The sequence below is a fragment of the Pygocentrus nattereri genome, chromosome 29 (genome assembly GCF_015220715.1).
Source record: "Pygocentrus nattereri isolate fPygNat1 chromosome 29, fPygNat1.pri, whole genome shotgun sequence".
NCBI classification, from domain to species: Eukaryota; Metazoa; Chordata; class Actinopteri; order Characiformes; family Serrasalmidae; genus Pygocentrus; species Pygocentrus nattereri.
Window position 1 is genome coordinate 21,295,043 of NC_051239.1, and position 64,525 is coordinate 21,359,567.

The 64,525-nt window shown below is 38.2% G+C and overlaps 1 protein-coding gene across 2 annotated transcripts; it reads right to left on the reverse strand.

Moving 5' to 3' along the window:
* Window positions 1–7,452: 7,452 nt before the first annotated feature.
* LOC108434415 (GNAS complex locus) lies at window positions 7,453–40,045 on the reverse strand. Of its 2 annotated transcripts, none has more exons than XM_017709514.2 (12): window positions 38,593–40,045; window positions 26,764–26,836; window positions 24,198–24,252; window positions 23,237–23,356; window positions 18,216–18,313; window positions 17,511–17,565; window positions 17,244–17,317; window positions 15,345–15,403; window positions 11,754–11,874; window positions 11,492–11,622; window positions 9,753–9,835; window positions 7,453–7,758 (listed from the first exon to the last, which is right to left on the reverse strand). In XM_017709514.2, exons 1-12 carry the CDS (start codon window positions 38,729–38,731, stop codon window positions 7,612–7,614), a joined length of 1,155 nt encoding a protein of 384 aa, XP_017565003.1. In that variant the 5' UTR covers window positions 38,732–40,045; the 3' UTR covers window positions 7,453–7,611. The 2 variants fall into 2 exon arrangements, with proteins under 2 accessions (XP_017565003.1, XP_017565005.1); XM_017709516.2 differs by having other exon boundaries at window positions 9,753–9,820; window positions 38,593–40,042.
* Between the last annotated feature and the right edge of the window lie 24,480 nt (window positions 40,046–64,525).

Sequence of the window (64,525 nt, forward strand, 5' to 3'; positions counted from 1 at the left end):
GGCTTTCAGGGATGCTCCCTTTATACCCAAATCATCACACTCACCTGTTTCCAATTAACCTGTTCACCTGTGGAATGTTCCAAACAGGCATTTTTGAGCATTCCTTAACTTTCCCAGTCTTTTGTTGGCCCTGTGCCAGCTTCTTTGGAACGTGTTGCAGACATCAAATTCAAAATGAGCGAATATTTGCAAAAAAATAAATTTATCCATTTGAACATTCAATATCTTGTCTTTGTAGTGTATTTAATTGAATATAGGTTGAAAAGGATTTGCAAATCGTGGAATTCTGTTTTTATTTATATCTTACACAACGTCCCAACTTTATTGGAATTGGGGTTGTAATACCTTTGATCCAACATACATTTTTCCATTGGATCCTCCAAATTACAAGGTTGTCAAGTAGCAGAAATATGAATTTTGCTATGTGCACAGCTGACACGGCAAATAATACAAAAATATCACAAACCAGCAAGTTGTGTGATGTTAAGTTGCTTTGACAGTAGTAGAGTACATTAGACGGAGCTGGTATTACCACATAATACTGTTGAAGGCTTAATTTCACGCATGTCAGTGTGCAGAAGCAGCAGCTTGCTATTAACATGGATGGCCCTAAGGGTCTCTTAATTCAGTTCATGCAGTGAAAATGTCTCTAAGACGATATGTATTGGGTTTGGGATCTTTGTGCATGACCAAGCTTGATAGGAGCACCATTTTTTGCCACATACAAATCCAGACCCAGAGTCGCTAAAATACAGAATGACGCATAATATCAGAGATCTATTAAATTACTCCTGTTTGCATGAGCTTATCAGACTAGCAAATGTTACAATCAGCTCCACTCATGGAGTAATTTGTAACATTTACAATTAGGCCACTTTCGACTGAATTGTTCACAAATTGCAGGTGTTGCAAATAAAGTTTAACGCCCTAAAAGTCATGGCCTGCTAGAAGGCCCCAAGTTTTATTACACGACTGTATAACCTAAGAATAGTTCAACTAGTTTGCACTGAAGTCCCTGTAGTTACTGAATAATATGCCTAAGCGTGTAACAAGCTTGGGATTTTAAGGGGCCAAGTTTTCATTTGTATCAGACGTGGTTGCTCATATAAAAAAGAATGAATGAAGTTTTTCAGCAAAATCCAAAATGTTCGGTCCTTCCTAAGGAGGACAGAGAGCCCGATCCATGACACAGGACATCACTGTGTTACAATGCACTTGTTATTTTTAAAAGCATAACTGATCTTTTGTTGAAGGGGACACACTTTTGTAAGTCATATTTTGAGGACACAGATGGACCTTGCTACAAATTAGAGATCCAGTCATCTCTACTCCAGACTGCACTAATCCCTTCTGGAGCCTCATACAGGCAATAAGAAAAACTTATCTGAAAATCTGATTCAATTTATCATCTAATTATCAATTATCTCAGACCTCAACATTCTTATCTGTGTCCCTGGCATAAACCTTGCAAGCCAAACTTGAAAAGTACTGCCGAACATTCTTCACATACAGTTACAGACTGCTGTTTGCGCTTGTCTTTCTTTTGAATGGTACTAAAAGAATGGCCTACCAAAAATCTCATTAATGAACATAATGAATACCATGAACTAAGGAGAGGATCAGAGAAAATAAAGGACTTGATTCTTTTTGTTGGACATGAATGGAACTAAGGATCTATAATTCCTTGATTTCAAGCTTGAACCCAACCAAACGACAACTTCTAGGGTCCAAGCCTAATGCAAAATTCTCACTAAAGCTGTTCCATCTCATCACCTACCATCACCCATAGCTGCTGTCTGAAATTCATGGATTCCACTGCATCTTAAAGCAGAAGCAGATCAAGAGCCAAAACATCAACGATTGTAAGAAGTCATGCGGAACCAAACTAGCACCATCTTATAAAGGCTTATGGAGAACCTCAAATTACCTTCTGCAGGCAGAGGCATTATCAGGCTAAATATCTATACGCTGACTGGTGTGAATCACTAGACTTTTATTTCACTCGTTTCATCACATTATTCGCAGACATTCTTAGCACTTAATTGCCAGCTATGAAATATCCATTCATAAATAGCTCCAGTCTTACTTCAGATCTAGAACCCCCCCCCCCCCCAAAAAAAAAGTAATTTCCCTTCATTTTTCCACTGTGAGAAGACAACATCAACATTATAGGTCTGAAAGGATGTGCAGCTTTCAAGAAGCCACTACATACATAAACTGTTTAATTATGCAGAAATTTTAAACGTAAAAATGGGTAGAAACCCCTTTTTAACATCACTGGCTCTACAGAACTGGCTTCTGTGGTCAGTTAAATGGCGTTTTTGGCATTAAAAGATGCAGAAACATCTTTCCATACACTTAAAAGTTAGCTCTGATGGCATAATTTGACCGGTTGAGAAGCATTTTACTTTTGTTTTTCCCCCGCAGAAACTGTACCATTCTGCTGAGCACTAGTTGGTAAGTAACAACTGCTTTGCAGTTAACCATTAGTACCTGTCGTAATGACTAGAGTGTCCGTAATCCATGTTCTCTGATGTGCGGTGAAATTTAACAGATATTCTCTAAATATATTTGGTTGTAGTCTTTCAGGAGTGAGAAAATGTAGGTTTGACCATGTTGGATCTTTATTTCATGAAAAATATAGGAGAGAATATTCAAATATTTAACGAAAGCCCAATATACAACCTAACTAAACTCTGCGTACAGAATAACAAAACTGTCACTATCAGGTTCAGCTCAGCTTTTTCAGTAATTGTCAGATTGTCAGTTCAGTCAGTCTGTAAAACGTTTGTTTGCTGAACTGTATTCTGTTAAATTCCAGCTAATTCCAGTTTGTTTTATTGTTCTATCACAGCAGGAGGCCGAAAAGCTTGCTTAGGGACTGCAGGTCAAATATCTTTGGGGAGGTATTCCTACATATATGATTTCTGTTTTTGTACATGGTAAAGTGGCAACATACCAATGTTTAGCAGAAAGCAGTCAACACTTAGCAACTTGTGCTCAGTGAAATTATGCAACTAACTGTTGTATGACAGAAAATAAATTTTATATATATATATATAAAAAATACTGAACCTTCCAGCAAGACCATAACAAAAACAATCCTGCACAGCCATACAAATTCAAGAATCATAATGTCCCCTTATCTAAACCCAGCAAAAAACCTGTGGGTTAATCTGAAGCCTTCTGATCTGAAGAAAGAGGATCAATAATGTAGACTTCTAATGAATTAGACTCAATTTAAATTTAATCAATGTTTGATTGTCTCTGTTCCTTTATCTGCTTATCAAAGTGCTGTGAAACCCACAATTTAAGGGTGCACAAGCTACATTACTAAATTCATGGGCTCCATTGATTGAGATAATTTTCAAAATATGAGCAATAATATTCTTTTCACAGTAAAGGTGTTTCATGATGCTAGGCACAGAAATCATTCTATAAAGTGATTATTTACATTTATAAATCCTTTTTTTTAATGAGAAGGAAAATGAACTTTTCTGCATTCGAGTAACCTGGCTTTAAGAAATTCCCAAAGTGGAAAAATAAACATGCTTGGATGAGGCCATCAGTCTGAAATTCTCATCTGCAGATGACTACAAAGTGGTGCCCGAGTTATGTGCTCCTGCCAATGGGCAGTTAGCTGGAGGACTTCTGAAGCTTGAGTTGACATCTGCTGAAATGGAAACTCCACATATTAGATATCACTGAGCAGGAAATGTCTGAACGAAATCTTTGAAGGTTCTTCTAAGACTGCATGAATTCAGTCTAAGATGGCTCACCAAACACACCCAGAACACTGGCAAAAACCTGGAACAAATTCAAAGGAGTGGTGCTGGTGTGACCCACATTGCTTGCTAAGCTTTGATGGTCTTTAAGGACATTTTCAATGAACACCAAAGGCAGCTGAAATTTATGAACAAGTCAGAGGTGGAAGACCAAGCAACTCCCCCATTCCTCAGCACGATGGTAGCAAACAGGCATCTATTAGCTGACATAACAGAACTGCCAATTAACAGTCTCGTTTAAGCGTTGTGTCATCGTTGAGACATGGTGTTGCATTATAAGCAGTTCCTGGAAAATATTTGTTGATGGTTGATTGGCTTCACATGTCTAGCTGGAAGCATGTCAATGTCCTAGCTTGGTAACAAGGGAGAGACCCAGCTAGCAGGTAGAATTGGTGATAAATTGGGCAGAATATTTCGTTTACATTTTACTGGCACAGTTTGGGTCACCTTACCACATTTGAGGGGTCACTGGAAATCAATACATTTGTTCTGACTAATCATTCTTATTCTCTTCCAGCACAACAGCACTCCCCTATCCACAGGGCACAAGGGGTTGCAGAATCATTTGAGGAGTAAGGATATGACAAATCATATGCTACACCATTCACAGGCAGCAGATCTCAACCTGAGTGAACACCTTTTAAAGTTTTTGGCCTGACATGTTAGGTCACCATCAAAACACCAGTTGAGGGAATACTTTTTTCATCCTGCCAGTATAATGTGTACATTATTGTGTTTTAGTCCTTTTAGCTGTAATTATTTAAAGATAAAAACCCTAAACCTGTCTGTTGAAAAACCGTGTCCTTGCACACTGGTTCTTTAGGTATACAGATCTTGCTGTCAAGAACATGTTGACAAGAAACAGAAATCAAGGCTTATGCAACACTTACTACTATACAGTATGGCTTAGGAGTGGGAGTCCTTGTACACTGCTTATTGAGCTTTCATTTTCAGGTCAAAATAGAATTCATGAAGTTCTCAGACATTAATGTTGGCTTCCATTTAGTTTGGCACACACTTCTCGATGACTTATGCCATGATTTTAAAGTCAACCTGAAATCAAACCTGACATTCCTTCCTTGTTAATTCATGACATTTGTCATATTAAGCATGACTCATGATGTCATATACCATTTACAAGACACAATTCTTGGTTTCCCTGAATCTTCCATCAATATGCAATGTTTTGATTTTGGATTACTTCACCATATATCAGCAAGCAAGAAAAAGGAACCAATAACAATGCCACTTCCCATTCCCAAACCCACAGCTATCACTGACTGAAAATAAACCGTCAGCTCAAGAGACCCTCTGTGATAAACTGTACATCACAACAGGGAAGGAAAACAACTTCCAACTCATGATACTCAAGTATCCACTGAAACCACTTTTGAAACCGTCCACCTACATAATTCAACTTCATAAAATAAACCATATACGCCCTGATTGTTGAGTCTACATTGTGAACAAATTTCATTTTCAACATGTATGCTTTGAACACATAATTTGATCCCAAGCTTAGAAAAAAGTACCTCAAACATTCAATTGAAGAAGAAGGGGAGGAAGAAAAAAAAAAAAAAAAAAAAACAAAAAAAAACAGGAGGGAAGAAATGGTCACAACTTGAGTTTGCTGCCATCTAGTGGTTAGTACATATTCTCTTGGTAAGCACTATATATTCAAGGACACTAAACTGGACTAAGTTTGGTACTTTTGCACATCAAATTCACTTATTTAAAAAAAAAAACAAAACAAAAAAAAACATCAATATAGCTGCTATACATTCAAGAGACTTTTGAAGATCAGCCTCTCAGTTTTTTTGGTTAAATAAAAACGACTGTGTGAAGCACAAATCCCTTCTGAGAGACAGCCAAGAATGACTCAAAACAGACTTATTTTTGTTTCTTATTTAGTTAGGAAAAAATGAAATTAATGTAGAAACAAGCCAGGTTTTGCATTTGGACAACCTCTACCCCATCCCCTTTAACCTTAAAGCTAAAACTGAAATAAAACAGTAAGGAAATTCCCTGCCCCTCCCCACCCCCGGAACAGGATTGCAGTTGTAGTAATGCACAGTAACATGAAGTGCACAAATGGGTGACGTTTCTTTGATTCTATTAAAGCTGAAAAAAATCAAAAGTTTGTTTATACATCCATATTTGTTCTAATTATTTATCTCTTTTGGGGGAATATGGATGTAAAACAAGTTGTAACACAACATGAGAGGAGCAGCGTCATGGAGGGAAAAGAGACAGAGACAGTGACGGAGAGACAGAGAGAGAGAGAGAGAAAGAGAGAGAAAGAGAGAGAAAGAGAGAGAAAGAGAGAGAGAAAGACAGGCTCAGGGTGGTCAACTGATTCCCCATGGGAAGGGTGGCTAAGAGGCCAAGCGATACAGCGCAGAGACATACCTTACGCCTTTAGCTCTTTTTTTTTTTTTTTTTTTTTTTTTTTTTTTTTTTCGTTTCTTTTTTTTTTTTTTTTTTTTTATACACGCAGTGATATGATCAAGGCACAGGGATCTTCTACAAGTTTTTTTCAATAAAGTACAAAATAATACATTTTACAGTCTGTACAAGAATAATAGTCCAGCAGTAAAAGAGAGAGACACAGAGACAGAAAAATAGAGAGGGGGGGGGGGGCAGGAGAGCTAGAGGGATACAGGGAAAAAAAGAGAAGGGTTGGAGAGAGAGTGATAGAGACAGACAAGGGCTGGAAAGGAGGACTAAGATGATGAAAAAGAGGGACCTAAAAGAAATATGGCAGAAGGGAGCAGTGTTCCATTGGCAAAAGTCTCCTTTCCCTCTTTTACTAGATTTTTTTTTTCTTTTTTATCCAGAGGCAAGAGTGCTGTCAATCAAATTATTTGCATTAAATTAGATGATCAAAGAAGGGAGTGGGGCGCGGAGTGGAGAGCTGTGATCGTTCCGATGTTTTGAGTTCATCTTTCCCGAAAGCACCTAAACATGAGTCTCACGTGACAAAGTCAGACATTTCTCACTGGTCCTTCTTATTTTCTGCAGTCTGTCCTGCTCTCTCACAATTCTGCGAGCAACCATCAGTCTCTGTAAGAGAGGAGGCGAACACAGAAGCCAATCAGAGGCAACCAAGCAGATCCATCCAATCGGAAACAGCCAGGCACAGTCATGTGATACAGGACCAGGGCAGGGTCGTCACAAATCAGCCGTCAACAGTACTGCCGGGGGGTTTAGCCACATATGTGTGCGTATGCAATTTGGCACACGCCCTGATCAACGGGCGAGCTAATACGACAAGTAAAAATGAGAGAAATGTGAGCTATGTTTTTGCAGGTGTATAACTTTTTTTTCTTTTATGTCAGGTAGCGCTATTGTGGCAATGTCTGTGTTGCATCTACTTGTGCAAATGGTCATATGAATTAACTTAAGTCTCAAGGTCCGTATGCGTGCAGTCAATTGTCTTGAAATGGGGCTGCTGCGTCAAATGGATGCTGCATCTTATTATTATTTTTTTCATTTATTTTTTGGTCCCCTGACAGCATGGGTCTCCTGGGCAACAGTGTATGTATGTGTGTGTGTGTGTGTGTGTGTGTGTGTGTGTGTGTATATATATATATATATATATATATATATATATATATATATATATATATATATATATATATATATATATATATATATATATATATATATGCATGTATAAGGGGCCCAGCATAAGAGCAGGTCAGCAGGTAGTGAGAGTGAGTCACGTCCTCTCCTTTTAGACCATCAGCTCTTAGGCAATCCATCACTCACAACCTCCTTCAATCACAAAGGCTTTTAAAGTCTGTCGCTCAAGAAGATCCTCCAATCACAAAAGCTCATACTGGCGGAGGTGCATCCTCTGGATGATGTCTCGACAGTCGTTGAAGACGCGGCGGATATTCTCCGTGTCTACTGCACAGGTGAAGTGTGGGTAACAGTAGTGCCGGCCGTCTCCACTCGCTGTGCTGATCCTCTGATGACGAGAACAGAAACGACAACATAAGGGGAAGAAACATTACACTCAAAATAAATTAAATACTACTTTCCATTTGCACGCACATCGATTTCCCCATCTAGTGTTAGCTAACAGTGCTCCATTGGCTTTGCAACAGGGGGTTTATTATGTCTTATGACAGAAGTGCACATTTTGTAAGCCATGCACTGATCACATTTTTACATCATTATTTCAGAGACAAATATAGACCATATTACAAACTGTATGTGTATAGTAAACTTGCTTGCAGAGTTGCCAGGTAAATATTGTTAATATTAAGAGTGCTCATGCTGCTTTTGTTTTCAGTAATAACTGTCATATTTTTAAAAGCAGCACAAAACTGTATTATCAAAAGACTAAATGCTGACAGTAGTGTGTATGTATATATACAAAAACACACACACACGGCCACATATTAGGAAACGACAGTAAAAACTGCAGCAGATATGCATCTAACACACAATGAACCAAAAATCAATTTAGAAGAAAAATCAAAAGAATCATTGTACTTCAGTTTTCCAAAACACAGATATATGGTAACAGCCTTACAGTCTCCTCTAATAATAGACATGCACACACAAAAATGTGACATGCATGTATTATAAGCCTTAAATGTGAGTGTTTAAGTTACAGCTGTACAGTATTAAATCCACTGTGGAAAAAAGTGAATGTCCATCACCACTGTAATCAGACACTCAAATGAAGAGACTTACCAAGTGAAACTTTCTACATTAAATGATGCTATATGACACAGTTGCACAAAAGCTCAACCCCCGGTCAAAATAAGCTTTGTTGATTTTCTAAGTGAAAATAAGCTTACGCATCCTGTACAGGAATCAAACATAAATGTCGTATTTGTTTATTTGCTGAGTTTAACATATTTGAAAACAGAAACTTTTGCCAAGGCCATATTTTACATTTGATTCCCAATTGCTTCCACTTTGTTATAATACCACTGACAGTTGATATTTAAGTAGCGAAATTTATCGACTGGACTTGTTGCACAGGTGCTGTCCCATCACGGCACCATGCTGGAATTCACTGAGCTCCTGAGAGCGACCCATTCTGTCACTGTCTGTAGAAGCAGTCTGCAGGCCTAGGGGCTTGGTTTTATACACCTGTGGCCATGGAAGTGATTGAACACCTGAATACAATGATTTAGATGGGTGAATGAATACTTTTGGAAATAGTGTATCATGCTATTATACAGCTAGCCTAATGTTTAACTTTTTTTTTAATTCATTTTTTTACATGTATTAACATATGCTTTTATTATTCTCTATATTTACCTTTATTTACATGTGCATGTTATGTGCAGGCACATTTTTTTCCTTTTCTAATGTTTAACTTGATCCAATGACCATTGTAAATAGTAATGTTATTTTATTAATACAAACCTGAACAACAAAATTAAACTGCAGTGAAAACAGTGGCCTTTGCTGCTACAGTAAAGTACTTCTGGTGGCTAATTTTACAGTAAAAATATGAACCTATTATTAAAGTACCATTACTACAACTTTGACAATATTCACAGAATAAGGTATTTGATGCAGTGTATCCTGCTTGTACTATAAATGCTACCTTTTCACAGACTCTGCTGTTTCTAGATACAAAATAGAAACTAAATATTAATGAAAATTAATATATATGATTACATGCAGTTGAATACAAATGTTTCAATAACCTGGGTCAAAGCACGTCTTGTTAAGTATAACACATTCAATAGCTAACAAACATAAATATGGCATCTTTTGGGTAATTTTGGTGCACAGTTTTATTTGCTGGGTTTAACATATCAACTTTAACAACTCTAAATTCAGGGAAACAATGTAGTTTGACTAATGGCACCTAAACTTTTGTATATGACTGTATGGCTATAATTAGCTAATGTAAACAATTAGCAACTCAAATGCAAATCAAATGTATAGTAAAACAAGAATGGTAACTACACTCAAATGATAACATCTACTCACCAGGAATTCATCCCGGATAAAGTATTTTGCCCTTGTGACTCGTGGATCCTCTCCTGTCTCAGGGGATGCTGGAAAATGAGGTTCTATGTAGTTATAATGCACATTAATAAATAAAACATCAACACCACCCACCCACCTTACACTTTGCATGAAATAAATTATATGTAAATGAGGTACTGTTAGGCTGGTGTTTGATTTCAGAGTAGTTTATCCAACTTTGACTAATAAAGGCCAATCTGAATCAACACAGAAATAAAACAATCTATACCTCCTGCGAGTTTGAAAGCTGGAAAGCAGCTGCAATGTTCATAACACAACTTCAGTAAGGAATGCAAACAAAGTTTTATACTGGAAGATCATTAACATCCTTCATGACTTTTCTGCATCTCATATATCTCACCATATGTGGTTTGGGTTACAGCTTCTATATTGAAATACTAGAATGTTATTAGCCTGTGCTCATTTTTACATACTCATTTATCAATGCAAGTTCAGAGTGGAACCATCCTCCCTCATGTTGTACATGAGCCATGATCATCAATGTCCATCTTTATATTAAGCACAAACCACTGTCATATTATTCGTAAGACTTTTGCCTGCTTCTAAACGGCATGTGATAACAGCTGTGTAAGAGAACTAGCAGCAGCTTCCTCCCACCACCCTGACCATCCACAGAATGAAAATACCAGTCATCACATCTGTTCCCAGCTGCACATACACGTACCTCCTTTCTTCTTGACACTTTACTCATACGCAGCAACATAGATGCTGTCTTGGTCTAAGTACAATACATACTAAAATCAAGCGTCCAACAACTAATTAATCATGTTCCAGATACGACAGAAAAGGCACAGTCAAAATATTCGAATGCTTCTTTTTTTTGGACAAAATATTTTTTTTCCTTGGCTTGTTTGCAAAACAGATGGATTCTGCTGACCATCAGAGTTGAACTTCGGATACATGGATATTCTTCTTCTTCTATTTAATGTACTACCTATAGGATTATACACCGTGTTGAATCGGACAGAAAATTTATTCCAAATGGTCTCAATTGGACTAGTCTATTCTAGTTAAGGTGTATAAATGGACATACTCTATTCAAAGTTACTCAGGTTATTAACAGAATTATACGTAACTAAATGAACTATCCTAACAGGTGCAGCTGACGCAAAGCATACTGACACTACAACATATATCACAAGACAAAAAGTGCATTTCACAAGTTTTGGTTGGCTAGTGCACTCCACTGTATTCTTTCTAGGCTTACACAACTTCACACGACATTCTGAAGTAATGCTTCTATAGTTTACACTCAGGACTGTTCTCTCCCGTTTTTGTTTTTTTTTTGTCTACAGGACAGGTGGATACTGGAAAAGGCATGATTCACAGTAACATAACTCAGTGTGATGCTACAATAATGCTCTGAACTGGGATTACTGCCTATTAGAAACTTTTTTCCACAATAGGGGTAAACATTATTTACTGAATTAAGGTTCATAAGCTTCGTAGGGACAGGTCCTTGTGTCAGGAGTGATATGGGAGTGATATGGGAATTCCACCTCCAAAGCAATAAAAGAGACCTAATAAGAGACGACCTGAAAATACACAGCCTACACACAAATTCTTGTCTGTCCTATTCAAGAACAGATTTAAGCTTAGAGGTAAAAAGGCTCCCTCTTGTGGACATGCATTACAGTTAGCATACTATATCATGTTTGCGTGCAGCAAATGTGCCTCACCATCATCCGGTGTGGTGTAACGAGCAAACTCTGGAAAATATTCCTCAATTTTTGACTTTCCTGCCATGACCTTCTCAGCTAAGAGGTCCTGCTTATTCAGGAAGAGAATTACAGAGATAGTTCGCAACCATCTGAGAAGGAAGAGTGGGAAGGAAAGAGAAAGAAAAGTTAGTGTTAATCTTAATCTAATGAACAATGATAAACAAATACTGTAAGCGATATTACACTGAAAGGGTATGCTTGCATGTATTTGCAGTCTCACCTGTTGTTCCAGATGTTTTTGAAGAGATTAAGTGCTTCTTGTAAGCGGTTGGTTTGATTGTCTTCTCGGATGACCATATTATAGCTACTGCTGGCCACCACAAAGATGATGGCAGTTACATCTGAGAGCAAGAGAACATAGCAAGAATGAAACACGAAGGGGCTCAGATTAGATTTTATGGACCAAAAACAATGATCATTCATTTTTACCTGACCATTTTTCACCTTTTCACCTTCCTTTATCTTTTAGAATTAAACAGACTCGTTTTAATTAATGTGACTTAAACTGAAAATATGACCTCTGATCTGTTTGGCTGCCCTGTATTATGCCTCATTCAAAAAGCAGCCAGGCTAAAAAACACTCCTTATAACTTCAGCATGAATGGGCGGGGCTAAACTGCTTTAGACTGAACACGTGGATACATTTGTGTGCAGATTTTGAACACCCATTTTGTTCATTTTCATAAATGAACATGTTAACGCACTTCACTGGAACAACCTTAAAAATAGTGCATTTTCTGCAAATTGTAGTGCATTATTTGTATTTATTTACATAAATATTACACAGGCCACACTGTTTTTTGTAATGTGTTAAAATGAATGTGTTTTTAATGTGTTAAATTCAGAAAACGAAATAATTGTGTTTTAAAACATGCAGAAATGAGTTCTCTGTATAGCATGTGCACTTAACTTGCACTTACTGAACTCGTATATTTTCCACAGGCCAGTGCTGTGGTGTGGTATGTTTAGCCTGCTATCTAAGCTCTCTCCCAAAAACCTCTGCTTACTGTCACTCTACTTCTGCTTTCTGAAAAATTTTTATCATCTAAATATGTGTCAACAGAGCACAGATTTTAATAATCAAGCCTGCACTGTCTTCTTCTTTCGGCTGCTCCCTTTAGGGGTCAGCACAGCGAACCATCTGCCTCCATCTTGCCCTATCCATTGCCTCCTCTACTTTCACACCAACCATCTCCATGTCCACCTTCACTACATCCATAAACCTTCTCTGAGGTCTACCTCTTCTCCTTCTACCCGGCAGCTCCATCTCCAACATTCTTTGCCCAATATATCTACTATTCCTCCTCAACACATGTCCAAACCATCTCAACCTGGCCTCTCTGGCTTTATCTCCAAACTGCTCCACCTTCACTGTCCCTCTGATCTGCTCATTTCTAATCTTGTCCATCCTCGTCACTCCCAATGAAAATCTCAGCATCTTCATCTCCGCCACCTCCAGCTCAGCCTCCTTTCTTTTAGACAGAGCCACAGTCTCCAAACCAAACATCATAGCAGGACGCACTACTGTCTTGTAAACCTTCCCTTTCACTCTTGCTGCTATCCTTCTGTCACACATGAACCCTGACATCCGTCTCCACCCACTCCATCCTGCCTGCACCCTCTTCTTCACCTCTTTTCTACACTGTCCATTGCTCTGGATGGTTGATCCAAGAGATTTGAAGTCATCCACCTTTACGACCTCTACTCCTTGCATCTTCACCTTTCCACCTGCCTCCCTCTCATTCACACACATGTATTCCGTCTTATCTCTACTGACCTTCATTCCTCTCCTCTCCAGTGCAAACCTCCACCTCTCCAGATTCTCTTCCACCTGCTCTCTACTCTCACCACAGATCACAATGTCATCTGCAAACATCATGGTCCATGGAGCCTCCTGCCTGACCTCATGTGTCAACCTGTCCATCACCATTGCAAACAAGAAGGGGCTCAAAGCTGATCCCTGATGTAACCCCACCTTCACCTTGAAACCATTTGTCACTCCAACTGCGCACACCACCACTGTCTCACTGTCCTCATACATGTCCTGCACCACCCTAACATACTTTTCAGCTACACCTGACTTCCTCATACAGTACCACAGTTCCTGTCTTGGCACCCTATCATCTGCCTTCTCTAGATCCACAAAGACACAATGCAGCTCCTTCTGACCTTCTCTGTACTTCTCTACCAACACTCTCAAAACAAAAATTGCATCTGTGGTACTCTTTCTGGGCATGAAACCAAACTGCTGCTCACTGATCTGGACCTCTCGCCTTAGCCTTGCTTCAACAACTCTTTCCCATACCTTCATGGTGTGGCTCATCAACTTTATACCTCTGTAGTTACTGCAGCTCTGCACATCACCCTTGTTCTTAAAAATGGGGACCAGTACACTGCTTCTCCACTCATCAGGCATCCTCTCACTCTCCAGGATTTTGTTAAACAACCTGGTTAAAAAGTCCACTGCCTTCTCTCCTAAACATCTCCATACCTCCACAGGTATGTCATCTGGACCAACTGCCTTTCCATTCTTCATCCTTTTTAAAGCTGCCCTCACTTCCACCTTATTAATTCTCTGATAATAATCAAGCCTGCACTGTGATGGTTGGTATTGTTTGTTTCTGTAGCCTGTTCGCTAAGATAATGTTAATGTAGCCTTACCAGGCAACAGATCGAGACATGACAAAGCAGGTTTCCCTTTCTGGAGTTATCACTGTCACTCAACTTCACTCTCTCATGATTTTAATCATTTTTAAACCATCTAAACTTCAGTCAGCTCTTTAGTTAGCGAGAATCAAACATGTTCTGTGATGAGCAGAGCCGTTATCATGATAGAACAGTTAATGATAACCAACTTCTATCTCCTTTATCATTTAACAATTGTTTGACAGACTGTTGGACATTACAACTAATGGTTTGATAATCGTGTACTGTATTCACCTATTTGGTAAACGTAAAAGTTTTAATTTTTATATATCGCTAGACAAGACTGAAAAAAACAAGTCGTACTGCAGTAATTTTTGTAGAGTTTGAAGATATTAAAATGATACTACCCAACACTACTTTACATACTTCATCATACTGTTTTATTCTTTAACAAAAAAGTGAAATTTTTGTTTTCCATAACACAGACCCTTAAAATTATTAAAAAAAAAAAAAAACCCACAACAAATAGTGCCTATGGCCTGCTGCCCATGACTACCTTTCACATTGGCAGAGCTTGTGAGCAGCCACTTGCTTTGGAAATGTTTTTTCATTCTTTTTCCCTTTTTTAACAAACCCGTATGGTCACAGAACTAACTGCATCAAATCAGAAATTTGATTAACTGTAACCGTTTCGATAGATAATGTGTGGTGACTGTGGGGGTCTCGCTTGCTGAGCAGGTCTGCTTTGTTTCAGGTGTTATTCTACTGGCTGAATTTTGCAAATATCACTATGAACTAAAGTATTAAATAAAATAAAGTGTGAAATGAGCTGGTGTTACACACTAAGAGACCAATTACAGAAGTAGCTAAACATTCTCTAATAATAAAGTAATCAAATCAGCAGGTGGGACCACCATGGTTGCTACAACAGCAATGCTCTTTGCAATTTCAAAATTGTATTAAATATTTCCTTTTTCAAGAAACACATCACTATTTTTTGGCACAGATCCAGTACTTTTTAATTCAGAATTAAATGCAAATATGATAAACATTTCTAATTCTGGCCACAAGATTCGTTGCCTGTTTGGCCCAAGTAGCAATTTTTTTAGATCTGTCTGCCCCCAAGACACCATATTTAGAGTGGCAGAACGTGTGATGTATTTACCATTAAAACACTGAATCCACTTCCGCCGCTCATCTCTCTGGCCACCTACATCAAACATACTGAGACACAAAACAAACAATTTACACATGATGGTACCCAATAATTGTCCACAACAACTAATTAAGACAAAGTGAAAAATGCTTCTTTACTGATTAATTCCATGCTAAAGCTTCTACAATCTATACATATTGTCCGAAATAACTGCTGTATAGCTGTTCTCTAATACTTCATACAGGGAAAGACAAGCTATTCAGCATTCTGATAAGAATTTAAAAGACCTAGTTACAGGACCCTGGATAACATTCATATATTTAAAAATTAATTGCACAATGTATTGTTTTCAAATTTGTACTAAATAGTGACCACATTTCTCTTTCATCCTTTTGCAGCATCAAGCAGAATAAATTATGCAAATATGCACATTTTTGAGAAAGTGGCACCAGAGGATCTTTTTGTACGTAATTTGTAACTTTGAGTTGCCCATTACATAGTGCAAATAGTTAATGATGAACGAACCAGAAGGAACAAGAAATGGTTCACAGTATTTTAAGAAAAAAATAAAAAATAAAAAATACATTTACTTCCATAATGAATGGATTTTTCCCCCTTATCCTGACAGGTTATGATTTTGGAGATTTTAGTTCTGACAGCGACAATATGCAATAGTTGTATGCAATAGTTCGAACAACTCTGATATTGCTGATATATTGTTTTGATGATTTCTTTAGTGAAAATAAGTTAACTTAAATATGGTGCCTTTTGCAAATGTTGGTGCTTAATCTGTGCTTGTTTGCTGAATTTAACATATTGGGAAAACAGGAATCTTCTCCCAGCTGGTTAAAATGATAGTGGCTATTTCACTGACAGCTCTGGTTTAGCTGTCATTTTGCTTGAAGTTATAAATGTGTGCTGAAATAGGTCTAAAAGCAACAGCAAAAAGTTTATTGTTCCAATTTTACTTGATAACCCTTTAAAAATATTTGCATTTTCCTATTCAATAACAGTTTTTCAAATCAAGCATTTAATCATTATCTGCACCAGACTCTGATTTATTTACACACATGCTGCTGACAACGTGCTAAAATGCTTGCTTATATATATACAACCCATTATGGACCTATAGGCCATCATTAAAAAAAAAAAAAAAGATTCCAGCCTACACTTGATGACAGACAAAAAACAAAAAATCTGGTCTCCCCTTCACACACACAAACCTTAGTCTGGAAATGCCATTCACTATGACATCTGGTTAAACCACTGAATTTAACACAAATCAGTTTTTTAAAACCACTTTGATTTGTGGCTAAATGTTAAACTTGGGTTTCGCAGAATTGGAGGAATGATTATTAAAATCTCAGGCAGGGCAGAACAATTAATCTTTCTATCAAAATCGCAAAGCTGCAATTTTAATTACATGCTACATTATTCACAGCTGTCTTCAGTTTTAAGAGGAGAATTTTAACCTAAAAACAGTGTCTGACTGTACATTCAGTATTCAAGCCTCCAGGCTGAAAAAAAAGCATCTGCAGGACTTGTTGGTGAAAAAAGGCCCATAGCTTAATCCAAAGACAATCATATTTAAATCGAAATGGTGGTCAAAAAGATTGCAATTTCCACAAATACTTTAGCCTTATACACTTTGCTCTGATCCCAATAAAACATGTCTCTGCTATAAGAGACTTTTTTCCTCTCGACAGTCAACTATGTCAAGAGACAAGCTGGTCACAATCATGAAACATAGACCATGATCTATGAGAACAGTTGCATTGCCTTTTTTTGCTCATTATATGCAACTATTATAGTACACGCTGATTAACCTGAGATTGGGCTAGATGACACAACAACCACAAAAGTCAGCAGTGAAGGGTTTTCTAATAGTACAAACATTTGGTTACTTACTGGAAATTCACTTTATCCACCTGGAATCTTGTTTCAAATATACCAGAGGTGAGAACTCTGCATCTGAGCAGGTCCTGCAGGACACAACCACAAAGGCAGAGAGAAAGAAATGATGACACACACGAGGCATGCTGTATTTCCAGTTTTAAGTAAGGAATGAAAACCATAAACACTTTTATACGAAGAAAAAAAAAAAAAATGTAAGTGAAAAAGTAAAACAAATTCATTTCTTGTTCACATGTAAGCCTTGAAAAAGAGGTCACGCACCTGGTCAGATGGTGTGTAGTCACTCTGCTGAACAATGTCTATTTTATCTAAAAAGCTAAAAAAGGAAAGAGCAGCAAAATCAGAAAAAACATCAAAATGATAAAATATGTAAATTAGCTCCACAAAGCAACAGTGTAGAAAAATGTATTCAGAATTCTACTTCCAAATAATGATATCAAATGAAAAAGGGCAAAATGACCACAATATCAATTCTTCATTGAGCACTAAACAGCAATAAACATCTGATGATAAAAGATAAAACCTGCAGTCTGTGCAGACTACCAAAAAGTCTGAATACACCTAGTCACAGAAATGTTTTACTTAATTTTACGCTTTCCCATGTTTTAGAATCGTAGAATATCACCTTCTATGCACAACTATTTAAAGTTTTAGAGGAATACGATATAAAGCTTTTAACAGAGTGTCATAACGTTCGAATGTAAACATTCTGAAATTTCTATTAATTTGCTAAGTTTAACATTTATCAAAAATAAACGTGCCAAACCTTTGGAACAGGCCAAAATGTCACTACCCTAAATATGCTAAATTTAGCAAATAAAAAGTAAAAGTAATTGTATGCTGTAATATGCAGACATGTGTTCTATGTAGAGAACGTGTAACTTAATTTCACTTAGAATACCAACACACGATAATGTACAATACAGAAGTATTGATAACGGTGTTCAACACAAATGAGGTACTCACTACTGTGCACAGTCGATCAGCTGATACTCATTGGAGCGCTCATAACAGGCCTTCACTCCATCGTCCTGCCATAGAGTCTTTGTATGCTCATAGAACTCCTGAGAGCAAGAGAGAGTGAGACAAAGTGAGAAAGATAGAGAGAGAATACTTAAGTCTGCTTGGAATCTTTTTTTTTGTATCCATTACTAAGTTCATGGTTAAAGATGCTTTTAAGAATATACATTAAAGACAGTTTTAGTATTTAAGAGTAATTTATTTTGATTAAATTGAAATTTAAATATTTAGTTACAGCATGACAGGCATCAGCCCTAGATCGTAAAATCCACTGCACAAGAACAAAATAGCATTCACCTTTAAATGGGCCACACAGAGACAACAGATTTAGCCATCACTACCAACAAGTACTAAACTTTTAGTTTAATCAAGATAGCAAATCAAAATACACTTAGTAATGCACATATACACACAAAACAAATTCATATTTTCTGGGCCAGGATAACGCCCTCTCTCCCTGATAAAGCAGGCCTGGGCCCCTGATCATGTGTCTAGGAGACAGAGGACTCCTTTATAGACAGTCACATGCCCTCTCTCTACACTAGCCCCATGCTACACTGACTCCAGCTTGCTGTAACACAGGGCACTGCCCGTCGGCACCTGCATCAATGGCACAGTCAGTCTCCTTGTTTCTTTTCTTCCACTCATCAAATATAAACTACATCTAAAATTTATGTCATTTATAAAGGGAAAAAATTGGGCAGTGTTTCAGTTGAATGCAACAAGAGCTTTATGGTTATATGATATGGATGAACAAAGTTACATTACAATAAGGGCTGCAAGATAACTCATGTTCTTGTGACAAACACATTGTTAAGGGCTGCAATGACAGAAGAGATCAAGTTACCTCAGACAACACAAAAGTAACATAATTAGATTAGCAGCGGATAGAGTCAGAAGCCAAACAAGTTACCAAGGGGATAAACCAAGCATAGTACTGTAGTTCAAAATTAAGTCCGGATGTATTTTCCAACAGATACGTTTTCATCCACAACGGCTGAGCTACACTCCCATGTTACCTCTGTCAAAATGTGAGCCCTGCCACTTTGAGTCCATTTTGTGTGTTCTAAACTACATTAAAAATAATTCCTAGGCTGTTAAGAACATCAGTTTACGCTACCGTTGTGTGTTTTCCTAAAAACAAGGTGAATTTTCTGAATATCAAATAAATAAATGAATAGTAAATTAATCTGAATACTCAAATATTTAGCCATTATGCTGGTGTTTCTTTCCGTATTTATGATGTTTGATAATTTTGAAACTAAAAGTTATCTAGATTTTTAACAAAATATATTTTTTTAAATAAATGTTTAAGGGTAGAATTGACAACGAGTCTGATCTGAGTGCACCTTGAGCCCCACTTGAGCCCCATACACTGATGACAGCCATGAGAAGCAGCATGAGGATGGTGCCCGAGCCATGAGAAACAGTTTGATCCTATCGGTTGACCTGCAGAACGGGGATGGTTGTGGTGAGCTATAGCAGCAAGCTCTCTAGCACTCTCTGCTTAGGTGTTCACATTGCCCGTAATTAGACTAGCTGACACTGGTTTGGCTTCGGCAGGGTTGGTACTTTTAAAATAAGCGGAGATGGAAGAGAAAGAAGAGAACGACAGACTAACAGCCGATAAGGAGAGCTGAGAAGCTTGTGTGTGCAAAAGGACTGAAAAAGTCTGTTTAGAGTTGGAGGACACTGAATAGTGGCCTTTTTTGTTGTATTTTGTTTGTAACATAAAAGAAAATGACTGCAGCCACCGTCACGCCTGCCTCCAGCATCCCTTCTTCCTCCCGGGGTAGCACATGGTGTGCTACAACTGTAAAATGCTTCTCAAACCAACTCTAAATGTAACAAACGAATACTGGAATATTCAAATTATTTACGCCAGGCCTAACAAATACCATAATGATTAAAACACTTTTAAAAACTTAGCCTTCTATTGGCCATATATTACTTGCTGAAATTTTTTACAATACACACTGCAGTAGCTGCTTTACTTCCTTTATCCCCCAAGCTCATCTGTACATCCAAATCAGAATCTACCTGTGAAGCATTTGAAACGGTAAACAATTGTGCACGATTCTGTTGGGGCCTGAACACTAACTGTCTGACCCATAGGACTATGGCAGCTCCGAGCACTCCCAAGGGTTATGAAAACCCCAGAGGCTGTTAATGAGCAGGGGGAAGAGAGACCAACGGTTAATTATCCCCTCCACTTTAAATCCCCGAACAACTCAATTCACACGTATGGAAAGTCTCAAAGGAGCTGGCTAACACAGCATAGCTGTACCCTCACTGGATATGCTTCAGTCTCAACCAAACTTTTCCGAATAAGTTCTGCAGCGACATCTGAATTTGGCACAATTTCACTGTGGTACTAAGGAGCCTACAATGTGTTGCTGATGTTATATTACTGAGAGAGCAACAGCTATTAACACTTGCAAGATCTATATGAAAGCAAATGTGGGGTCATGGTAACCAAGGCATTAGCAATGCTAACCATACAACCATACAGTTACTGCACCAGGCATGTGTGCTTGATATGGACAAAACACTATATTGCAGTTGCAATGCCACATGTTTTAACTGCGATCTACTTCATCATTACAGAAATATGACCCTTGATGCAGCACAGTTAAAAATGTTGCTGCTTTGTTTTTTTGTTTGTTTTTTTAAAATCACGTAAATGCCTGGATAAATCAAAACGTACAGCGAAGTTGTCTGGAAGATCTACGCTATATATCTGTAACTAGCATACTAACAGTAGTGAGTGGTATGGACAAAATGTATCAGCATATAATTAAAATTTCTGGTGGTTTCAGTACATCACAGTGTATGCGCATATGTGCACTGATGCACATTGTTAGAACATGATTCACTACAGAAGCAGCAGGACTGGGAGTTGATGTCAAAAAGAGAGTTGATTCACCAACTGCAGGCAATTTAGAAAAGAGTCCACAGCTTTCCACCCAGTCAATGTGCACCTTGTTACACAACAATTTCATACTAATTGTACAAGGTCTCCTGCATTTCTACTCTGACTTGCTTTCATTCAAGTTCCATATTTAGATTTTTAGACTTAAGACTCAAAAACATTACTGTGTGAAACTGATTCCATCATTTCCCATCACAAAATTGAGAATTTCTGGACTTGAAGACATGGTAAGTCTAGCTCTTTTACTGGTCTATTTTTGCTTTCAATCAGCAAAAAGAAGCATAGTTTACCATCTGCACAGATTCTGCCATTTATTAATAGTAATTAAAATATTCATATAAACCAAGTAATTTCCCAAATCATTCCAGATATCATCATGAACATCAACTTTACATAATTACATAATCTTTACACAATTAAGTCACACAATTAAGCCAAAATAATATAAAGCAGTCTTGCATGTACAACCCAAATTCCAATAAAGTTGGGACGTTGTGTTAAACATAAATAAAAAGAGAATACGATGATTTGCAAATCCTTTTCAACCTATATTCAATTAAATACACTACAAAGACAAGACATTTAATGTTCAAACGGATAAACTTTGTTTTTTGCAAATATTCACTCATTTTGAATTTGATGCCTGCAACATGTTCCAAAGAAGTTGGGACAGGGGCAACAAAAGACTGGGAAAGTTGAGGAATGCTCAAAAAACACCTGTTTGGATCATTCCACAGGTGAACAGGTTAATTGGAAACAGGTGAGTGTCATAATTGGGTATAAAGGGAGCATCCCTGAAAGGCTCAGTCATTCACAAGCAAGGATGGGGCGAGGTTCACCACTTTGTGAACAACATTGTTGAGAACAATGTTTCTCAACGTGCAATTGCAAGGAATTTAGGGGTTTCATCATCTAGAGTCCATAATATCATCAAAAGATTCAGAGAATCTGGAGAAATCTCTGCAAGTAAGCGGCAAGGCAGAAAACCAACATTGAATGCCTGTGACCTTCAATCCCTGAGGGGGCACTGTATTAAAAACCAACATCATTCTGTAAGGGACATTACCACATGTGCTCAGGAACACTTCAGAAAACCACTGTCAGTGAACACAGTTCGTCGCTCCGTCTACAAGTGCAAGTTAAAACTCTGCCATGCAAAGCGAAAGCCACATATCAACAACACCCAGAAACGCCGCCGTCTTCTCTGGGCCCGAGCTCATCTGAAATGGACTGACGCAAAGTGCAAAAGTGTCCTGTGGTCTGATTCCTGAGTCCACATTTCAAATTGTTTTTGAAAATCATGGATGTCGTGCCCTCCAGGCCAAAGAGGAAAAGGACTGTCTGGATTGTTATCAGCACAAAGTTCAAAAGCCAGCATCTCTGATGGTGTGGAGGTGTGTTAGTGCCCATGGCATGGCTAACTTGCACATCTGTGAAGGCACCATTAATGGTGAAAGGTACATACAGCTTTTGGAGCAACATAAGCTGCCATCCAAGCAGCGTCTTTTTCAGTGACATCCCTGCTTATTTCAGCAAGACAATGCCAAGCCACATTCTGCACGTGTTACAACAGCGTGGCTTCGTAGTAAAAGAGTGCAGGTACTAGACTGGCCTGCCTGCAGTCCACACCTGTCTCCCATTGAAAATGTGTGGCACATTATGAAGCGCAAAATACAACAATGGAGACCCCGGACTGTTCAGCAACTGAAGTTGTACATCAAACTGTGAAAGGTGATGTAACACACTGGTAAACACGCCCCTGTCCCAACTTATTTGGAACGTGTTGCAGGCATCAAATTCAAAATGAGGGAATATTTGAAAAATGTAATAAAGTTTATCCATTTGATCATTAAATATAGTGTCTTTGTGGTGTATTCAATTGAATATAGGTTGAAAAGGATTTGCAAATCATCGTATTCTGTTTTTATTTATGTTTTACACAACGTCACAACTTCATTGGAATTGGGGTTGTAATTTCTCAATTGTGCATTTTGCTCCTTTCTTATCTGTGAAATGTCAAGAGTGCCATACTTACAGATGTGAACTCAAAGTCCTTCTGACTGGACAAATTGAGAATGTACTCAATTCGTCGTTGGTTCTCTGGACAGGCAAGTTGGACGGGTGGAGTCAGAGTATTCATAGCTGTCACGATAGTCTGGAAACAAGACAATGATTAATACTTACTGACCACTAGGACATTTGTGTAAAATTAGCAAAGAAAAATCAAACCTATAGCTAAATAAGACAAAGCAGTTGACCCTGGGAGAAAAGCACCCACAAGATTTGTGAGCGGACAAGTTACGCACATTACTATTACGAGTAATCATAGTTGACAGTGTTATTAACGGCCAATAAATGGCATATTTAAGAACTTAGCTAAAGTGTGTTTAAATCATTTATATATATATATATATATATATATATATATATATATATATATATATATATATATATATATATATATATATATATATATACACACACACACACACACACACACACACACACATACACACAGACACAGACACACACACACACACGACAGTTAGTGAAAACCTAAGAAATTTGCCAGAGCTTTCAAACAGAATGCATGCGATTTTTTTCATGACCAGATATAATTAGTTACTCTGTATCAAATTTTGTGACTGGACATATTTTACAACTAACTGTGCAATCTCAGTAATATGTATAGACTTTTCCAGGACTAAAATATCATACAATGACATGTAGTATGCAAAAAGGCGTTTAAATGAATGTATTATCAACTTTGTTTAATCGGATATGACTGTCATTCAGTTTGGAGCTAGAATGGTGCAAAAATGCACAGTGGCTTGAGTGCATAATAATATTCAGACATAATTAGATGTGGCTGGGTATCACTCTCGTAGATTTTTTTCCCTTTGCAAATGCTTTGTAATCACATATAGCACAAGCTATCATTTTCATCATTTAAAACATGAAAAACAAAAAAAATCCACAGACTGGAATTTACAGACCTCTATGGCCTCTTTTATATTGTTCTTGATGTCTTGAATCTTCTGTTTCTTCTCTCTGCAAAAAGAGAAAAAAGTAATTAGACATGACTTAAATATCATCGGTTTTCCATCTCTGTAACAAAGAAGTGTGCTGAATAATACAAAAGCTCAGGATGCTTGAGTTTTCTTCTTGTTTGTTCACATTGTTCTGTTAGCTGGGAGAGAAGGCTCCATTTACATTTTCAACATGACATTCATTAAAAGTCACAGGGTCTGCACACAGGGTCTGTTTGAGTGAAGGGAAAAGGGAAGAATAGATAACGGAACAAAGATTCTACATTCTATATATGGGTATGCATTTGTATGTATATATTTACATGTACAAATATATGTAGACAGCCCTCCTCATTAATTAAGCTCAGGTCTGTCAGCCACACCCACTGCTAACAGGAGTGCTAAATGAAGCACAAGGTAAATCTCCATAGGCTATCATTGGCAGTAAAATGGGTAGCACTGAAGAGCTCAGTGATTTTAAGCTTGGCACCATCAGAGGATGCCACCTTTGCCACAAGTCAGTTTGTGAAATGTCTGCCATATCCAAATGGCATATTTTCTGTTGCATCACTAACTAGAGATTTCCAAACTGCCTCTAGAGGCATCATCAGCACAATAACTGCGTTGGGAGTTTCACGACATGGGTTTTCATGTATTACCCATTTGTCAGCCAACTTTTGGAAGCTGCTGAAGAAGGAAACTCATGTGAAAACGAAACCACTTTCACTGGTCACAAAATGTGCTTCTCCTTTCACATGTCAGTAATGTGAATTCTTAGAAAAACTCTCAAATCTGCAAGGATCTACATGAACGGCATATTAAGCACAAACAAGGTTTTATGTATTTTAATATAATAGTGGGACTTAATAGAACGCCCTTATGAATTTTGGCTCAATTTGTGTGAAATTGTGATTGCAAATTCCTGGAGGGACTGACAGTTGAATATGTTCCTTAACTGTGCTAGGACATTTTTAAAATTAGCTGACAAAACAACAATAAGTTTGTTTTGTACATACATCATTATCTTTCCAATTACTTAACTCGACTGTACTGTAGCAAAATATTTCTGTTGGTCAGTCATGAAGCTTATTTAGATGGTATTCAATTTACATGGAGTCCTGATGTAATTTTCTCATTTGTAAGTGCTCCTCTGAGATTTCATTTCTGTCTGGATCAGTCCTGGCTTTCATCCACTTTCCCTGTCAAAATTACAGGCCAAATTACCTGCAATTTTCACAAAACTTTGTAGTCAACTGATATATTTAGTCCGGGTACAAATCTCTGTGATTGCAGTGGATTTTCTAGACAGGTGCTGAATTGCATTTGAAACCATGTTTTTTTTCCCTAGCCGCTGCTGCTCACTGTATTTAGTCGTCTAGCACATATATTCACAGTAAACCTTTTCTGGTTACTGAAACAGTGCATGCTATAATCTAGGTGGCAGAACTTTGTAGAACTGGGGAGCATCCTCTCTGTACTGAGAGCGCATTAGCAAGGGGAGAAACAAAATCTGAGAAGCAAGATCTCACAGGCTGATTAAAGTGGCAGCTACATGTATGCATTTTACATTCACATAATGCTACCCAATTGTCAAAGCATTACTTTATACACGCAATATCAAATTTTCACATAGACATAGTGCATCAAATGATCATGTGCGATGCAAACATTCAAGTTACAGCCCAACATTCATGCCTCTTGCCACAATTTCTTTGCCACACAGATGGGTCAGTTTCATCACTGAAAAGAAGTTGATTATTTTTCTTAAACACACATTCCCTTAATAAACCAATTGCATGCAAATATGGCTTAACTCTTTGTGTAGGACTGATGTTAGGATATGAGTCTATGCAGCCCTGGTGAATGAGAGCCCACTGCTGTCAGAAGGCTCTTCTCCTGTAATAATTGTAAAGTTACCATGTTTTTTAAAGTACAATGAGATGTTCTTTAAAATAAGGTGAGAAGCTATGAAATTCACCAATAAACTGAAAATATTCAGATTTTGTGCACTGTGTTTATTTAATTAGTGATAATGAAAGAAAACTACTCTTTTTGATTTACCATGTTGAAATAACGAAGGATCACACCCTGTAACACCGTCCTACAGTAATATTCAGTTACATTTTGAATGTATTAAAATATGGGGAAAAGTTCAATCCTAATAGACATACATACATAGAAGGACACACACACACACACACACACACACACACACACGTGAAATGAGTCTACATGCTCAGGTGATTGCATCCATGGCTTACTATAAACATTATCCAGCTTTAATGTGGTTATGGTTGTTTGGCTGGCCATTCCTCACTAGATAATTTCACTAGTTAAGTTACTTAGACTTGGAGTGAAGCAAAGGGGAGCGCACAGTTTAGTTAAAGCAGTGTGGGTTAGAAAAGCATAATAAAACAGAGCTTTACTCAAGATTTATGCACCTTTCTTATTTTTTTGATGACTAAACAACATCCAAGTCCAAGTCTTCATTCAGATGAAGATATAGTATATACATTGTTGCATCAATACTCACTCAGCATTGAAGCCATTAACATGCAAGATCCGCATCTGCTTGACAATAGTGCTCTTTCCAGACTCTCCTGCACCTATAAAAAAAAAGAGAAAAAATGTGTTTATCCAAAATAACTGTATGAAGTACACTAAATATTCATATTTTAGGATTTTTAATTTCATTTTTTACATTTATCTGAAACTAAACAAAAAGTAAACACAGATCCTAAACTTTTAAACAATGACTCCAAACCCAAAAATGGTAATGCACTTTACATGGCCACAAGGAGAGGAGGAGGGGGAGGAGGAGGAAGAGACATAACAAGCAGAATTTTTAAGAGAAACGTTCCCCTAGGCTAGCCTCTTTACCCAAAGTTTTAAAGACATAATAATAATAATAATAATAATAACAATAAATTTAATTTAAAAGCGCCTTTCTCGACACGGACAGTTGTCCCTGACAGTGGAGGGACTGACAGTTGAATATGTTCCTTAACTGTGCTAGGACATTTTTAAAATTAGCTGACAAAACAACAATAAGTTTGTTTTGTACATACATCATTATCTTTCCAATTACTTAACTCGACTGTACTGTAGCAAAATATTTCTGTTGGTCAGTCAAGGACACTGTACAAAATGTAGGGTTATAAGGGAAAAAAAAAAAAAAAAAATCACATACATAAGCTTCAAGAATTTGTTTGGTTAAAGCTCTAGATTCTCAATGAAAACTTTAGGGCATTTTGTTAGGCAGCCCTTAGCTTGCAGAATAAACTTAAGTTTATTAAGCATTCCACTTAGAACAGAGCTTACTATATAAAGTCCATTTAAAACATAGTAAATCAACGGTTATGTAATGTTATGGATAGTTTTACAGTTTTAAAAACAATTCTCCAGTTTGCCTCTTTGTGGGGGGTCCTGAAAAGTGTGTCAGATCACTATGATTTCCAGGCTAGATTGGTTATGTTCATGTTTTCAACATTTTAAGGGCGTCACGATTGGGGCTCCAAACTAACATGCATGTCATCCTGGGGACATAAATATAGCACACAGGACCACATCTGGGATACATCAGGGACAATTAACGCACATACATGAACACTTGACATCTGTAAAACAATCATGAAAATCATTATTTAGGTCTCATCATGAATAAAACAAGGCTTAATCCAGAGACAGTTTTACTTTAGAAAGTAGCATTGTACAAAATAATTAGCATGTCAATGGGAACTCCCTTGTAATATTAGCAAACACTTTTTAGCATGCTTTACCTTAAACACACAGCTTGAAATAGACATTTCAGTAAGATTTTCCAAATTTGTTGGAGTTTTACAGTATTCAGAAACTTTACAAATGCTGTCATAGAGACTAGTAAAGAATTGTTCTGTACAGTGATTAGCCTATGATGTCTTGCAGTACTAAATTATGCTCCAAGGCACAATAATTTTGCTCCATTTTTATTCTAAAAACAGCAATCAGCAATAAATGACAATAAATCATATGTTAATAGTTTATAATTACTGTTCATTTTTTTTTAACTGTAATATTTCTGTTACCCACTACAATGCACTCTGGGTATGGAAAGCATTGTCAATCCTAATTTAATATGTATTCATTTTAAGAGAGTTATTGCAAGAAAAACTGAATGTAGAGATTCACCTTGGCTTTCAGGAACACAGTTCATCACAAGGAACAAAGCAATATTTTAAAACTTTACATACACTTTTGATACACATACGTTGTATACGCTGTATGCACAAACATGTTTATTGACCACATGTGCTTGTATGCAATGTGTCTGTGTGTGGTCATGCATGCTAAGCATGCATTCTGTGTACTGCTGTCTGTCATTTGCCACTTTTGGGAACCTGTATAATAGTAGCTCAAAATGTGTAAAAGACAGTAATATTTTGGATATCCAGTTCTCACATTAGGATCACTGACAATACTTTTCAAGGCAGGTCTGAAAAGGGTTTGCCCTTGTCATAATACACATACTGATATTCATTTCTTGTGATACAATATGCAGCACTGTAATCCCTGATTGAAATACAGATTAATTTTATTTGCAATACCACACATTTTGTAGGACAAAAAAAGGATTTACCAACTTTGAGACTGTAGTGCAAAACAAAAAAGAAAAAAAGAAAAAGAAACCCTTGTTCCTCCAAAATGGTAACTTTACAGAAGGAAAAAACATACTTTATCATACTTTAGTAAATTCATCATGAAATTTACATAGAGTAACAAGTATTTTCAAATGATCAAAAACTGGGGGAAAAAATTAAGATACGAGGTACCTATGGCAACAGCGTTATATAAACATGAACTAAATTCTGCAATTTTTATTCAGCTTGTGTATTGTTTAACATTCCAAATAAGACATGAATAAGAATACACAATACTCAGTCACGTTTTATGGTTACTTTGCTTAAGCAAAACAATCCCTTACTGAACCGAACTCTTAATCAGCTTGCTCAAAAAAACAAACACAAAAAACAAAAAGAAAACAAAGACTACCTTATGCATCTCTTATAAAGGGAGAGTCAAAAGTCACAGGACACCGTTTTATTTTATATTATCCACTTTTATCTCTGGGGTCATCTCAAACAAATTGTGTATGCTGAGAAAATCCACAAGAAACACCACCTTCAGCACTGTGTCGAGGCTTGTGACAGCATAAAAAATAAAATAAAATGTGTCCTGTGACTTTTGACTCACCCTGTACAATGATAGAAAGCACAGGGTCCTACACACCTATTAAATGATTTTACTGTTGCCAGTGAGACCTCAGCTTAACTTTCTTTTTCTTTGCCACAATGGTACTTGTCGTGCAACTGCTTCGTTCTGCAAGATGTCTTGAAATGGAAAAGCAAGTACAGCATAACATAACATTAACATGCCTGGCTGCGAGAAAGTACAAGTGTCAGGAAAGAAGTGCCAGGATTACTGGAGACAATTTCTGTGAACACATTTTTCTTTTTAAAAACTACTGATTTTCAAAGAACGTTTTCCACCACCCCAAAAGATTTCATCATGTACACTGGCCCTTATACATCAAAGTTATGCTTTTTTTGTTTCAGATTCATGAAAACTTTGAACAATGTAGAAACAAGCCGAGATTTAAGTGCAAATGAAGAACTGGCATTACTGCGTAAAATCAAGCGCCAGCATACCAGAACCTTGTGTCTGTATCATGTACATAAAGCATGGCCTAATTCATGCAAGTGTTTCAGCAGGGAGCCAGGATGTTTTAGTGTATGAGATTCTTCTGTGCTGGTAAGTACATTTTAGTTTTTACTCTCATTACTGACATTATACAATATATCAATAATGGTTATGGTTAGTTAACCACAAGTCAAGCAATATTTAAGATTGTTAAACATTTGCGCAGATGTGAGTTTTGAACAGATATGCTGTAGATGAAACTGACTAATAAGAAAACCATGACAGAAAGACCTGAGTGCAACCATTTTGTTTACATCTGACCATACACTACTTTGATAAATAAGGGTCAATATGTGCAGGCTCTTTTACCTGAGTGTTCAGTGTTAACTATTTGCAATACTTCATTTAACAAAATGTGGTTTGTTTTTTCTTCCGACCCCATGTCAGAGTCAATATTACAAGAGAGTACAAGCAGAAACAAACCAATTTTGAAACCGAATATTCCTTATAGTATAGCATACAACTACTAGTTGGTAGTTTTTTTTTTTAACATCATATACAGTTTAACAACCAAATATATTCAGATGGGACACCATTTCAACCTTAGGAACAAACCCCAGTAACCAACACTGATCAGTCATTAACAAGTAATAACTTAGGGATTTAAAGTGAAATAGCCAACACAATCACAATTATTTAGTCACAACTAACATCTGAATTCATTTACAGAAATTGCATCATGCACACAAATTCAGAGCCTTTCAGATAAAATCTGACTCTTCGCGCCGTATTAAGGCAGGAAATAAATCACTGAATAGATTCTGAGTGGAATATAAAAATGACGAAAGTGATGGAAGAGGAAACATTAACGTCCAGTTGTAACACTTGCTGTGAGTTTCAGGTGAAATACATCACCTGTCATCTTTACTATAAAACCATGGTTATTGATCCCTGATCCTTAGAAGCATCCCAAAAATGTAATACCAACACAATGCTTTGTATTGGAGAACATGGTGTCTGCCTTGGGTGCAGTGTTTGATTAACTCAGCACAAACTACTTGCTAAGTGAAAACTGCAATCGAGTACAGGTTTTTTTAACTTCCCAGTGTCAAAAAAAACTCTAGTAATTAAAGTGTCCACCCTTTGCCATTAGTACAGCTCCCAATCTTTTAGATAGATGTGTTTTCAGAACTTGCAGTGATATTTTCCCCCAATCTCCAAATCAAAGAAACTGCTGCTGTTCTCAGAAATTTCTCTAGAAAACAAATAACTTACACATAGCCGTTTGTCTGGAACTTAAATAAATGCAGGGTGTTTTCTTATTATTGCACAGTACTGCAGCTGTGGGTGATGGAGCAAAAATATCACAACACGCATCAAAATATTTTAGTTTTAAGTTGTAACATAAAACAGAACCTGTAGTGCCACACATAAAAATGCTAAAAAAATAATAATAAACTCACAACTACAATGTTTTACACTTAGTTTTACAAACTGAACTTCACTATATCCAATTAAACAGGTCTAACTGTGCTCACTGTATACTGAAACACTATAGTGAGCAGTTACATCTTTAACTGTTACATCTTAAATACCGATGTCCACAATGTGCTCAGAAAAGTGTATTTGACAATTTAAATCGCAGTAACGCTAAAATATCATTGCATTGCCAAGCGTTTTGCAGCGTTCACGTCACAACAGCAGCTACACCATTTTAAAAATCATTATTACATAGATTATTCACACATTGTTGTAGGAGAGTGCAGAATTCCTTAGTTACTTACAGCACTTCAATTCTTTGCTTAAATTTAACACATGCAAGGCATGGAAAACAGTATCAACAGTAAGCTCTTGCTAACTGAGACTACTAACCAACTAGATGTCTATGGCTTGGGCTGTCAACTGGCAGATCACAGTCCGAAAGTGGACCCAGCAAAGTATTTCAGTAGACCAAACCACACTTGAATAAAATTCTGAACACTGGAAGTACACACCTACAGTCCCATTCTGACGGAAACGCAGGCTACACTGCTAACTCTCTACTGCTATTCAAATCACGCTACAGGTCAGGAGAACGTTCCACATGTGGCTAGCAAATGACTGCAAGAACTCTGCCATTGCTGACGATAAATACATAAAACTTGTTTTAATTAGAATGTATTGGGATATCTGCAAACATCAGACAGCGTTTTGGCAACTAAGAATAAATAGTTGCCAACAATACAATACAACCCAACCCAACATAATTTTTTTTATTGTTCACTGATAAAGTTAATATCTTCACTTGTGTCCTGCACCCTTAGTGATTACAAGTACATAAAAGTCACTGGTCTGGCTCTCTGCCTTGACAAAAAAACCTATGTAGACCAAAGTTCTTAGACTGTCCCCTACAATACTTATATAATATACCTGTAGCTGTTTTAATCTATTAAGGTTAACATTAACACAAAAAGTCATCATCTTTCTCCTAACCATGTGTTCACTATTACTGTAGTTTTTAAACCAAATTTTATGGTGAACATTGAACAAAAATGTTTGTTGTACACTGTGACATTTGTGTAATGACGCGTATGGTAAAGTTGCTGACAATACTCCGTCCTAAGCCACAATGACTCTTATTCAACCATGTTGAGTACTGTCAGATTTTATTTTAAAATGAGTGTGTGCAAATTTCGGAGACAGTTTTGGTGTTCATCAATTTCATCTTCGGCATATCTGTACAATCAAAAGCATGTTTTGTAGGAGTGCATGTAACTTTAAGCTTAGTAGTTTAAAAAGCTGCAAAGCAAAACTATTATAAGAATAAAAATAAAACAAATGGCAATCCAGCAAAAATGTGGATGTACTTTTTTCTTTTTACATTCACATTCCTACATTATTCCATGTTCTATTAAACACATACCACAGTGTTTTTGCTTTATATTATTGACATGACAAAAAAAAAAAAAAAAAAAAAGCACAAAACACAGCTAGTGCAGAAGTAACTCATGCACTGTAATAATGATCAATCAGGATATTATAGCGAAGAAAAAAAAAAAAAACACTACACAATTACACTACTTTACCATCTTAAAAAAACGATGTTTTGATTGTCAGATTTTATTATTTAAATTCAGAATTTTAACACTAAATTTTGGTCAGTACAGGGGGCAGTGCACTCACTACCAAACTCTGCCAACAGCACAGCTATTGGTTCTGCCAAATGCTGCCATTACTGGCTCCACACTGAAAGACCAGCTTCAATTTAAGGCAGCTTCGCTTAAATGATATGTAAACGAAGCAATAGAAGGCTGGCACTCATGCGAGCTTAAATCTCTGTTAGTTACCATGCAGCATGAAAGTTTCATGAATCACATGTTGAGTAGTTTGTATGTCATTAAAGGAAGTCCATTCTGTGCTCTTTTATATGCAACTTTGATCAATAAGGGTCGTTTTCACTTATAATGACTGTGATATTTCTCAAAAACACCTCACACACATAGAACTATGCAAAATAATATTTGTCAGCACTACCGTGATCTCTATGTCTCTCACACAGCACAAGGTTTTTGCATAGGACTACTGCTTACATTTCTATGTTACAACCATGCTAAAAAAAGTAAAAGGAAAAATGTAAAGTCCAAAAGATAAGTAAATTCATTAAACATTTAAGAACAATACTAGTGCATTATGTAACAAATTAAGGCATGAGTGGTAAGGTACATTTCATAATCATTTTGTGCTTAATACCACAATGAAATTTTTTTGATTACACAATTTAAACAAAAAAATGGTGCCACAAAGGGTTTGACTGATGCCACTGAAGAACTTCTGGTTCCCTAAAGAACCATGCTCAAAAAAGGTTTGTGATTTAAGAACCTTCACATAATGTGAAGGTTTTAAGGGTTCGTCATAGAACGCTGTGGATGTTTAAGAGGTTCCTCAGATGCACACATCCAATTTATAAAAGTGGTTTTTCTATGGTATGAAGAAACCTGCTAGTAAGGGTGGAAAAAATGGGCGGCACGGTGGCGTGGTGGGTAGCGCTGTCGCCTCACAGCGAGGAGGGCCTGGGTTCAATTCCCTGGCCGGGCGACCGGGGTCCTCTCTGTGTGGAGTTTGCATGTTCTCCCCGTGTCTGCGTGGGTTTCCTCCGGGTTCTCCGGTTTCCTCCCACAGTCCAAAGACATGCAGTCAGGCCAATTGGACATGCTAAATTGCCCCTAGGTGTGAGTGTGTGAGTGACTGTCTGTGTGTCTGCCCTGTGATGGACTGGCGACCTGTCCAGGGTGTATCGTGCCTTTCGCCCGAAGACTGCTGGGATAGGCTCCAGCACCCCCCCCGCGACCCTGACGGAGAAGCGGCTTGGAAAATGGATGGATGGATGGAAGGGTGGAAAAAATAATCAATTCTTAGAGGCTTCACAATTCACCCTTGAAAGATTCTGAATAGGTACACAAAAAGTACAAATTGAGTTTTTATATAAGTATGTACCTGGTAAACTCTCAGTTAAATTATTGTGCGACAACAAATAATAATACAGTATGATTAAACAAACAAATCTTAACCCATGCATGAGCTTAGGCAAACAAATTCAACTACAGTATCTGTTAAAGACAGAGCTGCACCAACATGCATCAAAAAAAAATTCTATATTGCATCTTGGCACCCAAATCGAGATTGGAATCGACTTGTTAGGTATCTCACTTTTTAGGCATCTTTATTTCTAAGAGTGTAGGTTATCGTACCATGAAAACGACACCCTGTAACATTAATCAAGATCAAGAAAAGTTTGAGTACTGAGAGAGCAAATCTCGCATTTGATGAAATTTGCAAGTTTGATGATACTGTTCTACAGAACTAACAGAACAAGTATGAAAAGTCTTACCATATTGTAAGATTTATCATAGAAAAAATCTGACTTGAAAGTATGCTCATTAAATCAATATTCATCATTTAGAAACTAAATGATTTAAAATTCTCCACTCAAATATTTAGACAACAGCAAACTCCACATTTTACTTTCACTCAATAATCACAGAGAAATATCTCAACACAAAGTAAATTTGCCAGTATGATCACAATGTTTTTACCAATTCAACATTAAAAATAAAACATAATGCACACAAGAATTTTTCAAATATAAAACCCATTTATGAGTTTTCCTTACCCCCACACCCCATATGTTATTGAGAGTGGATTTTACATCTAAAAAAAAATATATTAAAGCTATATTATGATTACTACCACCTTCATTACAGAAAAAAAACGTATTTCCCGTTACAATTCACCTCTTACTAAAAACTTCAATTGCAAAATTAGTACAGTTAAACCAAGACAAGTTGATAATCTATAGTACAATGCAATGTCTAGCTCTATTATTCAACTATTACATGCAAATAAATAAATAATACATTAATGCCGCATTAGATTGCATGCAAACAGGCATGCCATTATACTCCTTTTACTAAAAAAGTAGAAGTTGTTGTTGAGTAGCAACAGCTTCTTCCAATGCAACAAAACTATGACCAGCTGTGATTACAGATTAACAATATATTACTAGAAGTGTCAGGTAAGTTTGTCTTGTGGCCCAGAGTAAAATAACACCTGGTAGGCTCTGGGGGTTTGAGAATATTTTTTTTATTTTCTGAGCCTCACTGATAAGGGCTCATTCACACCGTTATGACAATTTAAAATTGCTAATTGTTAATAGAGCACTGAATCTCTATAAAGGTTTAATCTGATGACCAATGGAGAAGAACTGTTGAAAGAAATTTTGCATGTTGTACTCATGCAACCCTTTAAAAATCTTTGTATTAAACTGAAAATTCTGAGGCTTGTGCCTGGTTGAGACACCCGTGTTTTGAAGTGCAACAGAGCTCAGTTTTTTTTTTTGTTTTTTTTTATTAAAGGGTCGAATATACAAAGTTTTTTTTTAAAAGAAGTAGGTAGCTATACACAGAATACATCTCACACACACACACACTATATTACACGTTAAGCCATTAATGTCAAGTGCTACAATTCTAGTATTACTTGAATAGCTTTAACTTACAGGCTCCTAATGTTATACAGATACGGCAGAAGATTGGAAGAATGTTGCTAGGTACAAAGTAAGACTAAAAATAGCTAACTACAGGCCTAAATCACTACAGCATGTGTGTATGTAGACCACAGAAACCAAACTGTATGGAATTTTATGTACATGAACCATTACAAATGATAATCACAGACTACACAATTATTTCTTTGAGAATTGTATAGTGACATTGTTCTTCAAAACAAGACAAGGCTCAGGTCATTGCTACAAATGTAAATGACAAAGAACAGTGATCAAACACATTCAGAAATGTCTAGAATGTTTTATAATGTAAGGCTGGGCAATATGACAATATCATTATTGCATTTAACTATGCAACACCGTCACAATACACTTTGTTGGATTTTTATCAGTGCTTAGAAAACAAATCAACTGCATGTTCCATTACAAAGAGATTAGCCATGTTTAACTAAATTAGTGCAACGCAGTATTAAAAACACTAAACAGACATAACTATATTCCTAGTTCATCATTTTTTTTAACATAGCACTACTGGCTCTTTAAAATCTTGTCTAACTTTTTAAACCTCAGCGAAATGAAATACTGTGATATGTATCACCACAATATTTTTAATGATCAAATATTGATTTTTGCCATATTGCTCAACCCTACTCCACATTCATTTGGTTTGTCATTTCTTCTTCTGGACATTTTAAAGACAACTACAAACATTAAAATTGTTGGTGTTTGTTGCAATATGTTTGGTGTTCCTTGGCCTTAAGGTGGAATTCCACTGATTTGTCAAAAAACTGTATACAATTACATGGTTGAGATGTAAACAAAGTCATTCAGAGTGGTTCAGTGTGAAATGCTCTGTTCTAGAAAAACGTGCGGAGTTTGAAACGTTAACCGTGGTAGTAATAGGGACCAGACATCTGAAGAGTTTAATGTCTTTGAATGCTTCCTCACAAAGTTATGGCAAGAAATTTTAGATATAGGCTACTGGTGTTAACCGTGGTAGTAATAGGGACCAGACATCTGAAGAGTTTAATGTCTTTGAATGCTTCCTCACAAAGTTATGGCAAGAAATTTTAGATATAGGCTACTGGTGTCTGAAACATTGTTTCATGGCAGCTGTTTTTTGAAATCCATTTTAATCCATTCATTTTAATCCACTCATAGCAGAGGAGTATATGTAGAGCACTGAGAGGCAAAATAGCCCCAAAGAAAAATTAAGTTTTCAGATTTATCACTATTTACTATGAACACTACATTTAAAAACTCAAACAGCCTGCATATGTTCACTGGTGGTTTTAGATAGCAAATAAAATAACTGTATTTGTAATGTAGACACCATACCTCCTGGTCTGCATCACCACTGCTGCAAAGAAATCCGAGTCTGTACATTTCTCTACAAAGAACCACTTCACATGGAACAACTCAGAGTGACTGTTTACATCAAGGACTTAATTACTCAAAGTTACAAAAACTGGTGGAACTTCCCTTTAAGGAGGACAATATCAGTTGCTACTGGACATATCTGTAAATAAGTACTTCTGCTCACCAGCTTTCAATCAGAACCATATCAAAGCTTTTTAAAATGGACACAATCAATTTCCCCATGTTTGATCATTTACTTTAGCAACCCAGAAAGGAAGATAGAGCAGCCAAAACCTACCATGACTGTCCATTAAAGGTTTTTGTTATTATTCATGAACAAAAGTTATTGAAAACATCGACCAAATGACAGAAGCAGAAGGAAAGACCCAGGGGAGAGGAGAGAGAGAGATCAAAAATAAACAGACAAACAAGCCATTTTACACACAAATGCCTGGGGTCTAACAGGCAGATTGGCACCATGACCATGTGTAGAAGAAGGCCAAACGAGTTTAAAAGCACAGGAACTGTAAAGGTGGTCCATCAGGATCAAATATTTTACACTTGTTTTTTTAGACCTCAATTCTGTCCACCGCGGTCAACAAACGGTCATTTGTGTGTTATGACATGATGTGTTTAGCTCGGTTCTCGACATCAACACGACTTCCGCCCGAACGGAAATAGACTACCGGTAGGCCTGAGCGTGCGGCTAAGCTATAAAAATACCGAATCTACAACATCCAAAAGTACCACCTGAAGTACAGAATGAAGGCCCAAGGCAAGCCAATAAAACGGTCAGAAAAAAACTGGAGACAAACCTAAACGCTGCAGAGGTTTCTAGTACACTAATCGAGATACAAGTCTGCAGATAGAGCGATACTTCCACATTACCAGTTTAACAAGAACACACCCACATGCTGATACATGTCGCACATGTCGGCGGGGGATAACAGCTGAATCCGGCAATTTACAAACGACACCAATATTACTCCACTACATAGTCAAAATAAAAGATGATACAGCAGTATCCGTGATTTAAAAGACATCTTCCAACGTCACACGCGAATCAGTCAAACGGCCATTTCAGTCTGCTTTGCAAATTCGCCTAGGACTAGTTTTGACACATGAGTCTAAAAGAAACGGGCGGTATTTGTATTGCACTGAATGTTTGGCCTGGCAGATAAAAAAAAAAAAACACAGGCGAATTCGGTCTGCAGCTGCAAACCAAACAAGTATTTTCATAGTCACAGGCCTTTCCAAAAACACCCGTTTCCCATTTTAGAAACTTACCTAAAAGTAGCAGCCTGTGCGTGGCTCTGTAGATCTGCTTGTCTTTCTGAAGTTGTTTCTCAATTTTCTTATTCGCTTCTCTTTGCGCCTTCTCTTCATTCCGCTGATCTTCGGTCTTATTATTCCCCAGGCAGCCCATCTTCCCGCGAAAGAAAGGTCCAGGGGAGAGGGGATATCGAAAAAAATAATAATAAATAGATAAAACGAGCTATTCTAGATCCGTCTGATCCACGAAATGGTTCGAACTGTCGGTGACATGTAGGCTATACATCTTCCAAAGTCGTCCCAGTGTAACATATAGCCTACCTCCGCTGTTATTTCAGCGATGACATTGCTGTGTAACTAATAAGTTCATTATGCGCGTTTTTCATAGCTCTGGGTGAAAGGGGACATTAGCCTACTTTTTAAATAACGACGATCCTTCTCGAGCGTTTGAATAGGTCTTCGCTTTTTACAAGCTAAAGTTTATGTCCTAGACGAAGATGAAGGTTATTATCCATCCATACATTGATCACTCGAGGCCTCCACCCTCAACTTTCCAATAGCGAACAACGAAGGATAATTTCATGTCACGAAGAGGATTCGCCCTACGTACTGGAGCATCCGACTGAGAAAATAGCTCGTTTTGATTTTTTGTGCACTGCCGAGTGAGACGGAGACGGGTCCTGTTTATTTCTTAACATTTCAACACCGACAAGGCCGTGTTTCTCTCTCCTCGTTTCCTAGTCGCAGCCCCGTTCCACGCAGAGGCGGCCCTAGCCTAGCCTAGCCTAGCCTAGCTAGCTAGCCAGACAAGCGAAATTATTTAAACTACACGAACTGCATGCGTATCCTTCTAGCGCTGTTCATTCCCTCTCAAAAAGCCGGAATTCCATAAAAGGATCACGTATTTTGCGCTAAGGCTCCGTGTATGTCGTTCGGTGTTGGGGAAATAATTCAATTTTTTTCCTCCTTTCGCCGTTTCTGCGATGGCTGCTGCTCTATGCTGATTTTCCCCCAATCCAAGGGGCCTTCTCGGGCTTCTCTTCAGATTCAATACATGTACGTCCTTTAGCGTCGGAAAGCCTTGTCAGCCGAGTCCCTACTAGCCCAAAAGCAGCGCTCGTCGTGATCCTAATGCGCTAAAATGGCAAAACGACGCGAATCTCTCGGCTTTCCTCCATATTCGTACAGCTAACTGGCTCGTCCACTGACAGCCTCAGCTTTGTGTTCTTTCAGGGATTCGAAGTAGCTACGTTCGCGCACGTGCACGAAGACTGGCGAACAGAACGGCGTTCGTCACATTCCTCCACTCCTGCCGTGGAAGTCCCTCGGCGAACGGGCTGATGTGCGAGCTCCGCGAAAAGACTGTATTTTCTACGCTATTCTTCTCTCTTTTTTTCCTCCAGGACCAGGGCAGTGAGGATAGCCAGCACTGAAGAGGTGGGGTGGGGCAAACAGCTCTCGCTGAACCCTGGGAACGGACCGAATCACATGATTACTTCAGAACGTCAGCGTTCTGAAATTCTGCGGAGAAAGGCGCCCTCTGCTCTTCCAGGCCAGGCGAGAAACACGGGGGATGAGTGATGAGCAGTGTGTGGACTAAACCCGGAGGATCGTCGTGTTTTGTAGGGATTGTTAAATTCACTGGGCTTTCGACTAAGCCTTATTTACATAGTAAGACTGAGGTCGTGGTTTAGGTGTAAGCTTATTTATGCATTTGGTAAGGGAACGGAAAAACATAGCAGGCCCAAGGTCTCTTGTACCTTCTATTATTATATTGTACCAGTTAATTAATCCGATTCAGGTCTGTGGGTTAGCAGGTAATACTGGACACTTAAAGAGGAAATTCCATTTTTTTAACATTGCATGGCTTAATTCAGTCGTTCAGGGTAGTTTGACATGAAATGCTCCATTCTGAGGAAAGAGTTGTTGAAAAGTATTGTGATACAAACGAGATGTCTACAATCAATGGCCACTTTATTAGGTACACCTGTTTAGTTGCTTGTTAACACAAATAGCTAATCAGCTAATCACACGTCTGCAGCTCACTGCATTTAGGCATGTAGAGGTGGTCAAGACGACTTGCTGAAGTGCAGACCGAGCATCAGAACGGGGAAGAAAGGGGATTTAAGGGACTTTGAACATGGCGTGGTTGTTGGTGCCAGACGGGCTGGTCTGAGTATTTCAGAAACTGCTGATCTACTGGGATTTTCACGCACAACCATCTCTAGGGTTTACAGAGAACGGTCCGAAAAAGAGGAAATATCCAGTGAGCGGTCAGTCGTGTGGACGAAAATGCCTTGTTGATGTGAGAGGTCAGAGGAGAATGGGCAGACTGGTTCCAGATGATAGAAAGGCAGCAGCAACTCAAATAACCAACCAAAATCTCTGAGGAACGTTTCCAGCACCTTGTTGAAAGTGTGCCACGAAGAATTAAGGCAGTTCTGAAGGCAAAAGGGGGTCCAACCTTTTACTAGCAAGGTGTACCTAATAAAGTGGGTGGTGAGTGTATGTGTGTCTACAAGCTAGCTCGCTAAAATCTGTTGGATGAAATGGTTTACAAAAAGATTGCCTGATGTCTGAGACATTGTTTTGTGGTAGTTTAGAGCAGTGGGGAACCAATGTCTGTAATTTGAAGCTAATTTTTATATAACACCATTATCATGCTAGATGTAATTCGACAAGCAGGGCTGGACTGGGAATTAATTCAGCCCTGGGCTTTTGCCAAGATGTGCTCACTAGAACCACAGTGACCCCACCATCCATGACCCTCAAAAATCAAAACTGATCCCCTTTACTCCCTGTGACTAAGTCTGCTATCACAGCTACAGTACATGGACGCATGTCGAACAACATGGTTTATTGCTTTAAAACAAATGAGCATAAACGTGTCAGTTGACATTGTAGCTTGGCGAAGAGCAGTCAATACAGTATCATTAAAATAGTCATTTGTAGCCTTAGTGCACAAGTTTACTTAATGAACTTATCCCTTCTGCACTTTGTCCTGATGATTATCATGTCTTTTTAATGAGACATAAACATACATAGAATACACAACTTTAAATATTAAACTCAATTCAGTCCATTGTACATGGATTATTCTAATGAACACACTGATGATATTGTAGGTCTTATATGTAACATTTTTACAGTTCAAACACATTTTATAATCAACTAATAATAGTATGCATAACTTGTACTCATTTTAAACTGCAGTGTTTGACAAAGGCAGGCTCACATGATTGGTTGTATAAAAACAGTTACTTATTTCATATTAAATATTACACTTATAGATGTTGCAGTCTGCTTGTTTACAAAGAAACTTTTATACAATACAGCTAATAAATACAGCAATACAAGCCCATTTCCAAAAAAGTTGGGATGCTGTGCAGAATGTAAATAAAAATAGGATGCCATGATACACAAATCATGTAAACCATATTTTTCAAGGAAAATAGTGCAAAGACAACATATCAAATGTTGAAACTGATAATTCTTTTTAATATATACTCATTTTAAATAGGATGCCAACAAGACATTCCAAAAAAGTTGGGACTGGGGCGTGTTTACCACTGTTTCATCACCTCTTTTTTTAACAGCACCCTGTAAGTGTTTGGGAACTGATGAGACCAGCTGCTATAGTTTTAAAAGTGAAATGTTTTCCCATTCTTGTTGATCTAGAATTTCAGCTGCTCAACAATTTGGGGTCACTTTTATCGTATTTTTCATTTCATAATGTTTGATAGCAGACAAGGTACTGGTAGACTCAAATTAGAGGAGGGATCGGATAACATAGGAGCCTTTTAAGGTCCACAGCCCCAAGTTCCAAAGTAAGACTGTCCATACCTGAATCTCAGAAAAAAAAGCCAGTAAAGATGGCTTCTCTAAATCTTCAGGAAATATTTTAAAGGTCAATATTATCCAATGGTTGTGAATATAGGGCCTGGCACCAGAAAAGGAAAAGTTTCAAACACTTTTTATTCACACTTTTGCATAGCATGTTTGCATGCAACATGATCATGACACTTCCCTCGGGGGTTATCGTAGCCACACCAATCCAACAGGTATCCACAGTAGCAACTGGTTATAAAATGTCTAATTTAAGGTGACCTATAGGGCCTTTAAATCTAAAACTTATGGTGGTCCAAAAAGGCAAAATATAAGAGGAAAAAAATGAACCACTGGTACCAAACCATACCTGCCTTGGGTGCCTGTAGGGGAATTCTAGATGTGCAGTGAATTTTCAAGGATGTAGGTGAAAGTTAATTGACAAAATTCACAAGAAATGGGTGGACATGTTTGTTGAATGTGGTTGCTGCAACATGTACCATGCGTCACGATTGGCCCCTCCCAGTTCGGTCCATGTGCTTTTTGATCTTCCACGTGCATGTGTTTTGGTTTCCTAGTCCATCCCCTTGTTTTGGTTACTCCGGCCCTGATTGTCTCCACCTGTGTTTCCACCTGTCCCTTGTTTACCCTTATGTATTTAAGCCCTGTGTTTTCCCCTGTCTGGTTACTGGTCATTGCTTGAATTGTCTGGATTGTTGGATGTATTGTCTTTTCTTGGTGTTTGATTCAATGTTCATTTTGTCATGTCTGTCCCTCCTGCTCTCCGTGTTGGATGTATGACCCTGGACCGGCTTGACTATGACCCTGGATTTGCCCTTAATAAACATCGCTTACCTCAACACGTGTCCGCCTCCTCGCTCCCATCCGTTACACATGTAATAACTACAGTCCCAATAGCCTAGTTTATCAGTTCTATCACACTTTCTGAACATACTGTAGGTAATGTCAGTATATGTACAACACTACCCATCTGCTTTTTATTAAAATGCAGTAAAAAATAAAAGCTCCCAAGAGACCTAGCTGTTTAAAGTTAACATCGTTGTTGGGAGATCATAAATTTTTATTGTGGCGATGGAACTAGTCATTGTATTAGCAGATTTTGATAGCATTTTAAAAACATGCTATTACTGGTGCGTTATGCCTGTTCCAACCAATTAAACCTCATAAAACTGAAATCTTGGATCAGGGCTCAGAAATTACATTTTTAAAAATCCTTTATTCTGAGCAGAATCAATATTTTTTTATGTTTTCATTCTTGCATTCCAACCCTAATAAGCGTTATGTTTCTTTCACACTGGATGTATGTAGGCTTAATATGATAAAATGTTTCTTGCAATATACTATATATTACGAAATATTTTCACATTGATTTTCAGAATGTAAGGCACATTTACTTATAAACAAAAAGTCCACATGGCCATGTGTAGTATATTTTGAACTAGTCTTTGACAGAGTGGAGCTTCTGATTCTAAGATCTAAGTTTTTCTCTGTATAAGGTTTTATCTGTGAATAACCTGATATTAGAATGGAAACTTCACCAAACTGTTCAAAGATTCAAACTCAAACATAAAAAATATGAAATGCAGGTAAATGCAAAGGCAGCTATTTCACTGCAATACAATGTGGCATGATGTAGTAATGTAGTGTTCATTTTAGTTTTTTTTTTTTTTAATACAGGTTTCTTGAGCCACATAAATACCATGAGCATGTTGATTAAAATATCCTGATGAGAATTACAAAGAAATATAAAAAAATAAGCATTAGAACAGGTTAAGTTTATAGTATAAATCTGTTGTACAACATCAGAATGTATGTGAGAAAGGTAGGATGCTCATATTACACTACATCATTGTGAGGGGAAAAAGAGGCTTAAACGTGTTTATTTCTTAATATGTATTCATTGCAGTACATCAACCTCAGAAACACTCTCTCTGTTGCTGCTTGCTCTAGCAAGCTTGTTGCTTTGCAGTGTTAAAGTTACTCTATGGACAGTGTCAAACTTTCAGAGTAAATTCTACTAAAATGGTGTTGAAATTAACACCACAATGTGTAAAAATATTTAACACCATGGCTAAATCACACTTTTCAGAGTTAATTTAACTTAAAACTTAAAATTGTCTGTCTCTACAATGTTATTTTTAAATCTCAATTGCAGATACAATGTTACTGAATTACTGTAATGTAATTAATGTCAAAAGCAAACATGATAACACAAGATGACAGTACCAGCATTTATTATAAATGTAATAACACTGCAAAAACATAAACAAAACATGACCAATCCTGCTGCCCATGCTCATCTTGCCTATAATAGTGAGATCAATACATCAATGTCAAATGACAAATCACATGCTCACCAGAGAAAGCAATAGGGGACCTGTAGACCTGTGTCATTCGTTCCATAGGACATTTGTATGTCAAAAGATCAAATCAAATCAAATTTATTTGTATAGCGCTTTTTACAATGGATGTTGTCACAAAGCAGCTTTACAGAATTTCGGAAAAGACAGAGTTTCAACAGGACTGTAAGAATGTACAGAAACCCCCTGGTGGGCAAGCCAGGGGCAACAGTGGCAAGGAAAAACTCCCTCAGAACTGAGGAAGAAACCTTGGGAGGAACCAGGCTCACCAGGGGGGACCCATCCTCCTCTGGTCAAACTACCTACAAGTGATTATACTACTAATATTAATAGCAGTAATATTAGTATTAGGAATAACTAGGAGTCTATGAGAACATCAGTGTAGAGTGGGTAGCTCGTCCAAGGCAAGTGGTGGCAGCTGGGGCGTGGGCAGCTGGTCTGAAGTGGGAAGCAGGAGGGCTCAGCAGTCAGTCATCCTTCAGTGTCCAGCCAGACATATGGGTGAATTGTATACTCGGAAAGAAAGCAGGGAGTTGGAATTAGTTTTATTCTATCCGTTTGTACATAAACAGGGAATGTAAACATTTACAGAGTGTGGCTAACGACTCCGGCAGATCTGACTATGAGCAGCACGACAGCACCAGCGTCTCAGTTTACTAGAATTCCCTGTGTCCATGGACCCCAGGATCTGCTGCCTTTATCTAAGGGGGAACATTAGCTACCAAAAGCTAAACTGAACAAATGAGTTTTCAGCCTAGTCTTAAAGATTGAGACTGTGTCTGAGTCCCGAACAGTTTCTGGAAGATCATTCCAGAGTTTGGGGGCTTTATAAGAAAAAGCTCTTCCCCCAGCTGAAACCTTCTGAATTCTGGGGACTATTAATAAGCCAGCACTCTGTGAAAAGACCTATGATAATGCAGGTTGTCAACATGAAGGAAAACAAAACCATGATTTGACCTGGTCACTTCAAATGCATGGAAATGTTCTTGAAAAGCTACAGTAACTAAAGGCACAGTGAGCAGCAACAGTTTTTCATGTATTATCAGAACAGAATCAATCTGATAAAACAGAGGCATTTCAGATTCAACTTTGCTACAGATAACCAGGTGTGGGCGGTAAATAAAACCATGATATTTAGCCCAATGCACCTTCAGAATCTGAGTGCTACCAGACACCTGCATTGCTATAGCAATTCCAGAACCTCCTTTTACCATGTTCAAAGACACCATTTTCCCTGGACCAATGTCCAAGCGACTAAAAGTTGCTGAAGATTGCCAACTGTACGCCATACGATTCTGATGTTTTTGCCAATGTTTTGGCAATATTTTTTAATGATTTTTGTTGTTTTTTTTAAAAAAACGTTTGCCTTCGTACCGCATACACCAACTATGAAGTACAGGTCCAATTTTCTGGATGCAGCAGGGATAATGGATAAGAAAATGGTGCTTTGGTAAAAGTTTCTTGTGGGGAAATAACAGCTTGAACCGTTTATGGTGTTCCACAATCAAATGCTTTAAATAAACACACAGACCTTGGGATAACATGGGAGAGAATATAATATTTATGAATATTTATGAATACCTCGCTTGGAACCCAGAGGGTTTGCAACCTCAAAATCATCATAGAACATTTGGCTCTGCACAGTGTGCCTTTCTGTTGAGAACAGAGGGTGACTCTTAATAAAAGAGCCATCACAAATATCTCTGAGTCTTGAATTGCTGGTACCTGTGCTTTGCAACATTTCTGCAACATATTGACTTTTAAATATGGACTGCAATGTAGCAAGAATTGGAACATACATGAATCTGGAACATACATGTTTTGATTGCTTGTATTCAGAATTTAAAACAGTGAAAGGATTCTACAACTCCTCAAAACATTCTTCAACCTTCCTGCACATTTTGGTTTGTCTTTCATCACAAAACACATGCTTAATGACTGTTTCTTTAGCATGCTGATGAATATCTTGGACAATATCCTCCATGGACATCACAACAGAGTTCACTACACTTTGACCTACACCTGCTGCCTTTAGATCAGCAATTACAGATGCAATTATTTACAATGTCTGGCAAAGACAGCCCTGACTCAGACGCTACATTTTCAGTTAACACTTCAACTTGTGTGGCATTACAAGTATTGAGAGTACTCTGAGGATTTGAAATATCGCCATCTTGTACAGAATCCAGTGAACTGCTTACATGGTACTTGTTAAGATGCTTTCTAAAACCAGAAAAGCTACCAAAAGAACGTGAACATCGCACTTGACCACATTTAAGATGAAGTGTCCTCCCTGCACAGAGTCCAGAATTACCTTAAGGTGCCTGATGAGGCTGTTTGGACTTCCACGGCCAGTTTTGCAAAGAAAATACCTCATAGTTTCACCTCAACAGTTCTTCACTTTTTGTGCGTTATTCGTGTGTCTTCGTGCTCCTACAGCCGCGAGGAGCTATTAAACATCAGAACAACAACCCCTACAGACATTTCACCAGTTTTTCTAGTGCCTGCTGCATTATTAGTGCACTTTATAAACAAAAAAGTGAGACGCTGCCGAAGAGGGAAGCGAGCTGGTGTACTCGTGCGCCTTCGCACATGGGGGACGCGCATGCCCCTACCTGGGATTTTCCTCTCCAATGTCCGCTCACTCTCCAATAAAATGGACGAGATAGCGCTGCTGATGAGAAGAAATAGCGACTTTTCCTCATCTAGTGTGTTGTGCTTCACCGAGACGTGGTTGAACACACAGACCCCGGACTGTGCGCTCCATCTTGAGGGATTCCAGCTCCTCCGCGCGGACAGACAACGAGAACTTGCCGGAGGTAAAACGAAAGGTAGAGGAGTCTGTTTCGATATCACAACGCCTGGTGCTCCGATGTGACAGTGATTTCCCAACACTGCTCTCTTTCTCTGGAATACATTTTCATTAACTGTAAACCGTTCTACTCTCCACGTGAGTTTTCCTCATTTATTCTGGCTGCTATTTACATTCCACCGAGTGCCGATGTGCACGAAGCTGAGCGTGCTCTGGCGGACCAGATTATGAACGTGGAGTGTTTACCGGACTCCCTTGTTATAATCCTCTGAGATTTTAACAAAGGAAAACTTAGTCATGAACTACCGAAATACAAACAGTTTGTCACATGCCCGACCAGAGAGGGGAACACGTTGGATCACTGTTACACTACAGTGAGTGGTGCTTACCGTGCTGTGCCCCATGCGGCTTTAGGACTCTCAGATCATGTCATGGTTCACCTGATCCCTGCGTACAGACAGAGACTAAAGCTCTCTAAACCTGTCATGAGGTCATATAAAAAGTGGACCAGTGAAGCTGTTGAGGAGCTACGCATGTGTTTGGACACCACAGACTGGGACATGATCAAGGCTTCTACAGACAGTTTAGATGAATACACAGATACCGTGACGACATATATATATTTCTGTGAAGACAGCATCATCCCATCACGCCCCAGAATCACTTTTAATAATGAATTTTTAATAATAAACCCTGGTTCACACCAAAACTCAGACAGCTTCGCCAGCAGAAAGAGGTTGCTTTCAGAGAGGGAGACAGAGTCAGCTACAGAGGTGCAAAGTATGAATTTAGCAGGGAGGTGTTAAAGGCTAAATCCAAGTACAAAGATCGTCTGAAGCAGCGGTTCTATGCTAACGACTCTGCCACTGTATGGAGGGGGCTGAAAGAGATCACCAACTATAGGCCCAGAGCACATCATTGTTCAGAAGATTTCAAACTGGCTAACGACCTTACCGACTTCTATTCACGTTTTGAAGTCATGGACTCACACCCCTCCACCCCCCACACCACAATACACTCAACCACTTTGGATTGCCCACCTGCCCCCTCTGCCCTCTCAGTTCAGGAGGAGGACGTGAACAGGCTGTGTAAGAGGCTAAATCCACACAAGGCTTCGGGCCCTGACTCCGTGTCCTCTGCCACCTTGAGACACTGTGCTGATGAGCTGGCCCCAGTCTTCACGGGAATCTTCAACTCTTCCCTGGAGTCATGCCATGTCCCAGCCTGTTTCAAGTCCTCCATCATCGTCCCTGTCCCCAAGAAACCATACGCCACAGGACTTAATGACTACAGGCCTGTGGCCCTGACATCCGTAGTCATGAAGACCTTTGAACGTCTGGTTTTATTCCACTTCAAGTCCATCACCAACCCCATTCTGGACCCCCTGCAGTTTGCCTACAGAGCCAACAGGTCCATAAATGATGCCATAAACCTGGCCCTCCACTTCATCCTGCAGCATCTGGACTCCCCAAGAACCTACGCTAGGATCCTGTTTGTGGAATTCAGCTCTGCATTCAATACTATCCTTCCCACTCTGCTCCAGGACAAGCTCTCTCTGCTCCATGTGCCCGACTCCACCTGCAGGTGGATCACAGACTTCCTCACGGACCGCAGTCAGCGAGTACGGCTGGGGAAGATTGTCTCGGACACGCGGACTTTAAGCACAGGATCTCCTCAGGGCTGTGTACTTTCCCCTCTGCTCTTCTCCCTGTACACCAACTGCTGCACCTCCATCCATGACTCTGTCAAACTGATTAAGTTTGCGGACGACACCACCCTCATTGGACTCATCTCAGACGGTGAAGAGTCTGCCTACAGGAAGGAGGTGGACCGGCTGGTGACCTGGTGCAGCAACAGCAACTTGGTGCTCAATGCCCAGAAGACAGTGGAGATGACTGTGGACTTCAGGAAAGCCACAAGCCCCCTGCCCCCCCTTATCCTTACTGACACCCCCATCACCACTGTGGACTGTTATCGGTTCCTTGGCACCACCATCACCCAGGACCTCAAGTGGGAGCTGAACATCAGCTCCCTCATCAAGAAGGCCCAGCAGAGGATGTACTTTCTGCGGCAGCTGAGGAAAGCCAAACTGCCGGCCCAGCTGATGGTACAGTTCTACACGGCCATCATCGAGTCCATCCTCAGCTCCTCCATCACAGTGTGGTATACCGGGGCCACTGCCAGGACAGACAAAGGCTGCAGCGCATTGTGCGCTCCGCTGAGAAGGTGATAGGCTGCAAGACCTGTACGTCTCCAGGACTGTGGGGAGAGCGGATCGGATTATAGCAGACCCTTCTCACCCGGCACGCGGACTATTTGATCCACTCCCCTCGGGCAGGAGGCTTTGGTCCATTCGGACCAGAACCTCCCGCCACAGGAACAGTTTTTTTCCCCTCTGCCATTGGACTCAAGAACAATATATAATCACGTCACTTACCTCTTTATAACCCTGCCTTGGTCACTTTACCTGAATTGCAATACTCCACGTGCACTGTTGTATATAGTACTGTTGTACATGCCTTTTGTATTTTTATTTTTATTCATTCTATCTATATTTTATATTTGCATAGAGTATTTATTTATGTGCATTTAATTTTGCATGCCTATTACTACTTGTTTTTATGTTGCACCTTCATGCCGAAGCAAATTCCTAGTCTGTGAATCCTGTTCATTGACAATGGCAATAAAACTTCTTCTGATTCTGATTCTGATTGTGGATCCCAGAACAAGAAGGTAGGGCTTACTGCTTTGGGTGATGCTATCTAGATGCTGCTGCACACTGGTTCCAACCTACAATAAATATTTAATACAAATATTTAGTGATTAAGCTCTGACAATACATCAGATTACCTCACACTGTGCATAAGATGGAGGTGATGTAATACAGATTTCAGCCAACTGTTCAACATACCTTTTGAAATCTCATGAGCTGATCTACTGCTTGAGATGCAGACATCTTTCCAGGCCTCTTTCGGCCTTGTGCAGATGTAGCAGCACTATCCCAGCCTACTTCACAGTCAACGAACGTTAAGTTGACATAATACCACAATCACATTCAACTGAAACCTTACACCATCACCAAAATACATTTTGTGCACCTACATACAACAGTAATGGCAAGATAAAACCATACTCCTACCATTCTCAACTTCAACAGCTGACTCAGCATTGCGCATCAAATCCAAGAGTTCTGTGGTGGGTACAAGTCCATGGCTTTCCTCCATCACTTTTCTTTTAAAAGTTGTTGGCCACCTCTCCAGGAATTTGTTGCTTGTGACCTCACCAAACATAAGTCTGAAGTCTTGTTCTATCTTCAATGCAACAAACAGACATGAAAAAGGAAGGAAAAAAACCCCACCATTCTCTTGAGTGATACATGAGGCAGTATTGGGTACTTTAGATGTGTAGTGATTTAAAATGAAAGACCAGTCCTGGTGTGTCCATAAAATCGTGGGAAGACCAAAAAGACATCTGCTGATTTGTCTGCATCATTGACCATTGCTTGGCGATAAATGAAGGTAGTTTTCATCCTCGCACGGACAGTGTCTTCATCAGCAGAGTATCTCAAAACAGCAATGGCTGCTTCCATGTCCTCATCAGTTGGCACGTCATGACTGGTGAGGGGTTGTCTTACATGGCCTGGCCCACCATCTTAAGACAAAAGACAATTTGATAGCCTCCTGTCTGTGCAATTCACAGCTCACAATATCATTATTATATTAATCAGTAATATGTAACTGATAAGTCAACTTACGTTTGGGTGATTTGCTTCCTGAGGCACCTCTTTCCTCTGCAGTTTTTCTTTGTATGGTCTTCAATCGCCATGTCAGGTATCAAGACCCACTCTCTGGATCGTAGTAATGTTCCTACACAATTACATATAAACATGTACAAATACATAATATAAACATTCCAAAGAGTGAATATATGCATAATGTTGAAATGACACTTTAACTTACATATTCATGTTGTGAATATGGGTCTTCAAGATAAGGAAACAATGCAACTATCCCCTGTGCATACATCACCCTGACACTTTTTGGGGGGGATGTCCTAGGGAAGGTATTTGAATACAATGATGGTACAAGCATACTTATTTGGCATAAAACAACACACAATTAAAATAATTACTAATTGTAAAATAGTAACAATATTTCTTTGCATCCTAAGCATATGCTTAATGCTTACCCATGTGTTTCTGTCATCTCAGCAGCAAGGATGTTAATCATCTGTATTCTGGTGGCATCTGTCAGAGTTTTTTTTTCATACTCTTGCATAATTCACCACCAGGTTTTGATGTTAGGATTTTTTTCAATCAACTTCAAGTAGAATAAAATTATGCTTTCAGTGATTTTAAGTCATATGCAAGAAGTAAAATAAAAAAACACTCTCCACCATATGGAACAACATTCAGATTAGGCTACTACCTTACGCTTTTGCCTCACAGTTTATTTGGCATGGCCTTTTAGATTGGCTTCCTTCACCAGTGGCTACTTCTTCGTGAGGGTTACACACAGTTAAGTTCAGAATGAAGGTGTCATCAGATCTTACAGAGGATGACAATGATTGAGAGGCACCTATGCATTATGAAATTAATGCAAAATAGAAATATTATATCACATAGAACTATTATATGTATGAGGATTTTTACAAAAGGTAAAATGTAAAACCACATGTTCAATCCATGTGTGTAAAACTTTTAGTCTCTTAAATAGTTTCATACTAACCCAACCTTTTAGCTTAATAATAGTCTGAATGATTACCAGGTTCTTCACTGCACAGAGTAACCCTGAAGATTCCAGGTGACTCCTTTGCAATTTCTTCAAAAACCTCCAAGTCAGCTTCTGTGTCAGACTGGTCATAAACCTTGATGTCAGGCGGTCTTCCTTTTGGTATATTGAATTTAAGGAGCACTGGTTAAAAAAAAAGCTGCAGAAATAACGTGTTCTGGTCATTTAGTGGTGCATGTCTACGGTACACTCTCAGGAAAAAAAATATGACACTGTTACTGGGGCAGTAACCTTTTTGTCACTGTGGTGGCACCCTCTGGGGTACATTTCAGTACCTTTAGTCATAGAGTATAACTGAACCATAATCAAATGAAATTATGTTTTCTAAACTGTACTCCACACACCCTGTCTCACCTTCAGGCTTTTTATTTTATTGTTCTGTTTTAATACATCAGTTTATAAAAAGATACGAATGTCTACTTCTACACTAGGACAAACTTACTTAAGGTACAGAGTTGGACCTTAAAACCACTGTTGCTTCTTTGAGGGTACACTTACATTGTTTGTGTGATTTGACCTTGATGAACGAATCATATACCTGCATGGTACCTTTATTTCTAACAGTGTATATCAGTTTAGGTCCACAACTTCACCTTGCAAGCATTAAACATCTCATCCTATTCCAAAGTTTGGATTACTTTGCATTTCTTTCACCAAACAATTAAGATTCCACAATTATTTTAGTCAGCCTCATCTATTCACAAAATACTGAAGAAAAACATGGAAGCCATAACCCATCGTAATTTGATTTTATAATGCTTTTTTTTAAGATAAAAAACTCATAACACAAAAGGATAGACTCAATTAATTCTCATGAGTTGAAAAGTCATGGTAAAACAAACTTTGTAATATTGCTTTAAGCTAATGTACTAAATAAAGAATTAAGCTAATTCTTTCAAGGAAGCATGGAATGACAGCTCAGACAGCTTAACATACTTTTGCTCTCCCCCAAACTGAACTCGCAGCTACATGTTGCATCTGTTTAAAAAAAAATCAAAAATCACAATCAACACAATCAAACCAACTAAAGTTACCTCAGCTTTTACTGCTCTGCAAAGCAGAGACTTCACAGAATTGTACAACGTTAGACAGTTTAGTGCTGGACGTCTAGAACAGGCTAAACTGGGTGAATGTCAGTTTTTCTCTGGAGCTGCAATTTGGAGAACTGTACCATGAGCAAAGCAGACACGTTGTCCCATTAGGTGCAAACTAAGATTCATGTAGCTAATTCACCCTGCACTTCTCATAATGCAGCTAGCTACTTAGCGATCCCTATTTAAAATCGCTCCAGGTTCTGTGAACATGACAAATTTACTGATGGCTCAACAAAGTTGATGGGAGCTCATATTTCAAAGCTATGTTAAACAAACGCAGCATGTAGTCTGCGATCTAGCTCTAGCGAATTAGCTAACCTAGCTAGCTACACTAATGTTACCTGTCCTGCCACACATACATGGTTGGGTTTAGAAGCCTCATTCCATTCCATCCTCATTCCAGAATATTTAGTAGCCAGTTGTAGTTCACCTTTAAACCACTAGGTTTCGATAACTAAGAACCATTGGGGGTTAGAGCAGCCTATCACATGTTATCAGGAAGTGAGAGCAGGCCACTCTTGAGAATCATGGAGCATTGACTCAAGTCAATGCAGTGAGATCTGCATACATCCTAATATCATTGATAGCATCGTGGGTATGTAACTATTGTTTATTGTTATCTACCATTGTAGGCCATTATTTTAGGGACATTTTTGTTACGTTTGATACTGAGAATTGATTGGGGTGCTATTGTGGCAGTTGCATTACTCTTATATATTCATTCATGCACAGTTGCAGTAAACCCAAGAGATTTTATTTCAAACGGTGGTTAATCAGCACATGTTAAAGGTGAGCATATGGTTGAATATTGTTTTTCTGTATGTTTTAGTTTCACCTTTCCTTGCAACATCAATAAACCTGTGGATAAGGGCCAAGTGTCTTCAGAGTCTTGATGTTAGGAGAGCGTTTATCTGTCTGTCAAGATATATTCAGCACATATACCGAGGACAGAACATTACCCATTTAGCTAACATTACCATTACGCAAGCCTCTTTAGGGTTGATATGCTAGCAACATAGCTAATCATGTTAGCTTAGAATGGCTAAACATTAATCTTCCGTGACCTGCCTCTTCTGTTCTTCCAGCCTTTTCACTAGTATAGATTCCCTTAAAACAAACTATGGTTGACTCACATATTCTTTATTAAATATAGCGATATAGATACTGTGAAGCTCACAATTGTAGTTAGCTAGCTAGCATGCTAAATGGGTGTTATGAAAGCCTCAGTTCAGGATTGAGATGCTAGCTAACAACATAGCTAATAACGTTGGCTAAAATTTGTATATTGCTTATTTTGGTCACGTTACCTGCCGAGCTAACGTTGTTTTAAGTATTTACACATTCTGTATAAATATGCAATTGTCAACTGAAACAGGAAAATATTAATTCATCTAAATTATGACAGCCCACTAAGTTATCTGAACTGTTGCCCAAGTTTTAATGCTAACTTGCAAGCGATCTAGCTAACTCACAAGCTAGCTAACTTAGCTAGCTAGCTAACGGAAAGTTGTACGGCCACATTGGAGCTCGACAACATAAGCAGTTTTCCAAAACGACCCTTCAGCCAGCACAGACAACCAAAGCACAGCATGGCGGCGCGTCTTTGTCGCTCAGTAGAGTAGAATTTTCACTGCATGTCTGCAGAATTTTACACTTTCTTTCAACTCCACCATTAGAGTGCCTTTACTTTCCACAGTGTTAAAAATGCTCACTGTGGGTTAAAATAAGTCAGCTCTGAAATATTAACACGGCTGATTGGCTGATTAACATGGCTGATTGGTGACTGTTGGCTACCAAGCTCACTGACTAGTGAGCATTAGCAATCGCTAGCTAAGAAACTGTTTCTTACTTGGCAGTATAAATGCCCTTTTGATTTACCTTTTGCTACCATGACTTCTAAAGACTCATTTAACTGTGTTATTGAAAAGCTTGGGCACATAGGCAAAATACGGATTTTGATCGGTTATCCCATAATCATTAGTGTCACTGACACTAATGTACATAACTCACCTACAACAAATATATCAGATTGAACCTTATAGTCATAAGCCCCCAATTTGTCACTTTTGGTAATCCGTAATATGGTAGTTCAGAATTTCAAGTGAGAAATATAATGTAAACAAAGTATATATTAAATATATTTAATATTTAGTTTGGCCAGCTTTTACTTTGGAACAGCTGAAAAACTTTTTCAGGGTAGTTCTGGGATATTTCTGCAAAACGTTTGTCTGGACACCTGATATTACCTTTAATTTTCCCACACCATGCCAGACTCAAAATGGTGGCAGAGTAGTCTTATAAATCCTAGTATCTGCACACAATAATTATTGTATTCAGCAGTGAATGTAGACCATGTGTCCATTGAAGCAGCTTTTAAGTAGGCCTAAAATTATGCAAAACAGCAGTCTTAGTGGCTGTTTGGCATAAAGATGGCATGCATAATTACGAGAAACATATTAAAAAGGGGTGTTATAAAATATGCTTTGTTGAATGTTATATGTTTATAAAAGTCTGCGAACAAGAAAATGCAGACAGCTGTGGTGAATGATGCAAAACAAGGCTTTCCATGGTTCGGTAGATAGTTGTCCGTGGTGGTGCCACTTAACTAGTTCCGTCCATGTCGTGACCAGGCAATGTTGAGATTTAATGATGCAGCAACGCAGTTCTGCTCTGTGAAGATCATGGCTATGGTTCTGTGCCATAACACTCCATCCAAAAGCTCAAAGATGTAATGTTTGCCCATTTGAACTTGAGCAGCCATGCTTGTGAAAGCAGCACCTGTTGGAAAAATACAGTCAAAAAACTACTTTGAACACCCACAGACAAATGACATTTTGTTGATTTTATAATGAAAATAAGATAATACACCCTCTACAGAGAGCAAACTTGTTAACATATGTATACTTAGTAAATAAACAATCTTTTGACCAGGGATGCCTAAGCTTTTGCATACAACTGTATAAGCTTACGCTCCATCCCACCAATGAAAATGTAGAGTACTGTGTAACTTTGACACCTGAGAAAATATGTAAATCTATTTAACTTGGCAGAAAGTATTTATTTGGTTAAAAGCAAATACAAATACAAATAATACATTGTAGTTTTATGTGTATGAGTGTGTTAGCTCACCTATTTCCCAAAGTGTCCTTGAGGAAGTGCAATATTTGCAGTCACCATCCAAAATCTAGTTCAGGAAATCCATCCTTGCAGGTGCTGGTGGTGGAATTTAACAAATCCATGTACTGACTGAAAGTATTGCATTTGTGTTTATTTGCATTTATTCTAATGTTATATAGTGTTTTTACACACCAACGGCTGAGATAAATCGTTTTAAACCATTTTCATGGCTGCCTAAGACCTTTGCCAGTAGGCCCACTGTATATTTCAATTTCATGATAATCTAGAAAACAAGTGAGAATATACATTATGCACCTTCATTTACGAATGTTTTACTCCAAGCTGAGGGAATCTTGTATTGTAAGAAAGCTCCTCGATTACTAGAAAATTCTTAGCTACCATTATTATGTGGTGCAGTAATGCTTCTTGGCCACCAGATGGAGCCACACGCCAGATCTCTTCATCAGTCTTCTAACCAGTAAAGGACAAACATAATTGTAGGGCTGCAACTCAAAACTCTGAACGTTAAATGGCTCCCTATTTCCTGCTTAGTGCACCACATAGGTCCTAAAACAATGGCTCTTGAAGCCAAACAGCAGGCAGGTGCTTTTTTGGGGCAGTGGCTCAAGCGGGGAAAAGGGCAACATAAACATGAATTGAACTTGAATTACTTTACAGTACTATATCACAGACATTCTCGTCTAGAGAGACCTGTTAATCTTGCTCTGGATGAAACCAAATATAGAGCTGTGTTTTTCCAAAAGTAGCCAAAAGCACCAGTATTACTATTTCTGGAGGGTTTTGAACCCTATCACTAGTTTGCACAACTGTGGTGTTACTACACAATTTAATTGCTAGTGTCTAGTTATAATATTAAAGGTAATAAGGTATAAAAGAGCTCCGCATTTTACCACAACGAAAATTTTGTGTACCAAGTTATGAACACCCCTTATTGCCATTTGTTTTTTGTTTGCAAAAACAACATTATGGATAGTGATACTTTCTTAAAGGTGATTTTTAGGATTTTATTGGTAGGATTTCCAGTACTATGGTGAACATGTTAGGTTGGAGTTACTGAAGTGACTTTCTGTTACGTGTGCACAGTTCCCTACACTATATTGCACTATTCGAGTGTATAAGCCAAGCTTTCACAGCTCACTTAGTGCACAGTATAGGCAGTAGGGAGCCACTTGAGGTATAGCCTAATTGATGCCTCCTCAATTCATCCCTTCTCTATCCTTTAGCCCTTGACCCAGTAATCGATTGCAATCCATCATCTTTAAGGACACATCAATTCTTTGAATGTACTGAGAGGAATCAAGGAGAGAACGTGGAGGCCCGTTTTATTGTAGACTTGAGTGTTTATTATCGACATCTGTTAAACTCAGTAATGCCACAGTGCTGAAAATGAGTGAAGGACGTATCAGTTGGTGAGCGTTACATGTGTACTCTGAAGGAGAAGCTAATGCTGTCTTTGACTGAACCTTCGAACTTCCAGAATTTCCCATCTACAACCAGGAAAAATGGAAGAAAACCTTCACTCAGCTGGTAATTCCAACTGGGAAACTGGGGGTGGCGTTCTCAACTCTGAGCTCGGTGTACGACTTCAAATCAACTTGGCTGCTCACACCGTCAATAGTAATAAAATAAAAAAAACGCTTCTCTACTTTTACTTGATATTTGCTTTAGATCAGTCAACACACAGACATTTTCGGTATAAAGTTCACAGTTTTGAGGAGGTAAATATAGAATGAAAGGTTAAAGTTATCTTTCATATCATTGACATTAGCCAACTAGCGAGTTGCTAACAGTGCTTCATTGAATTTGATGTGTCCCACTTTATGGATGTGCGGAGGTCAAAACTTACACAATTCCCAGCTCCAATTTCCCACTTTTTTTTTTTTTTTTTTTGCCTGTCTTGTCTGGCAGATTTGCAATCAGAATTATGGTCAGACTGCGTTACTGTGCCAAACAGATTTACTTTTCCAAAATGAGCACTATAGATTATAGGCTCATCTTGTCAGTGTTTCTTTTTCTTTATTTATTTTTTAATTATTTGATTTCATTTTGTTTATACATTTGATATTTTAATGAAAATGTGTTAGCATCATGCCAGACTTGACAGGCCAGGTCAATTTCCCACTTCTGAACCAAGTCAACACAGCATTAAGTCATGGTATCATCCAACTGTCGGCTCACTATTTGTTGCAAAATCAGGAGGTAATGGCTGATGTGAGGTGAAAAGCTAATGATAGCTGGTTTATTTTTTTTCTTTGCAACTGTGAGTCAAAAGCAACGTTATGTTGAAGAGAGGTTTCACATGAAAGAAGACATTCTTGTTTTCTATCACCTCTTTCTGTCAATTCTAAGTTTTAACAAATTTTGTGTGTGCAGATCAATACTGAAATACTTCTGTTCCTGCGCAGTTCTTTTTGAAAATCCATCCTCACATTCAGTAAATGATTATTATCAAAGTGTATCTGTATTGGTGAAATTAAAAAAAATATATAATTTAAGTATTGGTATTGGTGATGATGTCAGCATATATTAGCAGTCATTACCTGGTACCGGACTGAAAAAGAAAAGGAGTGGTGGTGTCCATCCCTATCGAAACTTAGTTAATTGAGACAATCTTAGAGCCACTTTTCCAAATCAAGTCTTTGTCTCACAGATATTCAGCAGACTTTCAAAGATAGCTAGAGGTTACAGGGGAAAATACAAAATAAGAATACATAAAATATAGATTATATGGATCAGTACACTCAGAAAAAAGTTAACATCCAAGATGTCAAAAGCACTCAGCCATAGGCAGACTTGTTAAAGTCTTGTTGTGAGTCTATAGTTGGCTAAATGACCATATATAGAACTCCATGTCTGAGTATTTTTCTCAATGGAAAAATTAATTACATTTTTGTTAATTGCTGCTATGTCCCATGGTAAACAAAAATGTACTAAAGTTGATATGTGTCCTGTGTTCATTTTCCTTTGAATCTCACTGGATCTCATTGATTACAAAGTTGTTATGGAATATGAACAATGCCACATGCAAGCTAACACTGCTGCGAAGTGAACTGACATCATAATACTGCCAACCTCACCAAAACACCCCAAGTAAACCAGTAAGTTTGTGGTCAAGTTTGGTAGGAAAGTTTGGCCTATGATTGAGTTTTCACTTTTTGTCTTAAAAATGAACTCCATAAACAGAAGATAAAATTTGGGATGTACATCTATAGTTTTTTGTTTTCTAAAGCACTGTTTTAAATAGTAAATTTAATAGTAAAATTTTTTTTGCTTTGTGAATTTGTTATCGATTCATCAGCATGTTGGAGTGTTTTGAGTTGATCACACTGGTGTACAGACGATATGTAATGGTGTTTATGTATCTCATGTATTTGAAAGGGCTTTGAATACAGTGTTTCATTATGAGCAAAGTTAAATGCCTTTGATGCAATTGTTTACGTTAAAATAGTTTTTAACTACTTGTCCAGGGCCTTCCTTTAATTTTGAAAAGTATAAGGATGTATATCACCAAAAACAATGAAAGTTACTTTCTACATCACATTCTACATTACTACTACCAAGAGCTGATTGGCTGGCATTACTACTACCACCGAGAGCTGATTGGCTGGCATTACAGCTACTGAGAGTTAATTGGATGGCATTACTACTACCGAGAGCTGATTGGCTGGCATTACTGCTACTGAGAGTTGATTGGTTGGCATTACTGCTACCGAGAGTTGATTGGATGGCATTACTACTACCGAGAGTTGATTGGATGGCATTACTACTACCAAGAGCTGATTGGCTGGCATTAATTCTACTGAAAGTTGATTGGTTGGCATTACTGCTATCGAGAGCTGATTGGCTGGTTTTACTGCTATTGAGAGCTGATTGACTGGTATTACTGCTACTGAGAGCTGATTGGCTGGCATTACTATTACTGAGAGCTGATTGGCTGGCATTACTATTACTGAGAGCTGATTGGTTGGTATTACTGTTACTGAGAGCTGATTGGCTGGTATTACTGTTACTGAGAGCTGATTGGTGCATGTCATGAAAATACATAAGTAATGGTGTTTATGTATCTCATGTATTTGAAAGGGCTTTGAATACAATGTTTCATTATGAGCAAAGTTAAATGCCTTTGACGCGATTGTTTATGTTAAAATAGTTTTTAACTACTTTTAACTCCAGGGCCTTCCTTTAATTTTGAAAAGTATAAGGATGTATATCACTAAAACAATGAAAGTATAGCAATGTATTTCCTTTTGACGCAAAACAGGTTTTGGGCAGTAGGATGCTAGTATTAATGCTACCGAAAGCTGATTGGCTGGCATTACTGCTACTGAGAGCTGATTGGCTGGCACTTCTGCTACTGAGAGCTGATTGGATGGCATTACTGCTACTGAGAGCTGATTGGATGGCATTACTACTACTGAGAGCTGATTGGCTGGCATTACTACTACCAAGAGCTGATTGGCTGGCATTACTGCCACTGAGAGTTGATTGGATGGCATTACTACTACCAAGAGCTGATTGGGTGGCATTACTACTACCAAGAGCTGATTGGCTGGCATTACTGCTACTGAGAGCTGATTGACTGGCATTACTGCTACTGAGAGTTGATTGGTTAGTGTTACTGCTACTGAGAGCTGATTGGCGTTACTGCTACTGAGAGTTGATTGGTTAGCTTTACTGCTACCGAGAGTTGATTGGATGGCATTACTACTACCGAGAGCTGATTGGCTGGCATTACTATTACTGAGAGCTAATTGGCTGGTATTACTGTTACCGAGAGCTGATTGGTTGGTATTACTGTTAATGAGAGCTGATTGGCTGGTATTACTGTTACTGAGAGCTGATTGGTGCATGTCATGAACATACATTACCTTACATTACATTTAGCAGACGCTTTTATCCAAAGCGACTTACAAATAATGTGGTACATAGAACAACATAGTCAGGCCTTAAAGGAGGCCAAAGGGTAATAGCGGGGTAGAGAAGGGAAGGAGGGCAAGAAGGAGATGAGGTTGGTAATGGCTAGATTTGCAAGAGGCGATTAGAGTAAGTGCTCCCTGAAGAGCTCTGTCTTTAGGAGTTTCTTAAAAATAGTGAGGGACTCCCCTGCTCTGACAGTGGAAGGTAGCTTCTTCCACCATTGGGGAATCAAGTATGAGAACAGTCTCGATTGCTTTGTGTGAATGTTTGGCAAAGCTAAGCAACGTTCATTGGAGGATCGCAGCGGCCGGGCGGTGCTGTAAGCCTTTAGGAGTGAGTGCAGGTAGGAAGGAGCCTGCTCTGTTAACACCTTGTAGGCAATCGTAAGAGTTTTAAATTTGATACGAGCAGCAACCGGTAACCAGTGGAGCTCAATGAGCAGTGGGGTGACATGCGCCCGTTTTGGTTGGTTAAAGACCAGACGTGCTGCAGCGTTCTGAACCATCCACAACATCCATCAACATACATGACGTGCTGTTGTAAAATCCTATAAATGGAGTTAAGAAAACTCAAAAATATAACAACCGTTTAAAGTGTTTTATGCTAAATATTTTACAGCTATGTAATTATGCTGTTCTGTGTTCAGGAGATGAGTGCATTTTTTTAATGCTGAATCATTTACAAACTATGATTTTGTCTACATTCTCCATAATAAACCATTCGTTTTGCACTGTTACTGAGTGGCTGTTCTCCCATTACACGTTCTCAGGCAGCTTACGGTGATCAGGAGGAGGAGCAAGTACAGCAGAGGAGAACTGCAGCTCTCTAAGCTGTCACAGCCTATGTGTTACGTTACGGCTTACAAAAATACATGCAAACTCTTTAGATATTCCGTTTATATTATTCTGTTGCGATTGTTTAGGAGATTCAGTGAATGGAATCTCAAATCTTACCACTATTCAAATAGAATGTTTTGGTACAATTCAGGATTATTCAAATACTGAATGCACAAATGAGACTAAAAAGTAGAAATATTGACATACAACTATTGCACGATGCTTTTCTTATTTTTAAATGATTTTCCCATTTGAAAACAGCCCAAGAATTTATAAAAAAAGTAATAAAAAATCTAATGTAAAAATAATTTTGTATATATAGGGTGAGTCAAATGTCACACGACATTGTTTTATTTTATTTTTTTATGCTGTCACAAGCCTCCAGGATGCGGTGCTTAAGGTGGTGTTTGTTGCAGATTTTCTCAGCATACACAATTTGTTTGAGATGACCCCAGAGATAAAAAGGATAATAAAATAAGAAATAAACTAAAATAAAACGGCGTCCTGTGACTTTTGACTCACCCTGTGCGTGTGTGCGTGTGTGTGTGTGTATATATATATGTATTTGTGTGTGTGTGAATATAATAAAAAAAAAAAAATAATAATAATAATAATAATAATAAAAGCTTTATATTATAATCAGTTTGAATCTTTAGATAATCAACTGTGTAACTGATCCATTTTTTCACTTCTAGTTAGCAGGGCATGATCATGATGTACTTAATTGATTTGGCCACTAGATGGCGCCAAAACAAGTTGTAACAGAGCACAAAGCCATTTCAGACCCGAAGTCGCTGTTGTTAAACTGGATCGGAGGATTATAAACGTCTTCATAAAAGCACTCAGTCTGTATCTGTGATAAAAAAAATGAAGCATTTTTACCCTCTATACCCAGTCTTTAGCATCATTTGAGCACTTTTCATGATTGTCACGACTGCTTATGCTAAGACAAATGGCAGAAAAACGTGAAGGAATACCTTTGTGCCACTTTAAAGTCTGAAATCTCTGTGACTGTTTTCTTAGTGATTTAATATCTATTACCCTCACTTTACAGGGATTTTTAATGTGGGATACTGTATGTTTTTCATAAAGGTGGGAAGCAATATGTTGCCATTTAGTGCCTTTATTGCTCCATGGGAAACTAAAAGGATTTAAAATATCCATCAAATATTAATAAAGCACTCAATACTTAGTTACTAGTTACTTTAAAATATGTTTAAAAATACATATTTTCACCCTATCTGTATTTAACTGCAAACAAACAAGTAAACGAAAAAACAAATGTGGTTCATCACACATATTGTCTCACACAAGGAACATTTCTTTTTTGCTATACAGCAACAGTCTCAAAGCCAAGGATGCAGCCAATGAAGGCTGCATTTCTCAGTCATTACAACAATGCAAGCTCTCCTGTTTTGAAGGATCCTTCAAATGTAGCCAAGAAATAGAGAAACTAGACCGATGTATCCTTTGAGACCTTTAGTCAACCACAATCCTTTACATACAGTGCAAAACCAGTTTAAGGTTTGCATCGCCACTTCCTATTTCTCCCATTATATCAACAAGGACACTAAGGCCTCTTTTCCACCGCAGGGCTAGCACAGAAAGTAACCATTACAGCAGCATATCGATATAGTTATGTAATTGTGCTCAGTGCCACAGAACTGTTTGGTGGGAAGACATAACAACATAATTATTCGCTGATAGGTTCTACATTTTGTTGGTATTGTGCTGCAGCATCCTACATTATTTCAAACAACAATAAATTATTTCAAACAAGCAAAAAAAAACTTTTATTTCAAAAGTAGATGTTAATAAACAGGCACTGAGAGAGGGTGAGGAAGAAGGTAAAGGAGAAATACAGAGCTAAAGAAGCAGATCTGATCAAGAAGGAAGTGAGTGCTGTTTATGCTTTCAGTTAAAATTAATATTGAATTTGTAGAAATGTTTTCCCTTAATACATCTTCAGTTGTGAGACTAAATAAAAAGTTATTGAGAAAACATAATGTTGTGCCATTAAATGCCACAGTGACTATGTCTCCTGGACTCTTAAACAGAACAAAATCACATTCTGTCTGGTGTCAAAAATTGAGACTACCAACCTAGAATTGTGTATTTGAAAATCATATTCAGGACCTGCAGTTCATCTAATCAC

Coding starts and splice junctions, on each gene's coding strand:
- LOC108434415 (XM_017709514.2), bottom strand. CDS start 38,731: ATGGGCTGCCTGGGGAATAATAAGACCGAAGATCAGCGGAATGAAGAG. Junction 17,566..18,215: donor CTGATCGACTGTGCACAGTA/GTGAGTACCTCA, acceptor TTCCTTTTTTAG/CTTTTTAGATAAAATAGACA. Junction 11,623..11,753: donor AAAAACATCTGGAACAACAG/GTGAGACTGCAA, acceptor CTTCCTTCTCAG/ATGGTTGCGAACTATCTCTG.